The sequence below is a fragment of the Elephas maximus genome, chromosome 11 (assembly GCF_024166365.1).
Source record: "Elephas maximus indicus isolate mEleMax1 chromosome 11, mEleMax1 primary haplotype, whole genome shotgun sequence".
In the NCBI taxonomy this organism is placed as follows: domain Eukaryota; kingdom Metazoa; phylum Chordata; class Mammalia; order Proboscidea; family Elephantidae; genus Elephas; species Elephas maximus.
In genome coordinates, this window is record NC_064829.1 from 115069487 (window position 1) to 115130434 (window position 60948).

General features: G+C 54.7%; 4 protein-coding genes across 12 annotated transcripts; 1 reads left to right on the forward strand and 3 right to left on the reverse strand.

The window, feature by feature from the left end:
* Positions 1–33917: 33917 nt before the first annotated feature.
* SDHAF1 (succinate dehydrogenase complex assembly factor 1) lies at positions 33918–37365 on the forward strand. Its single transcript, XM_049901621.1, has one exon. The coding sequence runs from the start codon at positions 34075–34077 to the stop codon at positions 34417–34419; it is 345 nt and encodes a 114-aa protein (XP_049757578.1). The 5' UTR covers positions 33918–34074; the 3' UTR covers positions 34420–37365.
* On the reverse strand, positions 36370–40733 carry SYNE4 (spectrin repeat containing nuclear envelope family member 4). Of its 4 annotated transcripts, XM_049901617.1 has the most exons (10): positions 40708–40733; positions 40483–40620; positions 40152–40302; positions 39545–39673; positions 39185–39370; positions 38864–39112; positions 38258–38332; positions 37981–38058; positions 36723–36781; positions 36370–36632 (listed from the first exon to the last, which is right to left on the reverse strand). In XM_049901617.1, the coding sequence occupies exons 2-10, from the start codon at positions 40608–40610 to the stop codon at positions 36452–36454; spliced, it is 1236 nt and encodes a 411-aa protein (XP_049757574.1). In that variant the 5' UTR covers positions 40611–40620; positions 40708–40733; the 3' UTR covers positions 36370–36451. The 4 variants fall into 4 exon arrangements, with proteins under 4 accessions (XP_049757574.1, XP_049757575.1, XP_049757577.1 ...); XM_049901618.1 differs by lacking the exon at positions 40708–40733 and having other exon boundaries at positions 39200–39370; positions 40483–40681; XM_049901620.1 differs by lacking the exons at positions 39545–39673; positions 40708–40733 and having other exon boundaries at positions 40483–40681.
* Positions 40734–41853: 1120 nt separating this feature from the next.
* Positions 41854–46788, reverse strand: ALKBH6 (alkB homolog 6). 6 transcript variants are annotated; one of them, XM_049901698.1, is made up of 8 exons: positions 46734–46788; positions 46097–46303; positions 45926–46025; positions 45555–45623; positions 44087–44147; positions 43606–43757; positions 43265–43381; positions 41854–42278 (listed from the first exon to the last, which is right to left on the reverse strand). In XM_049901698.1, the coding sequence occupies exons 2-8, from the start codon at positions 46117–46119 to the stop codon at positions 42015–42017; spliced, it is 786 nt and encodes a 261-aa protein (XP_049757655.1). In that variant the 5' UTR covers positions 46120–46303; positions 46734–46788; the 3' UTR covers positions 41854–42014. The 6 variants fall into 6 exon arrangements, with proteins under 6 accessions (XP_049757655.1, XP_049757656.1, XP_049757660.1 ...); XM_049901699.1 differs by having other exon boundaries at positions 46097–46201; positions 46734–46779; XM_049901703.1 differs by lacking the exon at positions 46097–46303 and having other exon boundaries at positions 45926–46004; positions 46734–46780.
* A 1862-nt stretch (positions 46789–48650) lies between these two features.
* Positions 48651–60479, reverse strand: CLIP3 (CAP-Gly domain containing linker protein 3). Its single transcript, XM_049901447.1, has 14 exons — positions 60270–60479; positions 59767–59991; positions 55859–55998; positions 55685–55778; positions 55326–55487; positions 54862–54980; positions 53722–53958; positions 51659–51794; positions 51370–51498; positions 50607–50750; positions 50415–50538; positions 50189–50253; positions 49089–49161; positions 48651–48738 (listed from the first exon to the last, which is right to left on the reverse strand). Exons 2-14 carry the CDS (start codon positions 59930–59932, stop codon positions 48684–48686), a joined length of 1644 nt encoding a protein of 547 aa, XP_049757404.1. The 5' UTR covers positions 59933–59991; positions 60270–60479; the 3' UTR covers positions 48651–48683.
* Between the last annotated feature and the right edge of the window lie 469 nt (positions 60480–60948).

Consider the following 60948-nt stretch of genomic DNA (forward strand, 5'->3'; position numbering starts at 1 on the left):
GACCAGGCGCGCCCGCTGGTGCTGCGCTCCTCGACCCGCGTGCAGGTGCTTTTCCTGGCGGCTTCCGCAGCCCGCAGGGGCGTCACCTACGAGCCCTTCTTCGCGCTCATGACCCCCGTGGGCGCCTTCAGCCACAGCTTCGAGCTCATGGCGCAGCCAGGCTTTGCCAACGTGGCGGTGCTGGTGGCGCGCGTTCCCTCCCCGGTGCTCCTGGACCAGCGGCCGCTGCCCGACCTGCACTGGCGCTCCATCCCCGCCGGCCCCGAGCCGCGTCACGGCTTCGCCTGGACCCAGGTGGCTTACGGGCGCGGGCGCGGAGCCGTGCACCGGCTGGAAACGCGCTGGGCGCCCATAGGCGTGCTCAGCTTCGGCACCGCCATTGGCGGCGCGGGCTTCGGGACCCAGGCCATGGGGCAGCAGGCGGCCGGTGAGCAGCCCTTGGGCCCAAGGGAGTCGAGCAGTGGGCAGGCGATGGGATTCCCCGGGATCAGGTTCAGGATCAGGACAAATTATAAAGCTACGTTTCCATTGCTCACACTGCAGCCACAGTGACCCTTTTTAAATGCAAGTCACCTCCCTCCTCGAACCAAAATCCTCCTGTGGCAGCTGCCAAACTCCTAGCCAAAGCAGTTTTTCCAGGGGCTTATTAGACCGTGCACAGTCTGCCCATTACCTCTCCAAGCTCACCTCCTCCACTCTGTCCCTTCCTCACTTCACTCTTGCCACATTGGCCACCTTAGTCCTTCTTCCTGCCCCAGTGCCTTTGCACTGGCTGTTCCGGTGATATCCCGTGGGTCACTCCCTCCTGTCCTTCAAGTCCCTGCTCAAATTCCACCTTCTCACTGAGGCCTACCTGACCATCCAGTTTAAAACTGCGATCCCTCACCCCGCGTTCCCTAACCCTTCCCTGAGTTTTTTCATGTATCACTTTCTAACATACTATATTTACTTATTCTATTATCTCTAACTGAAACCAAACCCCCTGCAGTCGAGTTTGCTCATAGTGACCCTACAGGACTGAGTAGAACTGCCCTACAGGGTTTCCAAGGCTGTAATCTTTCAGGAAGCAGACCGCCACATCTTCCATGGCTGGTGGGTTCAGCTGCCACCTTTTGGTTAGTGGAGTGCTTAACCACTGTGCCACCAGGGCTCCTATTATCTCTTTCTGCTACACATAAATTCCTTGAGGGCAATGATTTTTTAGTGTTTAAAGTAAGTTTTAAGATACACGCAGTTGGTTGCACGATTTTTAAGTAGTCAGCCTGACGAACTTTCAGATACCTGTCCACCTGTGTAACCATCGCCTTGATCATGCTGTAGGACCTTTCCACCGCCCCAGACAGCCCCACGGAGTCGGATTTCTAAAGCATGTCCTGTTCATTGCGGAATCCCTAGCACCTACGACAGGGTCCAGCACTCAGTAAATATTTGTGGGATGAAAAATAATAATAGCTTTAATTTTTTTAATTTATTAAACTACACCACATCAGACACCAGGCACTGGGCCCGGAGAGAAGTAAGGCCACGTACCCGTTTTCTTTATGACACGTGTAAAATGTGAACTGTGGGTAGAGGGAGAAAGTAGTAATGCTAGCACCGAATCTGTGCATAGTCTCCTTCAGCCCTCCTAGGAGCCTTTGAGGTAGATTCTGTAACAGTAATAATATAATGTTAGGTGCCGTCGAGTTGGTTCCGACTCACAGCGACCCGAGAGGACAGAGTAGAACTGCCCCAGGGGGTTTCCAAGGAGCACCTGGTGGACTTGAACTGCTGATCTTTTGGTTAGCAGCCAAGCTCTTAACCACTGCGCCACCAGGGCTCCAATAACGTACTAGTTGCTTTTATCACACAGCTAAAAAAGTGGCAGAGGTAGGATTTGAATCCAGGCCCACTTGCTTGCAGCTTGTAAGATCTTAAACACTTTTGTTTGTTCGTTTGTTTGCTTAACTGCACCACAAAGACTTTAAATAATCTGGATTTATGGGCTAAATGGGAGCCCTGGTGGCACAGTGGTTAAGAGTTCAGCTACTAACCAAAAGGTCAGCAGTTCAAATCCACCAGCCACTCCTTAGAAACTCTATAAAGCAGTTCTACTCTGTCCTATAGGGTCACTATGGGTGGGAATTGACTCCACTGCAGTGGGTTCCCCCCCGCACCGGACTAAATGGTGTTTCATATATAATGTGTGTACATTGTATATTGTATGCCTCACGACCACCCTGGAGGCAGGTCTTTTGATTATCCCCAATTTATAGAGGAAGGAGTTGAAGGTTGGAGGCGTGAAATCACCACCCAAAGCCACACACTGAGCAGGTGACAACTTCGAACCCAAAACTCTCTCAGGCTGCTGGGAAGGGGGCGACTGTCGCCTCTGAGGACAGAGTACTCCATACACACTCAGTGGCCGTGATCCCGAATACACTGCGATCCAGGACTTGGAATTCTCTTTAGCCCTCAGATTTAGGGGGGTCCCACCCAACCTCTCCCAGGCCTGAAGAACAGTGGGAGTCTAGGGAGATGAGAGAAAAGTGAGAGGGTGCCCAGAGAGAGCCTGGAGTTTCTTAGAAATGAAGAATTTATTCATAATGTCTCTGAGCTGGGCTCTAGAGCCAGGAAGCCTGGGTTCAAAGCCTGCTCTGGCCACCTCTAAGCTATGTGACCTTAGACAAGTCACTTCCCCTTTCTGACCATTCCTTTCCTCCTCTGTGGAGTGTAGTTAATAATACCAACAGCATCATAAAGTTGTGACGACATTTTGAAAACTACATTAATAGAATACTGCCCGGCATGCGGTAAATATTTGCTACTACTCTGATTCTTCAAGAATTGCTTTCAGCACTTCCCTTAGGCCAGGCCTTGTTCTAGGCACCGAGATACAACAATGAACAACAGGACGGCATCCCTCCCCTCAGGGAAGTGACTCTAGCTCACATCCTCGTCCACACCAGCACTCTGTATTCCATCTGGATGGAAAACACGCAGAGCCCTACTGAACAAACAGGTCCCTGGGTGGCTCAGCGGTCTGTGCCTGGCTATCTGCCTCCATCAGAGGACAGCCATTGAAAGCCACAAAGAGCAGTTCTGCTTTGAAACACATGGGGTCGCCATGAGTCGGAGGCTTTGGTTTTCAAGATCATCTCTTGAAAGTTCACTTTGTAGGTGGCTTTGTAGGTTCACTTTGTTGGTAACTTTATGCACCAACCAAAAACAAAAAAACCAAGCCTGTTGCCATCGAGTCGATTCCGACTCATAGCGACCTATAGGATAGGGTAGAACTGCCCCATAGGGTTTCCAGCGACGGATTACATTCATACACACACGTTCTCCTCTGCTTGATGTGCCAAGCTGGAAGCCCTCACTGACCAAAATCAGCCCACAGATGTGTTTGGACTTACTGGTGCGACAATTTTTAAGTAATTGAATATGCCTGTCTTTAGATGGTGTCTGGGATCTCTAGCTCACCACAGTCCTACCCTATACCCAAACCTGAAATCAAACCCATTGCCACTGAGTCAATCCCGACTCATAGCAACCCTATACGACACAGAAGAACTACCCCTACGGGGGTTCCAAGGAGCAGCTGGTGGATTCGAACTGCCGACCTTTCGGTTACAGCAGCCGGGCTTTAACCACTGCGCCACCAGGGCTCACTCTACACCCAGGCTCTGCTTATCATTCCTGTATTGTCCCTCCGGCCCGCCTGTCTCTTTATGCTGACACAGGCCCACTTCCTTTTCGGTTGGGAGCCCTGCTAGCTTCTGAAGGCTGAGTCTGCAATGCCTGGGGGGTGGAAGCAGGTCAGTGATGTTGCATCCTCTCCCCGTCTCACCTCCAGATATTCTGACTGAGGAGGCACTGATTCGCGTGGAGTCCCATCCCCTCCCAGACCCCTACCTGATGGTGCCGCTCCAGTTCCCGGGCCCCTGTAAGGACTACGCATGCTCAGACTGGACCACGTGTCACCTCGTAAAGGACAAGCCCACGTGTGTGCCCACCACCCAGGCCACATCCAGTTCCAAGACAGTGTCTGTGCAGGGCTCCGAAGCAGTGTCTGTCTCTGGCTCTGAGACCACGGTAGTGGCGAAACCGGGACCAGAGAGCGTACCTGAAGCTGAGCCAGTACGTGCACCTGTGGTCCTGACTGCACCTCAGGCTGGACCTGTGGCTGGGGCTGAGCCACGGCCTGCACCTGTGCCCCTGCCCAAGCCCTCAGCTATGCCAACGTCTACACCCATGTCCAAACCCAAGGCAGTACCTGAACCAGACCCAGAGGCTGTGACCGTGGTGACACCAGAGCTGGAAACTGTGTCTGGGTCTAAAAGTGTGTCTGTGGCCAAGTCAGAGACAGCAGCTATCTCTAGGAAGGGGCTGGGGGCCGTCACAATGGGGACCTGCTGGGCCTCCGGACTTCCCTACATCTACACATTTGATGGCCACTTGTTCCCCACGCCTGGGGCCTGCACCTACACACTGAGCTGTTGCCTTCAGGCCCCACCTGGTGGCCTCCCTGCCTTCCAGCTGTGGGTCGCCTGCTCTGGAGGGAGGCAGTCTATGCGCTTTGTCACACTGCATGTGTTTGGTGTCACCCTCACCGCTGTCAAGAACGAGTTCGGCTTTGTCCGGGTAAGAATCACAATGTCTGGAACCTAGAGAGCCCCATTCTTCTCTGCACCTCATTTTTGTCATCTCTAAAGTGGAGGCACCCATGCAGATTCACAGCCCCTTGTCTAAAATGCTTGGGGCTGTCAGATTTTGGCATTTAGAAGGATCGTACCTTGCAAACACCACATATCATATAATGCTCTTGGTGGGCATTGAATATTCACAAATATTAATTTCTCTTCAGCGAAATACGGAAACCCTGGTTGTGCAGTGGTTACGTCCTATGGCTGCTAACCAAAAGGTCGGCAGTTCAAATCCACCAGGAGCTCCTTGGAAATTCTACAGGGCAGTTCTAATCTGTCCCATAGGGTCTCTATGAGTTGGAATCGACTCGACGGCAATGGGTTATGGGTGACATGAAATGCATTCATATTAAGTGGGATAAATTAAGACTTGAAGCAGCCACACACGATGAGTTCAGGTCAGCTTTTCTGTGGGTTGAGTTTTACCCTCGAATCACAAAACATCTTCCAGTCTTGAGACCACTTTTGCATCTGGGGATTGCAGACAAGAGATTCTCTATCTCTAACACCTGCCTCAGAGCCCTGGTGGCGCAGTGGTTAAGAGCTCAGCTGCTAACGAAAAGCTCAGCAGTTGGAATCCACTAGCTGCTCCTTGGAAATTGTGTGGGGGCAGTTCTGTTCTGTCCCATAGGGTTGACTCGACAGCAATCAGTAGTATCACCTACCTCATCCGGTCCCTGAGGAGTGGGACTGGGGTAAGAAGTCGGAACAAAGCCCAACCCAAGGAGGTGTCACATGGGGAGTGTTTGCTATGTTCATTGTCCTCCAAAACCAGCACCTGGAACCTCCAAGTTCTCTGAGCTTTAGACACATCCTAGGACCCCTGCAGCCACTGTGATGCACCAGGTTTCTCCCTCAGGGAAGGTGTGGGGGCCTGGCTCTGGTTGGAAAGTTGTGGCAGCTAGAGTGTATTTAATCAGGGCAGCTGGAGGGACGACAAACTGACGGACAGGTGGCAGAAGCAATAAATATAATAAGTTAATTATATCATATGTGAACAAAACTAAAAACCAAACCCATTGCCATCAAGTCGATTCCAACTCATAGCGAATCCACAGGAGAGAGTATAACTGCCCCATAGGGTGTCCAAAAATCAGCTGGTGGATTCAAACAGCCAACCTTTTGGTTAGCAGTGGAGCACTTAACCACTGCACCACTAGGGCTTCATATCATATGTTAAACCTGTTGCCATCGAGTTGATTCTGACTCGCACCGACCCTACAGGACAGAGTAGAACTGTCCCATAGATTTCTAAGGAGAGGCTGGTAGATTCGAACAGCTGACCTTTTGGTTAGCAGCCAAATGTTTAACCGCTGCACCACCAGAGTTTCCTATAGAACGTGATAAATGCTATGAAGAAAAAAACAGGGCAGAGAAAATGAGGTCAGGATTTCTGAGAGTGCACTTTCAAACAGGAAGTCCTCAACAAGAAGTTGAAATTTGAGCCAAGTCTTAAAGGAAGTAAGGGAGAGAGTCATGTGGATATTTGGGAAAAGGACTGCAGGCAGAGGGAACAGCAAGTGCAAAGGCCCTGACGTCGGGCTCTGCCCAGGATGTGAGAGGAACAGAAGTGCAAAGGCCCTGAGGTGGGGCCCTGCCCAGGATGTGAGAGGAACAGAAGTGCAAAGGCCCTGAGGTGGGGCCCTGCCCGGGATGTGAGAGGAACAGAAGTGCAAAGGCCCTGAGGTGGGGCCCTGCCTGACATGTGAGAAGAACAGAAGTGCAAAGGCCCTGAGGTGGGGCCCTGCCTGACATGTGAGAAGAACAGCAAGAAGCTCAGTGTGGCTCCAGCGGAGGGACAGTAGCACAGAGTAGAGGAAGCCATGATGGACCCGGGTTGCATAGGACCATGTGTATTACTGCAACAACGTTGGCTTTTATTCTGTGCGAGGTGGGAGCCAAGGGGAAATTGTGAGCAGAGGAGGGGTGAGACACCACTTAGGTGTTAACAAGGCCCCTGTGGCTGCCATGTGGGGAAGAGACAAAGGGGTGTGGAAGAAGCAGGCTGCTGCAATAGTCCAGGCAGGAGATGATCAGTGTTAGACCAGGGTGGAGGCAGAAAAGGAGAGTAAAAGGTAGGTGGAGCCTCCTAGGTGGGTGGGGGCAAAAAAAATCATGGATTCGGGGAGAGGGCAGTACCCCTGATCTGGAAAGAGAGGTGGAGGTTCTTGGTAATTGTGGGAGAGATCGCTGGGTCCTGGCTGAAGGCTCTCCTATTTACTGGAGGAGGTGGACACTCCTGGCTCCTTTGTTCTTGTTGTTGTTAGGTGGCCTCGAGTCAGTTCCGGCCCATAGTGACCCTGTGCACAACAGAACAAAACACTGCCCAGTCCTGCACCGACCTCACAATCACTGTTACGCTTGAGCGCGTTGTTGCAGCCACTGTGTCAATCCACCTCGTTGAGGGCCTTCCTCTTTTCCGCTGACCCTGTACTCTGCCAAGCATGATGTCCTTCTCCAGGGGCTGGTCCCTCCTGACAACATGACCAAAGTGTGTAAGACGCAGTCTCACCATCCTTGCCTCTAAGGAGCATTCTGGCCGTACTTCTTCCAAGACAGATTAGTGGAGTTAGTGGAATTATTTACCCGGCTTCCTGGGAGGAGAATGCATCCAGCTGGTTGGAGGAGGAGGATGGGATCTCCAGGAGCCCCTACTCCCCCTCAGTATCCCAACATCCAGTCCCCTCAGCTTCCATCCCCTGCCCTTCCTCAAACGCCCAGGAAGGCAGCCTCCCAGGTGACACCGGCTCTCCGTCGCCCCCTAAGGTGGACCAGCAGCGTCTACGGCTGCCGGCGACTGTGAGCGGCGGGAGGCTGAGATTGCACTTCCGCAGCTCGGAACTGTGGGCCGAGGCAGGCCTGGGCCAAGAGCCACTCACGCTGCGTCTCATCCACGACTGGCAGCACGCGCTGACCCTGCAAGTGGCCGACAGCTACCGCGAGCACGTGGCGGGCCTGTGTGGCAACTTCAATGGGGACCCGGCCGACGACAGGGGCGGCCCCGACCCGCGTGCCTTCGTGTGCACTTGGGCCCTGCAGCCGCCTGACGCCCCGTGCCACGCCCTCCGGGCTGCGCCCTGCGCCAAGCCCGCATCACCACGGGAGACCCCGGGGCCCTGCGCTGTCCGGACAGCTCCAGACGGGCCCTTTAGCCGCTGCCACGACGTGCTGCTGCCCACGCCCTTTGAGACCAGCTGCAAAGCCTGGATCTGCAACTTCCCCAGCTACCGGCCCGCGCCTTGCATGGCCCTCCAGGTCTACGCGCACGCCTGCCAGCGCCTGGGCATCAGCATCCATTCCTGGAGGTTCCAGGCTGGCTGCCGTGAGTGGGCTTCGAGGGGCGGGCTGTGGGCTGCTGGGGAGGGCACTTCTGGGACTGAAAGGGCGACGCTCCTTAGATCGAGAGACCAGATTCATGGGGCAAGGCTCCTGGGCCCCTGGGATGGGGCAGCCTCTGGGTCCTGTGAACAGGACTGATGAGTCCTGGGAGCAGAGACTTCTCGGTCCGAGGGACAAGGTTCCTTGGGTCTGGAGCTAAGACTCCAGGATCCCTGAGTGGGAAATTCTTTAAGGACGAGGACACCCACGTGGTGGTGGTGGAGGGGGTGGTACGACTTCTGGGCCCTAGAGATGAACTACTCAATTCTAGACAGCGAGAACACCTGGGAAGTGGTGACCAGAACCCTGCTTCCTGGGGATGAAGACTTCTGAGGCAGGAGCACCAAGGTCCTGGGGGGAAGTGGGGTGGTGAAGACTCCTAGGGTCTGGCGTCAAGAACTACTCCAGTCTAGGTGGCTAGGACTCCCAGCGGTGTCACTAAGGTTGGTGTCACCTAGCGCAGTAACTTATGGTGTCACCCCTCCTTGGACCTCCTCCTGTACCAGACTATACGGAATCCTTAGTAATGTTTATTATCAGTTTTAGTTATAGAATAATATGGGATAGAGCTGTAAATTGCTTAAATGTAATATTTCTTAGATTACTTTATATGAATGCTAACAACAATGTTGTTTTGTAAAAATCTTTCTACATTGAATTACAACATTTATTAGTATTTGAGCGGAAGCCTTTTCTGATTTTTCTTCTTTAATTACTATTTCATTCTCAAAACAGTTAATGATATAGGTTCACAAAAACTACCACAATATTGTAGCTAAAACACCAGAAAATTTTTTAAATTTTTATTGTGCTTTAAGTGAAAGTTTACAAATCAAGTCAGTCTCTCACATATAAGCTTATATACACCTTCCTGTATACTCCTAGTCGTTCTTCCCCAATGAGACAGCGCACTCCTTCCCTCCACTGTCTTTTTTCATGTCCATACCACCAGCTTCTGTCCGCCTCTGCCTTCTCATCTCCCCTCCAGACGGGAGCTGCCCACATAGCCTCATGTGTCGACTTGATCCAAGAAGCTCACTCCTCACCAGTATCATTTTCTATCCCATTGTTCAGTCCAATCCCTGTCTGAAGAGGTGGCTTTGGGAATGGTTCCTGTCTTGGGCTAACAGAAGGTTTGGGGACCAAGACCTCTGTGGTCCTTCTAGTCTCAATCAGACCACTAAGTCTGGTCTTTTTACGAGAATTTGGGGTCTCCAGCCCACTGCTCTCCTGCTCCTTCAGGGGTTCTCTGTTGTGTTCTCTGTCAGGGCAGTCAGTGATTGTAGCCGGGCACCATCTAGGTCTTCTGGTCTGAGGACCTATGTAGTCTCTGGTTTATATGGCCCTTTCTGTCTCTTGGGCTCCTAATTACCTTGTGTCTTTGGTGTTCATTCTCCTTTGCTGCAGGTGGGTTGAGACCCACTGATGTATCTTAGATGGCCGCTTGCTACTGTTTAAGACCCCAGATGTCACTCTCCAAAGTGGGATGCAGAATGTTTTCTTCATAGATTTTATTATGCCAGTTGACCTAGATGTCCCCTGAAACCATGGTCCCCAAAACCCCACCCCGGCTATGCTGGCCTTTGAAGTGTTCAGTTTATTCAGGAAACTATTTTGCTTTTGGTTTAGTCCAGTTGTGCTGACCTCTCCTGTTTTGTGAAACACCAGAAAATTTGACAAAATCAGCCACTATAAAAACACTGAAGCAAGGAAAAAGCGGGCTTGTGGTGGTGCAGAGGAAACCACATGATTCAAAGCGTCATTGTAATTGGGTAACAATGACAGCTCCGACCAGGGGGAATTAAAAGGTTCAAAAAGTAAATTAGCATAGAGTTTTAACCTTGTAGGTAGATTGATATAGGTAAGCTAGGCTTATGAAAAATGTTTTCGTTGTCATAACTACAGGGATATTTTTATTAAAAATAACAAATTTCTGTTGAAACACTGCACACAATTTTCATAAACAGTCATTTTGGCGTCACCCCCTCTGACACTGTCACTTGGTGTGATTCACACCCTCACACACACCCCCCCACACAGACTCCTAGTGATGCCACTGAGGACTCCAGGGTCTGGGATGAGAGTTCTGAGTCTCAGGGCCAGACTTTTAGGTTCTGGAGAGAGAATTTCTGGTTTCTTTGTTGTGTAAGAAAGAGACTGCTAGGTCCGGGATCTGTAAGGCCTCCATTCTAGGAGGTGAGACATGAGGATCCTGGGTGGGACTCCTGGGACCTGAGGGTGGTAATATTTCTGCTCTAGGGGTGGCCAAAACGCTTGGGTCTCGGGAACCAGATTCTGGGATCCTGACATAAACACTCTCTTCCCTCATCACCTTTCTCCACCCCTCTCTGCAGCCATGGAGTGCCCAGAAAACAGCCACCATGAACTATGTGGCTCTTCTTGCCCGGAGACATGCGCCGGCCCCTCGGGGGCATCGTGTCCACTGCCCTGCGGAGAGACGTGCGCCTGTGACCCGGGCTTCCTACGCAGTGGTCCGGCCTGCGTACTGCGGCGCCCGGGCCCCGGTGGCTGCGGCTGCACGCACCGAGGCCTCCTGCTGGCACCTGCCGAGGCGCTGTGGGAGGGCGCGGGCTGCTCGCTCCGCTGCCTCTGCCCTGCCGTTGCGGGGAGCGTGCTCTGCACCTCAGCCAGCTGTGGGCCTGGGGAGCGCTGCGTTCTGGCGCGCGGCCTCCGTGCATGCGGGCCGGCAGGCATGGCCACGTGCACGGCAGCGGGCGGAGGCCACTACGTCACCTTCGACGGGCGCCGCTTCCATTTGCCTGGCCCCTGTGCATACCTGCTGAGCAGCCTCAGCACAGCTGCCACAGAAGCACTCACCAGCTTCCGTGTGCTCTTGGGCACCGGCCCCAATGGCGTCCCAAGCAGTCTCGAGGTGCAAGTGCCAGGATACCACCTGCAGCCAGACCGCAAGGAGCCGGGCCGAGTCCTGGTGAGAAAGACCTCCCAACCCTGCACAAACATACACTCAGGGCTCCCATCTTATGACCTCTGACCTAGAGTTCTCACCTCATGACTCCCAAACCTGATCCTAAGATCCCCCAGACTTTACCCCAGGGCCATAACTTGAGTTTTACCCTATTGTAGAGAGCAGAGACCAGTCAAGTTGATTCTGACTCATAGTGATCCCGTGTGTGTTGAACCCTAAATCAAGGACTCCCACCCTCCTTCATCCTGTCCTGTGATCTCAGACCCATGGGCCTAACCTCAAAGACTTCCAAACCTAACCCTAAAATTAGATCTCAAGACTTAACCCTTCAGGACTGAACCCAAAATCCAGAACTCCCTGCCCCAATCCTCCAGCACTTCTTGGGGAGAAGGAAAAGAAATGCAAGGCTGTTGGAAAGGCCACATATAAGGAACTTGCTAGGCTAGTAACACATTTATGAACAGGAGCCCTTTTCAGGTAGGTACAACTAGCATTCTCATTTCCCAAATGAGGAAACTGTGGCCCAGAAAGGTGGAGCCAAGGTCACACAACCAACAAATGGCAGGGCTAAGATGTGAGCCTTGATAAGGACTATGCATTTAACGACTGTTATGCTTGTCTCAGGAGCCCTGGTGGCACAGTGGTTAAGAGCTTGGCTGCTAACCAAAAGGTCAGCAGTTCAAATCCACCAGCTGCTCCTTGGAAAGTCTGTGGGGCAGTTCTACTCTGTCCTGTAAGGTCGCTATGAGTCTGAGTGGACTCGATGGCAATGGATTTGGTTTTTTGTTTGTTTGTTTTTTGATTATGTTGTCCCTGCAAATGGCAAAAAAAAAATACATGACCTCAATTACCTGAAGCATAATTCAGAGTCTGTGATGGCTTGGAAACTACTTTGGCTTGGTAATTTGTCCCATCAAGGTAGAAAAGACAAAGAAAAGATTGGAGCACTGGGAAAGGAGCCCCTGAAGCTGTGGGGATGAGTGAGCCACTGACGCAGAGTTTCAAAACCATGGACAGCACCCAGACAGTATTGCTTATGCCGTGTCCAAACCCAGTGCCGTCCAGTCGTCTGCAGGTCAACAATTGGTCATGTGATGAGTGGTATTCTGAAGCAGTTGCGGCGTCAGTTAACAACATTTTAAAATGAGGACTTTTAACATAAAACTCGACTTCTGGCATCTTTGAGAAACCAGAAGCTGTGGCATGGTTCCCTCTTTTCAAGGTCACTCATGGGCAGTGGTTCCCCCTTTAGCTGGTGGCACATGCTTTCTCTGCAGTTTTCTCCAGCCTCCATCATGCCCCGCTGTGTTGCACCCTCTCCATTTCACCCATTTAGTTATTTGCCTGGTCCTTGGAGGCACGTGAGTTAGGTCTGGCCTTTGTGCCTTTCCTGGGACCAGGGGTCTAGCCCTGACTATAGCTTAATGGGGGGGTCTTAGACCCTCCTGGGCCCTAATCCCAAAGACTAAGATCCCTTTCCTTCCCTAAGATGTGTTATGCAGAGTTCCAAGTTCTCACTTAACCCCTATAATACTTCTTTCCCTCATTTTACAGAGGATTTCAACAATTTGCTAATACAACCAGGAGCCAAGATTTGAGCCCAGATGATTGTTCAAAAGTCTGCATGCCTAACCAACACACTCCACTCCACTGGCATGTTTAGTTAGTAAGACTGGACCATTGAAATTGCCAATATATGATGTTTTTGTCCCACAAATGTGGCAGCTCCCTGTTTCAACCTCAGTGCTTGATACAAATCCTGAGGCAAAAGCCTCTAGCCCTGACTCAGGAATCCTAGAACCTTCATCATGAGCCCCGGCACCTCAGCGCTTTCAGTCTTGATGCTGGAATCTTAGAACCCCAGTCCTGACCCACAGATCCCATTTCTTTATTCAAAAACATTAAGTATCTATTTTGTACCAGCTCCTTTTTATGTATGTTTTCTGAATTTCAAGGGCCTTGGTCTCAATACAATTACTGGGAATCCTCAGACCCAACCAAGGAATTCCAAAGCCCCAATCACCAAGGCTTACACACTCTTACCCCTCAACTCCTAGACACCCAGCCCAAACTGCCTGTGGGCAAATGTGGTCAGAACCATGGACAGCAGTTCCAGCGTATGCATATATATATATATTTTTTTTAGTGTGGCCAGGGAAACCCTGGTGGCATAGTAGTTAAGTGCTATGGTTGCTAACCAAAGAGTTGGCAGTTCAAATCCTCCAGACGCTCCTTGGAAACTCTATGGGGCAGTCCTACTCTGTTCTATAAGGTCACTATGAGTCAGACTCGACTTGATGGCACTGGGTTTGGGTTTAGTGTGCCCAGTACATGGGGTCGCTATGCACTGGAACTGACTCGACAGCAACTAACAATAAGTATGGCTACAGAAGCCCTGGTGGCACAGTGGTTAAGAGCTATGGCTACTAATCAAAAGGTTGGCAGTTCACATCTACCCCCTGCTCCTTGGGAACCCTATGGGGCAGTTCTACTCTGTCTTATAGGGTAGCTATGAGTTGGAATTGACTCAATGGCAACGGGTTTTTTGGCTTCAGTGTGACCAGAACTCACCCCATGCTACTCACCACAGCACCCTGAAGCCCCTACCATTACTCAGAAATATCAGCATCCTTGACCCTAACCCTGGGACCCTAAAACCCGACCTGGCCTATGAGTCTCATTCATATATTCATTCATTCATGCATTAATTCAACAAGTATTTATTGAGCATTGACTGTGTCAGGCACTATTGTATACGTTTTGTACATATATCAATTTCGAAGGCCTCAGTTTTCAACTGCTCGGACCCAATCCAGGAATACGATAGCCCCAACCCCTAGAATGTACAATTCTCACCTTTTAAGTAGGTGGCGTAGTGATTAAATCGACCAACTGCTAACGGAAAGGTCAGCAGTTCAAAACCACCAGTGGCTCCATAGTAGAAAGATGTGACAGTCTGCTTCCACAGAGGTGTACAACCTCAGAAACACTATAGGGCCACTCTGAGTCAGAATCAACCCAATGGCAGTGGGTTTGGTTTTGGGTATTAAGTAGACAGAAGCACCTCTGAAGGAAAGCCTGGCAATCTACTTCCAAAGAAATCAGCCATTGAAAACCCTACGAAGCACAGTTCTACCCCGACACACATTAGGGCCGCCACGATTAGGAATCAACTCAACAGGAACCGATTTGAGTGCTTAGAACAAGCGGTCAGGACCACGGACAGAAGCCCCGGCATTTATAGGCCTTGTGGACAGACCCTTAGCTCCTCTGCAGGGCTCCCTGGAGCCCCCACCCTTACCTGGAGATCCAAGCATCCTTGGTACTGACAATGGATCCCCAGAGCACCAACCAGCCTGACCCGCCCCCTCCTCACAGGTGAATAGTAGCTGGCAGAACCTGCCATTCCAGGCTCCAGGCGGCAGTGTGCTCATCTTCCGCCAAGGCTGGGACACTGTGGTCAGCTGCCCCTTTGGCCTGCATGTGACCTATGCCCCTGGGATCCGTGTCTTGCTGGCTCTGTCAGCGGCATACAGGGGCCGTGTGGTGGGGCTGTGTGCTGACTACAACAGCGATCCCACGGATGACCTCCGAGTGCCCGGGACTGCAGCAAGCACCAAGTTGCCTGAGGATGCGCTGACCTGGGCCTTCGGCCATAGCTACTTGGTGGTGCCCCTGGCTGGGTGTCCAAGTGTTGCTGGCAAGATGCTGCCACTGCCACCATCCTGTGCCACCCTGCTGACCACCAGTACCCCAGCCCACCTTGTCCAAGTTTGTGACATCCTCCTGGACCCCCTGGGGCCCTTCCGGCTCTGTCACAGGCTGCTTGTGCCAGACCCCTATTTCCAAGATTGTGTGGTGGATGTGTGCCTGGGCACAGGACCTTGCCCCGTGCTTGGCCTCTACTGTGAGGCCTGCCAGCTGCTGAGCAGCCATGTCTTCCCCTGGTGGAGGCCAACTCTGTGCAGTGAGTGCTTGGCCTTGTCCAGCCCCTCCTCACATCCACTGTCCCTGTCACTGTACTTTCCATGGTGCCATCATCTTCCCCACCCTCAACTTTTGCCCATCCTGGAGTGTGAGTCCTACTCTGACTGAGGGCCAGCCCCCACCTGGTATCCTTTCTGACTCCCAGCCCTAATTAGGGTCCAGCTCAGCCCTTATCTCTTCAGGGTCCAGCCCACAAGCCCTTGAGCATCCCGGAGACCCAGCAGGGCTCAGATCCATGGTTAGGCCCCTGGTCTTTATCTAATGGCTCCAGCTTCACCCTAGTCAAAGTCTGGCCCCTCAGCCCTTACAGCGCCCCGGGGACAGATCCTAGCCCCAGCGTTGGGGATGAACTCTAGCAGCTGCTCCCCACCAAGTGACTCTCCATTTTCACTCCTTCCCGCAGGCCCGCTGTGTCCGCAGCACTCACACTACACACTGTGCGCCCCGGGCTGCCCGATCACGTGTGCGGGGCTGGAGGAGCCACCTGGCTGCGTGTGCAACGCGGGCTTCGTGCTTAGCGGCGCCACCTGCGTGCCCATGGCCCAGTGCGGCTGCCTGCGCGCCGGCCGCTACCACAAGCCCGGCGCGCTACTGCCGCCCCTTCATCCTGCCTCCAGGTGCTGCTGCCGCTGCCGCCCAGGCGGCTGGGTGGCTTGCAAATTCTGCCGCCCCCCTCAGCGCCCCCAAGGCCTCCGCTTTGCCTCGGGTGAGTCCCATTACCACACCTTTGATGGCACCATCTTCGCGTATCCGGGCGCCTGCACCAATTTGCTGGTGGGCACCAGTCCAGGCCGCCTGCGAGGTATGTGGCCCTTAGAGGTGGTGCTGGAAAAAGACCCAGGGACACCCGGCCTCGGCCCCTTGCTGCTCCACACCGGTGGCCACCGCTTCAGCCTGGACCGCGATGACTGGGGACACATCACAGTGAGCCGTCCCCCTCCCTGCCCTTTCTCCCGCCTCATTCAGCTGCCTTTGAGTCTCCTGGGGCGGGGGGGAAGAGGGATCTGTGTATCACTCTCTGGTGCCCTCCTTCTCCTCTTTCCAAAACCTTCATTTCCACTCTTTTTCACCTCCTCATCTGTCTCTCCCCTTCACCTTTCAATTCCTCTCCCAACAGCCTAGGCTCTGCCAGCTCTCTCCTCACCACCCCTGCACGCCCACCTCGCCACCCTATACCCTCCCCTGCTCCTGCCTCCCTCCTCCATGCCCACCCCACCACTCTCTCACACCCACCAACTTCATCTCCAAGGTCTTTTTCTCCACCCCTGGGTCTCCAAGTGGCCCTCCCCACACTACCGCTCTTTCTTTGGCACTCCCTTGTCCCTGCGGATCCTTCCCTGCCTCCCCTGACTGTGTCCACACCGCTTCCCTGAATGCCCCGCCCTCATGCTGGCCCTCTTCTCCAGTCTCCCAGTCTCTTTCTCCCCATAGTGGCCCCTCCTCCTCTACCCTCATCCCATCCCCAACATCTCCTGCCTCCTTCCTGGCCCTTCACCCCTGCACTGTCTCCCCATCCCCCAGGTCCACGGCCGCACGCCTCTTCTCTTCCTAGCCCCCATTTTCCATCCCACCACTCCCTCTCCCCGTCCCTTTCCTTCTCCTGGTCTCCTCACACTTTCCCCTACTTTCTACCCTAGCCCTCTTCCTACTCTACCAAAGCGCACAGAGACCCTGTAGGACAGAGTAGAACTGCCCCATAGGGTTTCCCAGGAGCGGCTGGTGGATTTGAGCTGCTCGGCCAGGCCAGGGCTCCTCCTACTCCAGAGCACCCTCCCCCCCATCACTGCCCTGAATGCCCCAGTGCCCTTTTCCTTTGATTCTCCTCCTCCCCTCAGTCCCATGCCTCCTCTGGCCGGCACTTCACCCCCACGGCACTCCTCTCACTCGGCTGCTCCCTCTCCTCTCTCCCCCTGTCCCCACATGCTGCCTCCCTTACCCTTTGCGCATATTCCCCACACCTGGCACCTTACTCTTCTCGCTGATTCTCCCCTGATGGCTCCTCCTTACTCAGCTGCCCCACCACCACCATCCGCAGGTAGACGGCGTCAGCCGCAGCCTGCCTTTCGCGCTGTCCATGGGCGGAGCGCGCGCCTTTGCTCAGGGCGCATCCGTGGCACTGGTTATGCGCGGAGGGCTGCGGCTGCTGTTCGCGCCTTGCTGCCACCTAATCGTGACGCTGCCTGCGGCCTTCCGCGGCCTCACGCGAGGCCTCTGCGGCAACTTCAACGGCAACGCGTCCGACGACCTGAAGCCACCGAGGCACGCGCCCTGCGCTGCGCTGACTCCCCACCCCGGATCCCAGTGTCCAGCGGCTTCCAAGGGCACGGGCGGGGATGCAGCGTGGCTTGACGCCTGCGGCCTCCTGAGCAAGCCCGAGGGCCCGCTGGCACCCTGCCACGCACTCCTGCCTCCCGAGCCTTTCTTCCAGGCCTGCGTGGCCGGCGTGGGTCGCGCCCGCGGGAAGCAGCAAGTGCTCTGCGCCTGCCTGCAGACCTACGTGGCTGCCTGCCAGGCGGCCGGTGCCAGTGTGTTGCCCTGGAGGGCGCCCGGCTTCTGCCGTGAGTCTCTCATTCACCCGAAGAGGCCCAGAGGCGGTGAGGGGTGGGAGCCTGGGGCAGGGGGGACCTGGGTCTGGGCTTCCGTCATCCCACAGGTGTTGGCTGAGGACCGGTTCTGTGCCAAGCCTACAGTGGAGACAAGCGCCAGGCAGGACAGAGTCCCTGCACACATTCTGGTGGGAGAGGCAGGTTTGGTTTTTTCCCTTAGCTAACACTGACATTGTGAACTCTGCCTCAGGCACTGTCTTAAGCCGTGGTCCTCAAAGTGCTGTCCTTCCAACAGTTTCTTAATGAATGAGAAGCTCTAGAGTGGGACCCAGCCACCTGCTTTAACAAGCCTTCCAAGAGATTCTGATGCAAGGCCAAGTCTGAGAGCCTCTGCTTTACTTTAAGTTAGCTCACTCCATCTTCAAACTCCCAGTGAAATAGGGACAGTTGTCTGCGTTCTACAGTTGTGGAAACTGAGGCACAGAGAAGCTAAGTAATTCCCCAGGTCCCACAGCCAGGAAGTGGCAGAGCTGGCCTTTCCACCTAGCTCCAGAATCCTTGCTGACCCCCTACACTGCAGCGCCTGTCCAATGATGATGTACAAATGGTTCCAACGGTGATATGGAAATGATAGCTGACCTTTATTGAGTGCTTGCTCTGTGCTGCAATTAATCCTCCCAGCAGCCCCATCATTTCAGGTACATTTTATGGATGAGGGAAACCAAGGCATAGGTGGTTAAGGAGGTTGCCCATCATCACGCACCTGGAAAATGGCTTAGCTGGCATCTAATCCTAGGGTTCTGCTCCAGAGCTAATGTCCAGAACGAACATACCAGCTTCTCAACAACTTCAACCGTACTTATCCGAGCAGAGGGCCTGGCGCGGGCAAAAGCAGTCCCATCCATTTGTTCTTTTATGTAACAAAGTCTCATCACCTTTGGCTTTATGCCCACATGTCTCCTCCATGGTCCTCAAGCACTGTTGGCTCCACCTAGACTTAGCTTTTTTGACCCAGCACCCTCCACTCCCTCCTTAGGATTCAGATGCTTCCGGAGGGAATCTATTTAGTTTGCCCTTTCCTGGTGGCGAAGTGGTTAAGTGCTACGGCTGCCAACCAAACGGCGAATCCGCCAGGTGCTCCTTGGAAACTCTACAGGCAGTTCTACCCTGTCCTATAAGGTCGCTATGAGTTGGAATCAACTTGACAGCAGTGGGTTTGGGTTTTTTTTTGTTTGTTTGTTTTTACTATATATGGAAACCTTGGTGGCAAAGTGGTTAAGTACTATGGTTGCTAACCAAGAGGTCAGCAGTTCGAATCCGCCAGGCACTCCTTGGAAACTCTACGGGGCAGTTCCACTCTGTCCTATAGGGTCATTATGGGTCGGAATCGATTCAAGAGCAGTGGGTTTGGTTTTGGTTACTATATATATGAGCCCTGGTAGTACAATGGTTAAGAGCTTGCCTGTTAACCAAAAGGTCAGCAGTTCAAATCTACCACTTGCTCCTTGGAAACCCTATGTGGCAGTTCTGCTCTGTCCTCTAGGGTCGCTATGAGTCAGAATCGACCTGACTGCAACAGGTTTGTTTTTTTGGGTTTACTGTAGATTGATGACCCTCCTCACTGCTGTCCACCATGGTCATTTTTCCAGCCCTGGCTCCACCAGCTGTGATGGAGGTGGAGTTGTGGGGACACAGTATGGCCACTGTGCCAGGCAGGACTCTTGATGGCCATGTCAGAACCCCAACCCACACTGGAGGCAAGGGGAGGATAAAAGACAAAAGCATTTGGAGTGCACATAACCCCAAAGGCCCAGGGCAGACTCATCTCCAGGCTCAGCTGGAGCAAGAGTTACAGCTGCAGCCAGGAGAAATCTGTTTCTCTCTTCTCTGTCTTTGTCTTGCCCTTCCCTGACTTCCTTCTCCCCCACATTAGCTTTATTCTCAGACAGATTCTCCCCTACTGGTAGCAGCAAGGCTAATGGCAGCTTCAGACTGACAGTCCTACCAGCCTCAAAGCTCCAACAAAAACATAACCCCTTTTTCCGCACTGGCTCCAGCAGAAGTTCCAGGGTTGCGTCCCATTGGCTTTGTCTGGCCAATCGTTGTGGCCCAGAGGAGAGAGGAATATTCTGATTAGCCAGCCCTGGGTCTTGTACACAGGAGCCTGGGTGTGGAATCCCCTCCTTCCACTGTGGTGACTGGAAGGAAGTTGGTTGCCAAAAAGGAGGTTCAGATATTATCATGAGAAGGACAGGGAGGGGGAAAACAATGGCACTCACACTGGAGCCCACGGTCGGGCTCCCTGCAGGCCCAAACGGGCACGAGGGTGGGTGGAATCACTTGGCTTAGGTGATGGATAACCCCTTCAGCAGAGGATGGGGACAGGAGGGCAAGACCCCAAAAAAAGACAAGGAGCAGGGAAGCCATAGTAATCCGATGTAGGGATTGGAGCCCTGATGGTGTGGTGCTTAAGAGCTTGGCTGCTAACCAAAAGGTCAGCAGTTCAAATCCACCAGCCTCTCCTTGGAAACCCTATGGGGGCAGTTCTACTCTGTCCTTACAGTGTTGCTATGAGTCAGAACCAACTCGACTGCAATGGGTTTGGTTTTGTTTTAGGGTACATTAAAGTAGTTGGCACACTGCTCAATGACTGCTGGCTGTTATCGCTGCTATAACTGACCTATGGGGGAATTGGGGGGTCCCCTGGGAAGGACGCAGTCTAGGGGTGCTGGTTGGTCAGAGGGTAGGCCCCTGGCTTGTCTGAGCCTGACCTGCCGCCTCTCCGCAGCCATGCGGTGCCCCCCACACAGCCACTACAGCTCGTGTGTGAACCCACGCCCTGCGTCCTGTCTGGGTCTCCAGAAGGTGGTGCACATCACCACTACCTGTGCCGAAGGCTGTGAGTGTGATGATGGATTCTTCCCGGCCGGGGCTGACTGCGTCCCCGTAGACCGCTGTTCTTGCTTCCGCCAGGGCCAGTACTTCCCTGTGAGCATCCTTTTCAGGTCCTTGTGAGTCTCTCTCTGACCCCTCCACTTTGCTGTGATCCCCGTACACTTCCTTGTGCGGGTGTCACCTGAGAGCCTCTGACTGACCCTCCCCTCCAGCACTACCTTCCCGTTCACCGCCTTCCCCCGCAGCCCGGCCAGACCATCCTCACTGACGACTGCTCCTCCTCCTGCACCTGCCAGCCTAGGGAGGGCGTGACCTGTGTCCCCTTCAGCTGCCGTACAGGGGAGGCCTGTGGCATCACTGACAGTGTCCTGGGCTGTCGACTGCAAGGTGACCAGGGCGGCAGTCTGAGGGGTCAGAGATTGGGGCATGACTCCTCGGTCCTGGAAAGGAGAGGACTGGGGATCCAGATTTCTGGGTCTGAGGGAGGAAGGTATTTGGGACACAGACTCCCGGGTCCCTTACTCTCTCTTTCCCCCACAGCCACCTCGGCCCCTGCCTTGAGCCCTGTGGTCACATCACGGATTTCCCCGCCATTGTTCACTGGCCCCAGCCCCCAGTGCCCTGCATACTCCCGCTTTGTCCCCTGCGGTTCTGCGTGCCCAGCCACATGTGCTGACCCCTCAGCCCCAGTGCACTGTGGCCACCCCTGTGCCCCTACCTGCCAGTGCCTGCCAGGCCACCTGCTGCTGGAGGGCCGCTGCGTGTCCCATGCCCACTGCCTCTGCTTCTTGCACCAAGGCAGCACTTTCTGGACAGACAACTGCACTCAGCGCTGCCAATGCCCAGCTCTCGGGGCCCTGGTGACTGGGCTTCCCTGGTGCTGGCCTGACACGTGCAATGGTCACTGCGAGGCCTCTGCAGGTGGCTTGCAGTGCCGCCTGCTGACCCAGTCCTCGTCCAGTCCCATTACCCTGGAGGAGCCACTGGTCTGCACTGCCTCTGGAGACTTCCATTTCCACACATTTGGAGGTGCCCACTTTGCATTCTCCGGCTCTTCTGTCTACCGCCTGGTTGGTCTCTGTGGCACAGACCACCATAACCTCGAGCCCTTCAGCCTGGATCTGACCCCACTTCTGCAGTCATGTGGCTGTACCAAGGCTCTGACCCTCTCAGCCTGTGGCCTGAGGCTGGATATGAGCCCAAATGACCTCAACTACATCCGGGTGAGGTTCCAATGGACCCACACAGACCCACCATCACTCAGTGACCTCACTACCCCCTCTACTGACTCTCCCATCTGCTTCCAAAGGTGGCCACTCCAATTTCCTTTTGGTTCCATTCATTCCCACCAATGGCTACTGACCCCACATTGACTTGCTGACTCCTCCCCACCGACTCTGTTATATGACCATCATTGAGACTTGCATTTCCCTCCCATTAATTCTCCACTGAGTCCTCAATGACCATCCTACTAACCACCTAACTGAATTCCTTTGACCCACAGGCTTGACCCTGACCTCCTGATAACCCTCCCTTTCACTCCACATTAAACCTCCCAATAACCCATTGAGTCATCTATTTGCCCTCCTCCAACTGATCCTTCTACTGTTCTATTGACTTGCTCACTAACCCCATTTCTGTCCTCTTGGTCCCCCCATTCCCACTGATGCCTTTTGATCAATCTAGTGGCCTTCCCAGTGAGCCAAGTGCCCCGCCCATTAATACCCCCATTAACACCCCGTGGAACTTCCCACTGAGATTCCCCCACCATCCACTAATTCTTCCACTGGACTTCCTGTTGATGTTGACTCCTCCATTGAATTCTCAGACTTTTCTACTCTCCCCCCAGTTGAGCCTCCCTTAGACCCATTTTCTCACCTACTGAGTCTTTCATTGAGCAGCCCATTAATTTATTGATTAGTTAGTTAGAGGAATTATTGATTAATGAATTACCTTCTAGATGAGCCCCCTACTGCCAACCAAAGCCACCTATTAAGTCTTCTTTTAATCCTCAGCGACCCATGAACTTGTCCATCTAGCTCCTCCATTTGGCCTTCTTGTTGACCCTCCCATTGATATCACTGACCTCCCCCCCCCCACTGACGTCCTCATTATTCTCTTAACTCATTGAACCCTGGTTACTTCTCTGGCCAAACAATCACTCTACCACTGATGACTGCCTCCCCACATTGAATCCTCTGAGTGACCCTCCATTGAACCTCTGAGTGACCTGCCATTGAAGGCTCTCATGATCCCTATCCAATAGGGATCTACCCCTCTTAACCAAATGCCAACATTCGCCCTGATCTCTCACTGACCCTTCAGTAACATTTCCAGGAATTCTTGCTGATCCCCACTATACGGTAACCCCGCTGCTCTTTCCCCCACCTGCATTCCCTCCCTGCAGGTGGACAGCGTTCTGGAGTGGCTGCCCTTCTCCACCGGCCGCTGCCTCCGCGCCTACCGCCAGGGCCGCCAGCTCTGCGTGGACATGGGCTTTGGCCTCTCATTGACCTACGACTGGGACAGTCTGGTACGTGTGACTCTGCCAGGGTCCTATGGACCCTACCTGTGCGGCCTCTGTGGCCCTAGCGGCGCGGGCGGCCCCGGTGCACCACTGCCCGACGCCTGGAAGGTGGCCGAGGTACCAGGTTGCGGTCCCACCTGCGGGTCCCTGTGCCCCGACCCGTGCCCGGTGGCTGCGCGCACCAGCTTCGCTGGGGACGCACACTGTGGGCTGGTGGCAGCAGCAGCAGGTCCCCTGGGGCTGTGCTTCGAAGCGCTGGACCCGCAGCCGTTCCTCCACGACTGCCTGGACGACGTGTGCCGCCACCGTGGCTCCCGCCGCGCCGTCTGCCGTGCCCTGGCCGCCTACGCCGTCCCCTGCCAGGCCCTGAACGTGAGCCTGCGGCCCTGGAGGACACCTGACTTCTGTCGTGAGTGTGCGCGGCTTGGCGAGGGTAGAGGGTGAAGCTCGGAAGACCTCCAACTTGGGCCATGAGTGGATGGGCCGGACGGGACCAAGTGGAGAAGGTCTGGCCTCAGTAGAAGGATTGAGGTGGGGAAGGGCTGGCCCTGGAGAAGGGTTAGGGCCAGGTTTGAAGCGGCCAGACACCAACCAGCGGGGAGAGCGAGGGGCAGCAGTTTGATTAACAAGGTCTTTCTGTTTTTTGTGCCTCTTTTCTCTCTCCCGTTCCTCTCTGTGCCTCACTTTCTCTACCCTGCGTTCCCCTTTCCCCTTCTCTCTTCCTCGCTCTATTCCCCCACTTGCCCCGCATGTTACTGTTCCTCGCTGTCTCTCCCCGCATCCTCCGCCTCTGCCGCCCCGTCAATCCTCCACCCCCACTCTCTGTCCGTCGCTCCCTCTCCCCTGTGTCTCCCCATCTCTTCCCGATCTCTGCGCCCCCGCGGCCCACCAGCGCTGCGCTGCCCGCGGCACTCTCACTACGAGCTGTGCGGCCAGTGCTGCCCAGCGACATGCGCAGGCGGCGAGAGATGCGCAGGTGGCGGCCGCTGCTGCGAGGGCTGCGCGTGCGACGCCGGCTTCGTGCTCAGCGGCGCCGCCTGCGTCCCCGCGGCCCAGTGCGGCTGCCCGCGCGCCGGCCGCTACCGACCGCTGGGCGCGGTCTGGTACCCCGGGCCCCGCTGCGCGCGCCGCTGTCGCTGCGATTCCGACGGCACCGTGACGTGCGCGCCTCGGCCGTGCGGGCGCGGGCGCGTGTGCGGCCTGCGTTGGGGCGTGCGCCTCTGCCTGCCCGACGGCCGCGCCAGCTGCGCACTCGCCGGGCCCGCGCACCTGCTGGCCTTCGGTGGTCGCGCGTTCCTGCTGCCCGCGCCCTCGGCCTCCTGGAGCTGCCTGGACGAGCTGGCCCACACCGTGCGCCCAGGTGCCTGGCCCTTTAGCTTGGACGTGGCCCGCGATGGAGCCGGACCGCCCAGTGTGCGGCTTAGTCTCGCGGGACTTCAGCTGCAGCTAGACCGTGCTGATGTCAGCATCATCACAGTCAGCATCCGCGGGACCCTCCCTCCCCGCCCATCCTCCCCGAAGCGCCTCAGTTTCCGCATATGTAAAATGGGCCTGCCCCCAGAGTTTCAAAGATGGTGCCTGTACGTGACAAGGTAGAAGCCTTGCCTGGAACACGGTAGTGGTTCAATAAAGAGTATCTGTTAGTATTTGAGGAGCCCTGGTGGCACAGTGGAGCCCTGTGGCGCAGTGGTTAAGCGTTCAGCTGCTAACCAAAAGGTCGGCAGTTCGAATCCACCAGCCGCTCTGTGAAAACCCTATGAGGCAGTTCTGCCCTGTCCTACAGGGTCACTATGAGTCGGAATCCACTCGATGGCAATGGGTTTGGTTTTTTGGTGGCGCAGTGCGAACCAAAAGGGCTCCTTCTAGCAAGATGTGGCAGTCAGCTTCCTTAAAGACTTACAGCCTTGGAAACTCTGTGGGGGCAGTTCTACTTTGTCCCATAGGGTCGCTACGAGTCAAAATCAACTCTAGGCCTGTGGGTTTATTAGTATTTGTAAGGGGCTGGAGGTGCAGTAGTTAAACACTAGGCTGCTAATGGAAAGGTTGGCAGTTGGAGCCCACCAGCAGCTCCAGGGGAGGATGTGGCAGTCTGTTCCTGTGAAGGTTTACAGCCTTGGAAACCCTATGGGGCAGTTCTAGTCTGTCCTTAGGATTGCTATGAGTCGGAATCGACTGGATAGTTGATAGATGTCTCTCTGTGGCCAGCAGCAGGGTGATCCCTGGAAGATTCCACAGTGAGCTCACATTTTTTCCCGGGGAAACATAATAAGTAAATAAATAAGTAAAAGGTGGTACCTGAGATGGTGGGTATAAGAACTCTGGGGAAAAATAAAACAGGGAAGAGACACAGGGTCTACAGGGGAGGAGGTTTATGATTTTAAATAAGGTAGGTGGGGAAGACCCTGCTCAGAAGTGACATTTGAGTCACGGCCTGAAGAAGGTAGGGGAGGGGCCCGTTCGGACCTCTGGGGAGGAGCAGACCAGACAGAGGGAACAGTAAATGCAGAGGCCCAGGCCCTGGGGCCCTGCCTCATGTGTTGGAGGAACAGCCCAGAAGCCAGTGTGGCTGGAGCTGAGTGAGCAGATGAGTGAGGGGTTGAGACGGAGGAGATGCCGAGGTCAGAGAGGTTATAGGGCCAGGTCACTGGTACTCCCGGGGATGGGAGCTGGTGAAGACTCAGGCTCCTAGAGCAATATTAGGGAAGGCAGGAGTGTGGTGAGTTTCAGCAGGCCAGAGTAGAGAGAGTTTCAAGAAGGGACGAGGTCAGCACTCACAGGAAAAGAAGGCCAGGGAAGGGGCCCTGGAAGTAATCTATGTGGGAATCATCAGAGCTAATAATTGTTGTTGTTAGGTGCTATCCAGCCAATTCTGGCTTATAGCGACCCTATGGGACAGAGTAGAACTACCCCATAGGGCTTCCAAGGAGCAGCTGGTGGATTTGAACTGCTGACCTTTTGGTTAGCAGCTGTAGCTCTTAACCACTGTACCACCAGGGCTCTGAGCTAATAATAGCAAATGATTAGCAAAAGATTATTTCATGCTTAGGCTATGCTAGACACTGGTCTGAGCCCTTCACATGCATCGTCCCATTTAATCCTCACAGCAACTGTATCAGTCAGCTAATGCTGCATAACAACCTCAAAACCTTAACGGCTTACCCCCACCGGCTTTCTCACTCGTGCATCTGTGATTTGACTGGAGTTCGGCTGGTCTTGGCCGAGGCCGTGAAGTACTTACCATATGCCCAGCACTGTGCTCAGCACTTTTTAATTTTCTTATTCGTCTAATAGCCCAACAACCCTACGAAGTAGGTACTCGTATCCTCCCATTTTACAAGCAGAGAAACCGAAGCTCAGAGAGGCCAAGGCTCTCACCCAGGTCTACACATCGCATTTGTGGCACAGCTGGGAGGGTTGCCCAGGCGGATGGGAGGTGTGGGAGCAGACACGAGCTCCTCAGCCCCATTACCTGTCCCTTTGCTCCCCTGCGGGTGGATGGTGAGCGCTGTTGGCTGCCCTGGGTGCCACCTGGGGGCTCAGCGTGGGCCACACTGGAGGGCCGCCACACGGTGGTGCACACGACCTATGGGCTGCGTGTCATGTACGACTGGGGCAGCCAGGTGCACTTAACGGTGCCATCCGCCTTCCGCGGCTGGCTGGCCGGCCTCTGTGGGCCCTTTGGTGGCGACACTGGCCCTCTCGACCTGCCCCTGGATACCAGACCCTGGTCTCAGGGTCCATTCGTTCCCCGCTGCCCACTGCCCCCACCTGACCATGGCTTTCACGTCAGCTGTCCTCCACGACAGGCCCAGGTTTTCAGGGCCCCTGAGCTGTGTGGGCTCCTGCAGGCACCGGATGGCCCCTTTGGCCGCTGCCTGGGCCGCATCAGCCACAAGCCCTTCCTGAGGATATGCCTGCAGGACGCTTGCCATGCCCATGGCCGGCGCCTTGGCCTCTGTGGTGCCCTCACAGCCTATACTGCGGCCTGCCAGGAGGCTGGGATTCCTGTGACACCCTGGAGGAGCCCCAGGCTTTGCCGTGAGTGCCGGGACTGGGACTGGGACGCATCCAGGGTGGGTGGTGGGCCGGCAGGAGGAACTCCCTCCCCTGATGGAGATCAGGGAGGAATTCCTGGCACAGGTGGAATTTGCCTGAGTGTGTGGAAATGCCACCCAAGGGAACAGGAACTACCGTGGCAGAGGTGGAGATGGGAAATTATCCTTGGGAAGCTAGCCTACCTGCGGGTGGAAGGCAATGAGGCTGGAAAGGGAAGTCTGAGTCCTAAGCGCTCACCTCTGCCACCTGCCTGCAGCCCTGACCTGCCCACCCCGACACCACTACAGCATCTGTGCACGGACCTGTGATGGCGGCTGTGCCCTGCCCCCCAGCCCTGCCCACTGTTCCTCACGATGCCACGAGGGCTGTGAGTGTGACCCCGGCTTCACTTTTGACGGCACAGACTGTGTGTCCCAGGACCATTGCGGCTGCTTCCACAACAGACGCTACGTCCCTGTGAGATGGGCCCCCAGGCCTAGGGTGGGATGGCGTCTCCCATACCTTGTCTGAAGATGTTCCCTGAGCCACACTGTGGTCGTTAGGTGCTGTAAAGGCAGTTCCGACTCATAGCGACCCTGAGTACAACAGGACAAAACACTGCCTGGTCCTGCGCTATCCTCACAATCGTTGTTATGCTTGAGCTCATTGTTGCTGCCACTGTGTGAGTCTATCTCATCAAAGGACTTCCTCTTTTTTGATGACCCTCTGCTTTACCAAGCATGATGGCCTTCTCTGGGGACTGGTCCCTTCTAATAACATGTCCAGAATATGTGAGATGAAGTCTTGCCATCCTTGCTTCCAAAGAGCATTCCGGCTATACTTCTTCCAAGATAGACTTGTTCGTTCTTCTGGCAGTCCATGGTATATTCAGTATTCTTCACCAATGCAGTAATTCAAAAATATCAATTCTTCTTCAGTCTTCCTTATTCATCGTCCAGCTTTTGCATGCATATCAGGCGATTGAAAATACCATGGCTTGGGTCAAGCACACCTTAGTTCTCAAGGTGACCTCTTTGCTTTTTCACCCTTTAAAGAGGTCTTTTACAGCAGATTTGCCCAATCAGCATTTTTGGTTATAGCTGACAGAAAATGATACCAACTATCTTAAATACAAAAGGGGATCTATCCACTTCTATTTCCTAAAAGTTGAGGCCTTCAGGCATGGCTGGATTCAGGGACTCAAATGGTGTCACCAGGTCTTAGTTTCTTGCCACCTTTCACCCCCACCTTTTTCTTTGTTAGCTTCTGCATTAGGTAGGCTGTAGATCCAAATGCTAATGAGTCTCAAAATTACAGTGGCTTAAATTCGACAGAAGTTTATTTCTCTCCCATGAACAGTCCAGGTATAACTAGTTTGGTTCCTCCAGGTCAAGGACACAGACTTCTGGCCAGTGGCTCTGCTTTCCCTGTGATGTTGCCCTGACAGACCCCCTACCACATCTATATTCAAGCAAAATGAAAGGAAAAGAGAGAGTACAAGCGGTCAGACTCCCTCCCTTTCAGGGGACAACCCAAAAGCAGCACACTTGTGCTCACTTCCCATTAGCTAGAACTTTATGGAAGGACCTGACCTAGCTGTAAGGGAGGCTGGGACATGTATCCTTAGCAGGGGGGGCCGTGTGTGCAGCTAAAAAATTCTGATTCTAGGAAATAAATGGAGAATGGCTATTTAGAGACAACCATAGCCTCTCTCTCAAGCCACTTCTCTCGGGGGCAGAGATGGCTCCCTCCTGCTTCAAGTTTACGACCTAAAGCTAAGCAGTCCCCAAGCAAACACCTCCTTCTCGTTAGCTCCAGTGGAAGCCCCAGGATAAGTCGCTGGTTCAGCCTAGGTGATTTGCCTATCCCTAAACCGATCAGCCACCACCCACCTGTCGGTGTGTCGTACTGCGGTGACTTGCATGTTACCGTGATGCTGGAAGCTGTGCCACCAGTATTTCAAATATCAGCAAGGTCACCCATGGTGGACAGGTTTCAGCCGCGCTTCCAGACTAAGACAGACAGGAAGAAGGGCCCAGTGATCTACTTCGGAAAATTAGCCAAAGGAAGCCTATGGCTCGCAGCAGAACGTTGTCTGACTGCTGGCTTTGGACGCATCGTCAGGTGGCAGGAGTGATCAATCACTAGAGGAGGACGTCACGTTTGCCCAGGTAGACAGCCAACGCGGGCACGGGAGACACACTGTGAGACGGCCTGGCACATTAGCCGCAACAACGGACGCAAACGTGCTGGCGATTGTGAGGACGATGCAGGACAGAGCAATGTTGTGTTCTGTTGTACATAAGGTCACCATGAGTTGGAATTAACTTGATGACAAACCAATCACACAGGCTGGGGAATGGAGTACTCTGGCTTGTCTCTGATTGGCCAGGCCTGGGGCATATGCCCAGAGCTTGAGCTACAGGATACGCCTGTCACCTGGGAAACTCCACAGACTGGGAGTGGGGCTAACTCCCCAAAGACAAACTGGGGGGCCCTTACCAGAAACACATGATGAGCCATGGGCAGGCAGAAATAGTGATCTCTCTCAGGTTCTGTAGTGTCTTGGGTCCACGGGGAGATAGAGACCCCAAGCTGATTGCTGTAGTTGTCTTGGAGCTAGGGGCTGCTTGATAAGAAAAACATAGATATTTAAAGCCCAGAGTGAGCCTGGGGATGGAGAAATGCACACCAGGAGAGACAAGGCAGGTTAGCAGATACATCTGCCATTACGTGTCCGCTCCAGGTCAGGGCTGGCAATGCTGGGCACATCGGAATCCTCAGAGAGCTTTCCGAGGGTTTCAAACATACCGATGAAAACCAGAGGGGTTGTTCTAGATTAAAAGAGACTAAAGAAACACAGCAGTCAAAAACAGTGCACAAAGCTTGATTGGATCCTGGTTTGAAATGATAGAAAGCATTTGGGGGACAGTTAGAGAAACTTATCAAACTTTATTTTTGCCCATTCTTAGCTGAAAAAATGATATACCTCAGTGGATTTCTGATTATTACATGTGAGGTTGAACATCTTTTCAAATGCCTAAGAAACGTTTGTATTTCCTCTTCTAGTGCCTGTTGGAATAGCCTTTCCCCATGGTTTTTGTACTGAGTTGTTAGGCTTTTTTATTTCTATGAACCCTTTACATGAGGGAAATCAGTCCTTTGTGATGTGTTACACATACGCTTTGTCATTTGTCTGTGGACGTTGTTCCTAACAGTGTTTTCCACCTGACTTTGAATCCGTCTCTCTGCAGGTTGGTGAGACACTGGTCCTGCCAGGTTGCCAGGAGTACTGTATGTGCCTGCGTGGCCAGGACCTCCAGTGCCAGCCGCTCTCCTGCCCACAGGGCACAGGCTGCATCCTGGATGTGGGTCTATGGCGCTGTGAGGCCAGGGAGGGTGCCATGTGTCGCCTAGTGCCCGGGGGCCTCTTCACCACCTTCGATGGCTTAAGTGGCCTTGTACCCACGCCTTTTATACCCTTTGCCTATGAGCTAGCCACCCTGGTGGGTGCCGGGTCCCACGATCCTAACTGGTTCCATGTCATTGCTGACTTCCTGCCCTGTCTTGGCTGCCCTGCCCCCTGGCCGCGGATGATCATCAGCTTCAAGGATGGCTGTGTGGCCATGGGACCCAACCAGGAAATATGGGTGAAGGGCTTCCCCAATCTCAGCTGAGGCCCATGTGTAACCTGGCACTGATCTCTGCGGCCTATTGGCCCCTCACTGTCCTTCCAGGGCCTTCTAACACTGCACTCTTCCCCCATGCTCCTCTGATCTCACATTGACCTCCATTTGCTAAGTCTCCTTGCCCTGATCCCCCATGCTCCTCTGATCTCACATTGACCTCCATTGGCTAAGTCTCCTTGCCCTGATCCCCCATGCTTCTCTGATCTCACAGTGACCTCCACTGGCTAAGTCCAGCCCAGAGGAGGAGTCTCCAGGTCAGGAAATTAGGGTGGGCTTCCTGAAGGAGGTGACAAAAGAGCTGAGACCTGAAGTTAGAAAGAGGAAGGGACCAGGGAGAAACATTGCCAGAAGAGAGGAGACTGTTGGGAGACTGTGGTGATAAATAATCAAATAATGAGTGCAAAATAGCCCACTAAATGTCTGTGGACTTAGGGCCAAGGACTCTGTTAGTGACTTAAGAAATCACAGGGCCCAGGAAGCAGGGGGCAGGGCACAGCACCAGCATTGCAGGGGCGAGGAGTGAGACTTGAGCAAGTAGAGACAACAGGTGTAGACAGCTCTTTTGACAAGTCATCCATGCAGAAAGGGGAGAATAAAAATCATCCAGGAAGAAGCAGGAAACCCTGGTGGGGGAGATGGTTAAGTGCTTGCTACAGCTGCTAATGAAAAGGTGGCAGTTTGAATCTACCAGGCACTCCTTGGAAACTCTATGGGGCAATTCTACTCTGTCCTATAGGTTTGCTATGAGTTGGAATCGACTCGACGGCAATGGGCTTGGTTTTTTGGTTTAGGAAGGAGAGGGCAAGGCATAGCTTAGAATTAATTTATTATTATTATGTTTGAGATGGGAGAGACTCAGGGATTTTTAGTGATGACAGAAGAGGTTGGAAATCCAGGAGAGAGGCAGGATAGAGGACATACGGTCCCCGAGGAACATGGAGGCAGACTAGCAGCATGGGCAGGCAAAATGGATAGTGCTTAAAAGAGGGAAAAAAAGTCTGAAATCCTATGTTGAGAAACAGAATCTAGTTGTGCGGTGCAGGGCTTACTGCAGAAGTGGGAGGATGGGCCAGGAGAGAGGAGCTGGGGGATCTAGAACACCCCAGAAGAGAAGCCAAGCCAGAGCCTTTGGCTCAAACCTGGTGCCTCAGGCTTCTTGTGTAGGCAAGTGACTTAACCTCTCTCCGGGCCTAGGTTTGCTTATCCACAAAAAGTGGCGATAAGATTATCCGCCACAAAGGGGGGCTGTGAAGATTATACATGTAAAGTGCTATACACTAAGCGCTCAATACCTACAAGCTGTGATTGCTCTAGGAGCTACGTTCATATTTACCGGAAGAGGTAGTATACAAAGCAGGGTAGTTAAAAACACAGGTTCTGGGGCCAGACCCTCTGGGCTCAAAACCTGGCTCTGACATTTACCAGGTGTGTGAACCTGGGCAAGGTACATTACTTCTCTGGGCCTCAGTTTCCTAATCTGTAAAAGGCAAACAGTGCCATAGACTGACCTTGTCAGAGTGTTGTGAGAATTAAATAACAACTACTATTTAAAATATTAAAATAACTTCAAGAATAAAGCAAAATATAATATTCATGTAAATTATGTAAAAATTTTACCACAAAAATTCTACAAAAAAATTGTGTAAAATAAACATGCGTAACACGATTTTTAAACACAATTAGGTGACAATATATTAAAATATCAATTACAGTGCATTGCATTTTATTTTACAACATTAACATACTATATCATAAACCAAAAAACCTGTTGCTGTTGCGATTCCGACTCACAGCGACCCTATAGGACGGAGCAGAGCTGTCCCACACGGTTTCCAAGGAGCAGCTGTTGGATTCGAACTGCCAACCTTTTGGTTAGCAGCTGTAGCTCTTAACCACTGTGCCAGCAGGGCTCCATATACTGTACTACACACTATAAAATAGTAGTACAATATTAAAACAGAATAGTAAGTGCTCATTAGACAATTATTAGATTATGAAAATACAGGTAAGAGAGTTGTGATAGGTTCCAGGGGCCTTTTTCCCCTACAGCTCCCTTTTAGAAATGTGTTTATTAAGGAAGTTTGCAACCCTCACGAAAGAAAATAGTGTTATGAAGCCCCGTGAACCCATCACCCAGCTCCAGTTTTATCGTGCCATTCTTGATCTCATCTTTTCCTCGCACTCTTTTTGTTTTGCTCCTAGTAGAGGATGTCAAAGCAAACCCCACACTTCATTCCTCTGGAAAAGACCTGGGTTGTATTTCCGATAGGGACGCAGCCGGCAGGATTCCCGGGTTTCCCAGCCCCCGCGGCTCCCGGGCCGCCCCCACGCCCACCCCTGACCCGCCTCCCCTCTCCCCAGGTGAACGGGCGCCGAACGCGGCTCCCGGCCCAGGTGTCCAGGGGCGTGGTGGCGCGCTGGGCTGGGGGCTCGGGGGCGGTCATCGAGCAGTCCCCAGTGCTCCGAGTGCCGGTGGAGCTCAAGGGGGCCGCGGCCCTGTGGGTCTCGCCGGCGCCGCGAGGACGCCCCCGGACAGCCTGCGGCAACTACAGCGGAGCTGCGGCCGACGACCTGACGCTCCCCGGCGGGCGTCGGGCCACCAGCCTGGGCGACCTGCTCCGGGCCTGCGGGACTCGGAGCTTCGACGACCGGTGGGGCTCCCGGCTCCCGCCGCCCACCGGCAGGGGGCGCCACCACCCAGCTCCCGCGCCGCAAGCCGCCTTCGCCGGCCCGGCGCCCACGCCTCTGCGTGTCTCCCCGCAGCGCCGACAGGCAATCCCGCCGGCCACGACCCGGGATTCCGCCACGCGACCCTGCCCTCCCGACTCAGACCTGGCCTGGGGGAGGAACGCCGGGAGCTTCCGAGACGGTTGTAATAAACGACTAATGACAAACGCGCGCGGGCCTGCCTTCTCCCTGCCCTGGGGACCGAACCTCCAGCTCCCCGCTCCTCTGGCACCCAGGCGTTAGGCCAGGACGCGCTCGCCCCTCCGACCCAGGACCTGAACGTCCACGCGCCCAACCCTCCCCCTCCCCTCCGGGAAACCGCAGGCGGCTCAAGGGCACCGACTTCCTGTGGGGCGGAGATTCCAGCGAGCCAACCAGAGGCTCCGCCCCGCCAGCGTGACGTACAGCATCGCTAGCCAATGGGGCACGACATCACCGGAAAGAGCTCCGCGGGAGGCGGGACTGGGGGGGACGCACGGAGCGGAAACGTCTGCTCACGTGACCGCCCGCTTAGCCGGACCCCTGCGGCCGAGCCGACCTCGCGGCTGGGTGCCCCTGACGCCTGCGGCCGAGCGGGTCTCGGGGCTGGGTGCCCCTGACCCCTGCGGCCGGGCCGACCTCGGGGCTGGGTGCCGTGGGCCGCTGCCCGCCCGCCGCCATGAGCAGGCCCAGCCGCCTGCAGAGGCAGGTGCTGAGCCTGTACCGCGAGCTGCTGCGCGCCGGGCGCGGGAAGCCGGGCGCCGAGGCGAGGGTGCGGGCCGAGTTCCGCCGGCACGCCGGCCTGCCGCGCTCCGACGTGCTGCGCATCGAGTACTTGTACCGCCGCGGACGGCGCCAGCTCCAGCTGCTGCGCTCGGGCCACGCCACGGCTATGGGCGCCTTCGTACGCCTGCGGGAGCCTGGCGGTGTGGGAGGCCCGGGGGGCCTGCCCGACGACGGGGACGGCCCGCGGAGTCCACTCGAAGGCGCGAGGGTACCGAAGACACCGCCCGATGGACGGTGACCGGCGGAAGAGCCCACTCGATGGAGCCAGGGGGCGCGCCTGCCTGCGTGGGGAAGCTGGGGAGCCCTCCTGATGGAAGGTTAGAGGTCTCCAGAGCCTGGCTCACCGGTTAGTGGAATCAGAGAGCTCTTCCGGCGGCGTGGGGGGCTCAGAGAGTCCCGTGATGGACACCAAGAGATGCTTGCTGCGTGGTGACCTGTCGGACTCCCTGCAGGACGGTTTGGGGCGGGACGCCCGCTGGCTGGACCTCATCAAGCTGAGAGCTCCTTACCCAAAGGCATGGGGGGCAGGGATGCCTCCCTGATGGGCAAAGAGAGACCAAGATACCTCTCTTGATCCCTGAGAACATAACCACCCCTTAGTTTCTCAAAATGACTCACCTTTCCCATACTTTGAGAAGAGCAGACTTTTTGCTGAAAAGGAGTTTGGGTAAAGATACCCTGATGGACGATAAGAAGTCTGGAACCCCTCTTTAGAAAACCCCGCCCCCGTTAATTGTGACAAACCAGGACTGGTCAGGAAGGAGTTAGGGATCCCTCACCCCAGCTCACCAACTCAAGCCCCCTCAAGACCTCTATTGATGGTTCTGAGGGGTATCTCCAACCCGTGCACACACACACACCCAGGGCTGTTGAACAAAGGGAATAAAATTAAGGATGTGCTTACTGCCCTGTTGGTGGTCTCAAGGGTTTTGTGTGCTTGGGGATTTTTTCAGAGGCACCAGCATGTACCCATAAGTGGCCCTCTGGGAGAGGATGAGTATGGAGAGCTGTCTCTTCCCCCTCTAAAATCCTCTAGACTGGCCCACTGGTTGAAGCAGCAGAGTTCTCTGGCTTGGGCAGATCCAAGGAAGGGTTAAGTAGGGCCACACTGTGAGTGCTCATGAGAATTAAAGGAGCTGGGATCTGTGCTAAGTGCACCCCCGGAGCCCAGCCCAGGGCTCCTGCCTCTGTTCTTGAGTCTGCTTCTGCTCCACTTCTTGTCCCAATACCTTTAGCTCTTGGGAGGGAGATAAGCTTCGACACCTGAGGCTGGAGACAGGACTCTAGGACTAAACCCTGGCAGTTCAGCCTGGTGTTGTCAAGATCTGGGGAAGGGGATTTCACAGTCCTGACCAGTCATGGCCCAGCCCAGAAGCTCATCACGTAGAATGTCTGAACAGAGCACCTGTACAGATGCAGGTTGGCACCCCACGCACATCTCCTGAGCCCTTCCTGTACATGCCGCTCACTTCCTGTACATGCCGCTCACTTCCTGTAGCAAGCACCTGTGCCAAGCCTCAGGGTCTTCACAGGCAGGACAGGCCAGAGTGCTGGGGAGTTACGTCTCTGAGATCAGCCCCCAACCAATGAGGGATGGAAGCTGTGATATAAATGCTACAGCTTCCTCACCCTGTGGGTGGGACAGCATCCCTAGTGTTCCTCAAGTCTCCTAGAGGACCCCGGTGGGTGGTGGTCCCTGGGTGCCAGGAGCCACAACCAGCTCATTAACTCACCCAGCACTGGCGTCCTCCCTTCCCTCTTTACCTTCCCCATTCCCTACCAGTCTTCTTAGGATCACCTCACAGATAAAAAAAACTACGTGTGCTTGAATCTTTCTCTCAGGGTTTGGAGGAACCCAAACCAAGACAGGCTGATTCACAGGTTCTGTGCTCAAAGCCAAGGGGTTTGTGGAGACAGGCAGGGGTGTGTGCTCAGGGAGGGGGCCATCCAGACACATCAGGGCCTTATCCTAGGTTCTGGGTACTTAAGCACCCAATAAGGAGTTCTGGTGGCACAGTGGTTAAAGCACTCAGCTGCTGACTGAAAGGTCGGTGGTTCTAACCCACCAGTCGCTCCTCGGGAGAAAGATGTGGCAGTCTGCTTCCATAAAGATTACAGTCTTGGAGACCCTAAGGGGCAGTTCTACTCTGCCTATAGGGTCACTGAGTCAGAATCAGCTTGACAGCAATGGATTTTTTTTTTCGAAGCCCCTGATATCCTCACACATCATTTGACTGTCACCATCTATTCCACGTGTCTGGGCTGTGTACTCAGGTTGGGGGGGGACCATTGACATAGCTGAGCACCAGGTAGGGTGTCCTGGCCAGTTGGGCGTGAGAGCAGCAGAGGCCCCCTGATATGGGCAAGGGCAACATGGCACCCACCAGGAGGAAGAAGAGGAGGAGGAGGAGGAGGAAGGTCAAAGGCTGCCTGGGTGCAGGAGCAGCGGCTCTGCAAAGGGAAATGAGGTGTCAGATATATGGGTGTGCTACCCCCAGAACCCTGCCCCCACACCCCAAACCCACCTCCCAGGCATCTCACCCAGGATCCATCCCCAGCATCACATCCTGGGGACTGGGGGATGCTTGCCTCTTCTTGTCCTGAAGGTAGACAGCAGCCAGCAGCAGGATGAAAAGAAGTAACACTTACTGTGGATTTTCCCTGACTACTGCAGACCTGCAGGGCTGGGCTTATTTTTTTTCCTTTCCTAGGATTCCTTCTGTCACCAAATTGTGTTCCCCAAAAATATCTGTCAGCTGGGCTAGGCCATGATTCCCAGTATTGTGTGATTGTCCACCATTTTGTCATCTGATGGGATTTTCCTATGTGTTGTAAATCCTACCTTTATGATTTTAATGAGACAGGATTAGAAGCAGTTATGTTAATGAGGAAGGACTCAATCTACAAGATTAGGTTGTATCTTGAGTCAATCTCCTTTGAGATACAAAAGAGAGATGGAACAGAGAGATGGGGGACCTCATACCACCAAGAAAGGAGTGCTCGGAGCACAGCTCATCCTTTGGACCTGGGGTCCCTGCACTGAGAGGCTTCTAGACCAGGAGAAAATTGATGACAAGGACCTTCCCCCACAGCAAACAGAGAGAGAAAGCTTTTCCCCCTGCAGCTGGTGCCTTGAATTCGGACCTCTAGTCTCCTAAGCTGTGAAAGAATAAATTTCTTTTTGTTAGAGCCATCCACTTGTAGTATTTCTGTTATGGCAGCACTAGATGACTGAAGCACCCAGAATATCTTCAAATGGAGTCAGTGTTTTATTCATGCCTGCACTACATTCAATCCCCTTTTTCCTAGTAACAGTAGTTCAGTTGGAGAAGGGGGCAGTCAGGTTCAGCAGGGGCAGCTGACTCCATATCCCCGCTTCCATGATTGGACAGGTGGCCCAGATCTGGCCAATCAGAGCACTCCACCAACCTGGCCACTGTGGTTCAGAGTACAGCCCATGACCCAAGCTGGGCAAGTGGGAGTCAGCCCTGGGACTTTGGCTATTGTCAAAGTGAGAGGCACTCTTCTGCCCCCAAGGTGGGTAAACCAGTGGGAAGTGAGTGCATAGCTGCTGAGGCAGTCTTTTTTTCTGAGAAGGACGCCATCCTTGGGGAAGTGTTACCGAGGAGGGTGAGACTGAGCCCTAACAGTATTTGAGGTGCTGAACTTGTGGTACCTGGATTTCTCAGTTACATGAAAAAAATAACATCCCCTTTTTTGTGTAATTCAGTTTGGGTTGGTTTTCTGTCACTTGCCATTAAGATTTCTGAGTGATCTATCTGGCTAAGGACCAGCTCACCTGAGGCTTCCGGGTCAGGGAGCGTCTTCGGTGACTTGATAAGTGTTTCCGGTGGCTGAGGTCGAACGTGAGCATGTCCTGCCAGGAGAAGGAGGTTTAGGATTCCTTGGAGAGCCAGCAACAAAGAGGCAAGAGGTTGGAGAGGGCCTAGGATTGGGGGTGTCATAGGGATGAGATTTTGGGAAAGAGATCTTGGGAGAGGCAAAGGGGGCAGAGCCAAAGAAACAGAAGAGACATTATTTATTCAACAAATATTTAATGAGGGTCTGTTACACACCAGGCACTGTTCTAGAGCTGGGGACACAGAGCAGGTAGAAATAGACAAAGTCTTAGCCTCCATGGAGCTTATATTCTACAGGAGAGAGACCATAAATTAATGAGCAAATGTATAACGTCAAGATGTGGTCAGTGCTGTGAGGAAGAACAGTGAGACAAAGGAGTGGTGGTGTCTGGTGGCCAGGACAGGCCTCTAAAGAGGTAGCCTTGGAGCAGAGCCTGGAATGAAGTGAGGGGGTGAGCTGGGGATGCACCAGGGGGCTTTGAGGTGGGAGAGAATTTGGAATGTTTGAAGAAGGGTCAGGAGGGTAGTGTGGCTGCAGCAGGGTCAGTGATGGGTAGAGTGGGAGGGAATGAGGCTGAGGATGTAGATGGAGACAGACGAGAGAGAGGAAAACAGACAGAGTGAGCTAGAGGGAAACAGAGACAAAGACAGACACGTGGAAGGAGGGAGAAAAACATTGAGACACCAAAACAGAGACACCAAGAGACAGAGATAGAGGGAGACACACAGACATCAAGACCTCCTGGAAAGGGAAGGACCCTGCTAGGGGGCACACAGAGGTGTCCTGTGGGTGCCTCATCAGGGGTGCTCCCCTGTTCTTACCTCAAGGTCTTGTCCTCTGCCCTGGGAGCCCCTGTGGCCACACAGCTCACAAGGGACCCCTGGTGTCCAGACTGCCTTTTGGCCCAAGGGCCCAAGGCCCCCCACGTCCCCTGCTGGGTCCCACTCCAGCTCTGCAGGGGTAGGGAGGCCACCGGGTGCCCAGGGCCCCCAAACCCCACCAGGTCCTTGCCCATCTGAGTCCCCTTCAGCCTCCAAGTCCTGGTCCAGCCTGTCTGCCTCCTCAAACACCTGGATCAGAGGACAGAGGTTATGGGGGTTGGGATTGGGGCCCAGGCCAGGGACCACCAAGGTGGGGCATACCAGCCTGTAGCTGACCAGCTTGGCCTGCAACCTCCACAGCCACCGGAATATGCTGTCTCGCTGGGCTCTGAGGGCCCTCAGGACCTGCTCCTGCGATGCCTGGGCCGGAAGCTCACCCTGCCGTGCCAGCCCCTCACTGAACGCCAGCAGCGCATCCACACTCTCAGCTGCCCCTCGTAGGTCTGCCTGCAAGGCCCGGGACACACGGTTGGAAGTCACCCCATACATACATTAGGGGGCCCAGAAACTTGGGATCTGGAGTAACACCCCCCATTTCCTGTACAAAGGCTTGGAACATGGAATAAGCCTGTATATCCCCCCTGCCCAAGGAGCTCACTCCCATCCCTGGGGCCTGCCCACCTGCAGCTGGACCATCCCACTCTGGGCTGATGCCAGATCCAGGTGCTGCTGCTGGAGGCCCAGCCCAAGGAAGCAGAGGCCCAGGCTGTCCTGCTCAGCCTCCAATACCTCGTGGCCAGAGATGAGGTGCTAGGGAACACAGGGGCCCAATCAGGGCCGGTGGTGACCAGGACCACCACCCCACTTCACCTCTGCAGCCTTGTTCCTTCTGGGTGATTTCTCTGCATCAGAGTCCATCTCTGGGTCGGCACCAGGCCTGGGTGGTTCTTACTGGGAATCCTTTCCAGTGGAGCCAGACTGGGGGACCTCTAGTTCAAGGTCTCCAGGTTTTCAAGGCTCCTAGAAGCTCGGATATGCTGGGGTTGAGGGTTTAGACAGGAGGAGCATGATGGGGCTGTCTGTACCAGGGCCAGTGTTGAGATGCTTCTCTCCCATTTGGTAAAATACTGAAATACTTCTGTACTTCTCGGTAAAGAACAATTTCCCTGAGCCCTTCAGTGTTCCTTTCTCCTGCCTTTTACAGAATCGCCCCCTCCTCCCTGAAGTGGAGGCTAGACCCTGGGGGACAAAGAGGAAGCGGGGGCTGGCACAAGAGGCTTCAGCTTACCTCACAGTGTCTGCCCCCGGCTGGCTCCTCATGGGAAGAGGCCGTTGGCAATCTGGGGGTGCTGGTGGTAGGCTCAGTGCCTCCCAGCCCACCCTGGAAGTTCTCAAGAGGGTCCAAAGAGTCCTGCCCCAGTTTCTGGGCCTGCTGTAGCCTGGGAGGTAGGAGGCATTTGACGGGGCCTCAGTGCTCCCGCTGTCCAGCCCGCCCCACCCTGCCCCATCCCTACCTCTCACATCCCCAGGTGATTACAGCCACACTTTCTACCCTCATGGGGTGCTTGCCCCTGCCCCCATCGTCCTGGGACCCGAGTTTCAAGAGCCCCAGCCCCCACCTGATTCCCTCCTCTTCAGATGCAGAGCAGAGGGTGCATCCAGCAGTGTCCGGTTCCCTAGGGGCTCCAGGGGGGTGATCGAGGGGCTCTGATGGGGTCCCAGGGTCTGGAGGTAGGGGCAGGGCCATAGCTGGGGGCCTGGGGACAGACAGTCAAGTGAGGGCCCCCAGTAAGAGCCTTTCCCTAGCCACAGGTGTTCCCCCAGACCTCCTCGTCGGAGCTTACCTAGGCCTGCAGCAGTAAGAGAAGCCCAGGTGCTGGTCTGGCTCCGCCCCATCCAAGTGGAACCTGGACCCAGGTAATTTGATGCCCAGCTCAGGTGACAGCAGCACCACTTAACTCCTTCCTCCCTAGGGTCAGCAACTGAACCTCCCAACCCCATCCCACTCTGCCATGGATTGAATTGTGTACCCCGCAAATATCCGTCAGCTTGACTTGGCCATGATTCCCAGTACTGCGTGATTAGCCACCATTTTGTCATCAGGTGGGATTTTCCTATGTGTTGTAAATCCTACCTCTATGCTGTAGATGGAAGCCCTGGTGGTGTAGTGGCTAAGTGCTACAGCTGCTAACCAAGAGGTCAGCAGTTCGAACCTGCCAGGCGCTCCTTGGAAACTCTACGGGGCAGTTCTGAATCGACTCGACGGCAGTGGGTTTGGTTTTATGCTATGGATAAAATGAGGTTAGCGGCAGTTATGTTAATGAGGCAGGACTCAGTTTACAAGACTGGATTGTGTCTTGAACCAATCTCTTTTGAGATATAAAAAAGAGAAGCAAGCAGAGAGACGGGGGACCTAATACCAGAGCCAGAATAGCGTGTCCTTTGGACTTGGGGTGCCTGCACTGAGAAGCTCTTCCAAAAAAAAAAAAAAAAACTGTTCCAGTGGAGTCAGTTCTGACTCATAGTGACCCTATAGGACAGAGTAGAACTGCCCTATAGTTTCTAAGGAATGCCTAGTGGATTCGAACTGCCAACCTTTTGGTTAGCAGCTGTAGCACTCAACCACCATGCTGCCAGGGTTTCCTAGAGACGCTCCTAGTTCAGGAAATATTGATGATAGAGAGATGATGAGAGAGAATGCCTTCCCCTGGAGCTGACACCCTGCATTTGGACTACTAGCCTACTACACTGTGAGAAAATAAACTTTGTCTGTTAAAGCCATCCACTTGCGGAATTTCTGTTATAGCAGCACTAGACAGCCAAGAAAGCAGCACTAGATGACTGAGACACACACTGCATGCTACAAGTATTCTGGATATAATCCTCCAACACTCCCCCCCAGGACCCATCCCATCCATTTAAGATCCCAGATGCAGCACCCCTCAGGAACCCAAACATCTGGCTCCCACCCCAAAACTCTAAAACCGAAGGAAGATATTTTTGGTTTATTTAGAATAGGGTCTTTTTCTGTGGTTCCCACAACGTTACTGGAGAAATAACCCAGGGAACCCCCTCTGTCCTAAGGTTCCAAGGCCACAGGTCACAGCTCTCCCGAAGTGGGCAGGAGCCCGGGAATCCCATCAGGTCCAGGTCACTTGCTGAGGAGGAGACTGGCGCGCAGCACGCGGGGCACGCGGCGGATGGTCAGCGAGATGCGGGTGCCGCGGGCCAGGTGGGCTCCAGGCCGAGCCGACGGGCAGGCGGTCGCGTTGGGCGGCAAGGAGGCGGCGTCGAGGGCGTCTACGCGGGTGGCTGCGATGCCGTGGAGGAGGCGGGTGTAGGCGGTGCCACGGAGCACCAGCAGGCTGCGAGGTTCCAGCAGCAGCGAGGTGGTGGGCCTGGGCGGGGGCCGCGGCTGCAGAGCGAGTGAGGGTCAGCAGGCCCCCAGAGGTGGGGAGCGGGGAAAGTCAGCAGGCTTCTGAGCCAGGGGCAAGCTTGGTTCTCCGGACGGGGCTTTTGGGGCCGGGGAGTGAAAATCAGCGAGTACTGGGCAGGGGCTGGGGAAAGGGGGCCGAGGGGGTCAGCAGTTCCTCCAAGGGGGTGGGAGCCAGGCTGCACATAGGTCCAAGGGTCACCCCTCCCAGGGGCTGCAGCTGTGATCTCCAAAGGGCTGGGTCTGGGGTAGGACCCAGGGATCAGTGGCCCCCAGGAAATTAGGTATAGCTGGGGCTGGGAGGGTGTGGCCAAAGTCAGGACCTTGGGGAACAAAGTGAGCCCCAGGGAACAGAGAGGTTCCGTGTGTTGGGGTGAGTTTCTGTGAACGCTAGGGAGTCAGAAATGCGTGGCCCAGAGAAAGAGGACCAGAAGCTGCTGTCATGGGCAACCCTAACAGAGGGCTGTCAGGATATCTGGGGGTGTCCTGCACCACAGATTGCATTATTGGAATGGCAGGGGGGATGTCAGTGTTTGGGTGCCCTGTGCAGTGGGCAGTGAGTCAAGGTATCTGGGAAGCTGCTGGAATACTCCATGAGTGAATGGCATTGGGGTACCTGAGAAGACTGAAGTGTCTGTCAGGGAACGGGGGAATTCCATGTGGGGAATATGTTGGCCTTGGCCTGTTGGAGCACTCTGTGGGCCTGTGGGGTCAGAGGATGTGTGGGGTGTTAGGGATAGCCAGTCAGCAGGTGGGGGCATTGGGGTGTCTGTGAATATTATGGTATCCAGGATGCCCTGCCAGTAGATAGGCCGGGGTATCCGGGAGAATGTGGGTGTACTCCATGAGGGGGTGGGAGGTATCTGAGGGGGCGTCAGAGGTACCCCTCGAGTAGGCAAATGGGGGCATCTTGGAGGATGTGGGATGTTGGGTGCCCACCAGTGGCTGTGGCAGTGCTCAGGACCCACCTGCTCGGGAGCACCATCGTCGTTTGGCTGCCGCGGCTCATAGAGATCCAGCATGGTGTGGGAGCCCAGGCTGATGGTGGTGATGGTCGGGTAGTACAGCGGCCCATCCTCATGAGGCTGGGGAGTGGGCACCAGGGCTAGCAGGGCAGGAGCCCATACCCCCCACCCTCTAGGATTATGGGGGGCTCCCAAGCTGAGGACAGGGAGATGAATGCCTGGTTGGCATGTGTGGCTACTTGATGAATGCAGAGGGTGGCTAAACAGGATGCCTGCCCCATGGTACGTCAGAGGTCTGGGGGGATGCCATGACTATGGGGGTTGGGGTGAGGGTGTGTAGTTACCATGATGCCCTCCCCAGGCAGATACTGGTTCACGAGGACATGGTTGGCTGGGAGGCCCCCAAAAAGGCTGAGGTCAGACACCTTGTCCACATAGCGCTGGAGCCATAGGGGCAGTCGCTCAGGGACCATCCCCCGGGGATGGGGGAGCCCACCTGGAAGGGAACAATGCAGTCCTGAGGGCACCAACCAAGGAGTGGTTGGCAGCACCCTGACCCCCTCAGGGAACCCTTGCCCTTTGGAGATCACCACCCAACCCTTAAAGATTTCTTGACTTCTCCAGACCCCTGGACCCTCTGAGGTACGCCCAACTCATTAGGAAGTCCTTGACCCTCAGAACTTCCACAGACCTCTTAGAATCTTCCTGACCCCTTAGGATCCCTTGAACTCTTAGGGATATACAACATCTTGAGACAACCTGACCTCAGCCCCATGCCCCAGCTCACATCCTCAAATCGCCCATGCCCCAGCCAGGGCCACTTACCCCAGTTCTGTAACTTCCTCCCAGAGAGCTGGGTCCACTTTGGTTTTGGGGCATTGGAGACCTGGGAGGTGGGGAGAGTGGTTACTCCCTGATTGTTCCACCCAGGCCAACAGGGATGTCTTTACCTGGGGTTGGAAATGGGGTATCTCAGTGTCTGTAGGATCGTTCTCTGGGATAGCGTGTTCCAAGGATTTTGCCATTTGCTTTCTCCCCTGGAGAGGCCTCTGGCCCCAAAGTCTACCTGTGTCTACCAGGATTGAGGAAGGGCAGCAGGGCGGCACAATCACGGTCCGAATGTACTCAGGGGTGGGGGCTGGGCTGGGTTCTTTCAGCCCAGCAAATAGTCTGCACTCTGTAATTTCCTGATTCCTGGGCTACGTTAGCACAGTCTGAATTCTGGAACCTCCTTGTTCCCATTGTCTGAGGGAGAGAGTGTGCTAACCTGGGCTATCTCAGCACAGTGACGAGAGTACTTTGAAAGTCCTTCACTGTCAAGATCCCAAGAGTCTAGAATAGGCTATCTCAGTACAAGAAATCTATAATCTCATTCATTTCATGGATATGGGGCTGGACTGGGCTGCTTCAGCCCAGGGATTCTGAGATATGTAACTTCTTCAGTCCCAAGAACCCAAAGGTCTGGAATGGGCTATCTCAGTACAACAATCTGTGTTGTGTAGTCAACTTGTTCCTGGGGCTCAAGCTAGAATGGGATATCCCAGCATAGAGAAAATGTGTGTTCTGTAACCTCATTCCTAAGGATTTGAGGCTGCAAAAGGCCATCCCAATGCAGGGACTCTGAGCTTTGTAATTACTTTTTTCCCAGATCTTAAGAATATGGGCTGGGCTATCTGAGCATAGGTGGTTTGTGCTTGGGAACCTTACTCCTAAGACTCTGGGTCTATGATATCTCAGCACAGCAGAGAGTTTACTCTGTAACATTCTGATCCCTGGGCTAGCTCAGCACAGAAATCTGAACACCGTTAACTCCACATTCCCCAAATCTCAAGGGCCTGAACTGGGCTATCTTAGCTTATGTTTATAACCTTCTTTTCTTTAAAATAGCAGGAATGGGCTATCTCAGCACAGGGAGCATGAGCTCTGTAACTTCCTTGTTCCTGAGACTCTGGGGTTGCACTGGGCTATTCCAGTATGAGGAATATAATCTCGGTAACACCTTCATTGGGGGTCTAGACTGGGCTATCTCAGCACCAGAGCCTGGGCTCCATAATAACCACCTCCTTCTAAAGATCAGTTTGGTGTCCCTGGGCCTCCTGGTGAAGGCTCATTCTGACAGGTCCCAACAGGTCCTGAGGGAGGAACAGGGAAGGTGGGGGATGGATGCTGTGTGGCACCCTCCTTCCGGCCAGGTCTTCACTGCAGCTTTGGGGACTCTTACACAGGGGCTGGGATGGGGGTTGAGAAGGGATCTGGGAAGAGGGAAAAACAGACCAGGAGGGCATGGGGTCACCTGTCGAAGCAAATACTCCTCCTCTTCCTTGGAGATGAAGTCAGGGACGTAGTAGATTACAGGTGGTGCCTGGGATAGAGAGACCACCCCTGAAGGTGTGGCCCTTCAACCCACACCAGAGTCCTATCACTGCTGAGCAGCAGCCCCCTTGGGGGCAGAGCTTAGGATATCCCCATACAGGCTGGGGCCTGGAGTCTAGGGACCCATGCCCATTGAGGAGGAGGGGGCTGGACCATGAGGGTAAGAATTAATTTGGAGAGAGGGGCAGTCCCAGCCCACAAACCCAGGAGTCAGTCAGCCTGTCTATCCCCACCTCCCACCCCTGTCCCCTAGTCCCCACCTTCACCCTCTCCATCCCCCAATCTGACAACCTGCTCCACCCTGAATGGTTCCAGGGCCGGGACCCTGGCGTCCTGCTCCTCCATTGACACCAACTCCATGCACCCTGTCCTGTGGGAAAGAGAGGACACGCTGAAGTCCCCAGGCCTCCCACCCTCCAGCCATGAGCCAGCCTTTTGCCCCATCCAGGGCCAGGATCTCACCTCAGCCCTCTTGAGAACCGCATTTGGTCTCTAACACCTGAGTCCTCAGCATCTCAAAAGCCATACAACAAGCCCCAAGGCTGCATGCCCAGACATAATGAGCACCTGGAACAGTCCCCACACTCTCAGGCCTCTTGGAGAACGTCCTCCGACCCGCACGTAGAGAGAGTCTTTCTCAAGTGTTCTGCACATACATAGCCCCCAGGGCTGCACCCCAGAACGCCTTTAAGCACCTCAATTTGAGCCCTCATCCTAACTTCAGACCTGCAACCTTGAGCCCAGCTCTCTAGCAACGCTTAGGGCCCCCATGGAGCCCTCTCCAGCCTCAAGCCTCTTCGGATTCCCCATTCGGAGTCTCCCCGTGTTCTCAATCTGAGCCTCCTCGTATCCTTCCACTCTGAACCTCCGAGACTTCCTTCCCCTAGCGCCCCCCTCACCCCAGCACCGCTGGACCTCTAGCCCTGAGTCTGACCGCTCTCAAACCCCCTTCCCTCCCTGAACCCTTCAGACCCCCCACTGAGTCCTCTAGGACCTCACACTCTGAGCCTCCACGAACTCCCACACTGAGCTATCCCGGATCCCCCCTCTCAGCCCTCTCGGACCCCCATCTCCTCCCCGGACCACCTCCCACACTGACCGTCCACCACTGCCCCCTCCAATTTCCAAATTCAACACGCTCCCCATCCCTTCCCAGCCACTTCCGCCCCACATTGCTGACGCGAGAATCCCCAGACCAATGGGAACTCCCAAAGCCCCTAAAGGGCCCGCCTCCCACCCAATCGGCACTCTCAGCCAGTGTTCACCCGCCCCTCGCCTTCGTCTCGGGATAGGCTGCGCTCCCTGGCTCCTGAGCCATTGGGTGCCCTTTGGTCCGCGACAGCCAATCAGAGCTCCAGAAGCGAACCTGTCCGCGCTCCCGAGGGGATAGATGGGCGGAGCGGAGTGGCGGCCGCAGCGCTCGGGGGGCTGTCAGGCCCTCCCGCAGGCTAGACCGTCCGATGCCCTTGACCCTGGGAGGCAGGGTTGAAGGAAGGACCTGCTCTCTCAGCCTCCCTCAGCGAGAGCACGGACGCAGGCCGTCACTTTCCACTGACCCGACACACAGATGCCATAGAAACGTCTTTATTGAAGGGGGCAGGGCTCATGCTGAGTTTGGGGGCATGCAGTGAAGGGGCTGTCGTGAGATCTCTTCGGTGGTCAAGGCCCCAGGCCCGCCCAGGACCCCCTGGGCCTTCAGGTTCTCCCTCATGCTGTTGGCCTGGCACAGGCGCTGTGGGGTCCTTTGGGGACTCAGATTTGGTGTCTTGCACCTGTGACCAGAAGGTAGACTGAAACGGGAGGCTCCAGAACTGGGATCCTCTCAGGGCCTTGGAGCCCTCCATGTATAGGAGATGGAGGTCTTAGGATTTGGGGTTCCCTTGGGGCTGGGGCTTTTGGAATTTGAGTGTCTTGAGATCCATGGATTCCACATTGGAATCCTCATTTCCAGGGATGGGAATTCTGTTCGGGGTCTCCTGGGGCCTATGAAGAGGGATTGAGATGCCCTGGGAGGCTGGAATGCATATCCCCAGACTGCAGTCTCCTCCACTCTAGGCACAAGGACCTCCATGATTGGGGTTTCCTGGGGGCTTAGGATTGGGTTTTTAAATTTGGGATTCCCTGGGGATTTGGAGATTTGATGATTCAGGGTACCTGGGAGTTAGGGTCGTGGGGTCTTATTGGGGCTGTAGGACTTGGGAGCACAGGGGAGTCTGGGACGTGTATTCTGGGGTTTGGGATACCCAGAGGCCCAGAATGGGGCCTCTAAATTTTGGAGTCCCCCAAAGGGGGAAGGTCATTACTTTAAAAATAGAGACTTTTCTGGGAGCCTGGCCAGCACAGAGGCTGTGGGCCATGTGGGGCGGGCTTCATACAAGGCACTGGGGGCTTCTTGAGAGGGCAGAGGATAGGAAGACTTGAGGGTCCTGTAATGAACACTTCCAGGACTGTTTTGGTTCTGTAAGTTGGGGGTGACAGTGGGCTGTTTAATATGGGTCTCTTCTTGAGGGGCAAGGACAGGGGTCTATTAATGGGTCTCTGATTAGGGATTGGACTGTGAAGGCTTCACGGTGACCATGGGGTTACAACATCTCAAGGGTGCTTATGGGAAATGGGGGATAGTGACATGAAGGTCATTACTCTGGAGGTGTGACCTGTGTTTATGTCAAGGGGACCTGTGGAGTCTTTGTCCATGGGAGGATTTCTGATCCAGTGATGAGTGGCTAAGGAAAGCCCTGCTGTATGATATGGACAGGGTCACTGTCATTTGGGGTAGTATCTGTTAATCGGGGGGTCTGCCGTGAGGGGTTAGGATGGGGACTAACCTGGAGGTGCTATACTCAGGGAATCTCTGGGTGACATGGGGGTCTGTATCTGGGGCATTATCAGAGGGAATCTGTTAGTAATGGGGCCTCAGTGATTGAGGGTTGGCTAATGGGGGTCTCTATTCTGGATGTTACTGGGGATCTCTATCTCAGGGTAGAGGGGACTCCTTGTCTCAGGAGATGCTAGAGGGGGCTCTGTGTCTCTTTGTCAAGTATGAGGGCCTCTAAGACTGCATCTCCGCCCTCAGCATCCAGGGAAACCAGCAACAGAAGAGCAACCTAGAAAGGAGAACCAGATCATGACCTGATGCGGAGTGCAGGACCCTCTGGATCCACCACCCTCCAGCAAGGACTTGGAGTTTAGCTTTTTGGGATTCTGTCTTTACCTCCCTGGCTGGGCCTTCTCAGGCTTCCTCTACCTGCCCGTTACAAGTTGAAGTCACTGGAATTCAATGCGGGGCCCCACTCCATAAAGACTGCTCCTGGGTAAGCTTACCTAGCTACAAGTTTTTCTAACTTCTGTTTCCAGCCCCAACCTCTCTTCTGAGCTCCAGGCCACAGAGCCCAGCGACCTTGTGGATGCCACTTCCTAAACATCCCATGAAAGAGGACAGGGGTTGGCTACACACCTGGAGATGGAGTTCTCTGACGTGATGTCCTTTGGGGTACGGACTGTCGTGAAGGTACGTTTGGGCTGTGTCACTGGAGAGGAGGGTAGGGCAGATCCTTAGGTGAGGGGATGACAGAGGGAGCCCCATATCACCCCTTGGACCTGAAGTACCCTGCTGGCTCAGATGCATGGATCTTCCAGACCCACCCAGACCTGCTCAGATCCTGTGGTTCCAAGCCCCTCATAGATCCTGGGTTTGCAACACTCACCTGGATTGTTGTCATTCACACTCACTGAGACCCCACATCCCCAGTACAGATCCTACACCATGGACACCCCCCCATCGTTATTACCACTAAGTCATGTCCCCAGTACTTACCCAGACTCCTTGTCATTTATACCTACCATGTTCCCAGTGCTGACCTGCACCCCACTTCAGTAATACCAGCCCCTTATCCCAAATCCCTGCTCGGACCCCTTGTTATTAACAGCCACCTGTGTCCTCAGTGGAAACCCTGGTGGTGCAGTGGTTAAGAGCTACGGCTGTTAACCAAAATGTCGGCAGTTCGAATCCACCAGGCACTCCTTGGATACTCTGTGGCACAGTTCTACTCCGTCCTGTAGGGTCGCTATGAGTCGGAATCGACTCAATGGCAACAGGTTTGGTTTCTGGTTTTGGTGTCCTTAATACCCACCCAGACTGCTTGCCATTAATACCCATCCATGTGTCCAATACCCACCTGAACCCTTTGTCACCTAATGCTTACCCACGTCCCCAGTCCCTACCTGGACCTCACATTCCCAATATCCATCTGGGTATTGTCAATACACACCCATGTCCCCAATACTCATTGACCTCACATCCCCAGTGCCTGCCCCATCAATACACACCCATGTCCCCAATACTCATTGACCTCACATCCCCAGTGCCTGCCCAAACCTTGTTAACACCCCCAAACCTGCAGCACATACTCCCTTTGGGACCATCTCATCATGTGCCTGGACTCTATGTCCACAATTACGTACTGGGGACTCTCACCAGCATACACCTGAGAACCCAGGACCCTGCCTCCCACCCTCAGACTTACACTCATCCCCATACCCCAGGTCCCAACTCACTTGTCACTTGATGCACTTTTTTGGCTCCAGCGCTGTCCCCAGGAGGGTCAGTGGATCCACCGATCCTGGGGAAACACAGGAGTGGGGGGGTCAGATCCACAAGAGGTGGGGTCTATGAGGTGTGTGGTGGGATCCACACTGCCCTCAGGTCCAAGAGGAGGAGACCATCTGAGGGGGTCAGGGCTCTGAGAGGTGCCCTGGGTTGAGGACTGGAGTCTGGACTCACCTCTGAATGCGGGATGCTGGAGCAAAGACGCCATGCTTTGGGGGGCAGGTGAAGTACCGCACGCCGAAGACTGAGCCGTCATGCTTGCCTGTGGGCTGGTCTAGCTCGATGCCATACCAGTAACCTAGAGCAAGCCAGTGTCAGAATGCTTTGTGGCCCTGTCTGGCCCCCAGCCTAGAGTCCCACCCTCACCTGGGGCAAAGTCTGTCTTCCCGTAGAAGCGCACAATCCCCTGCTTCTGTCCCGCAACCAGGACTTGGTCCCCGACTTCAGCCTTGGCGCCCTCTCGCTGCTGCAGGCTGCCCAGAGACGGGGATGACGGCGACTTCTTCTTGCCTGGAGGGGGAGGGGGCAAGGGGTAGAAGTGGGGCCTCCAGACACCAGCCCTGGAGACCCAGGCCGCCCGGAAAACTCCGAGGTAGAATCCTGTCCTGGCACCAATCAGGGGAATGCCAGAGCCTTCTCCAGAACTGGGGCATTTTGGGATCAAAGGGAAACTGAATCCCTGATGCCAGAAAACTCCATTCCCAGAACTGGGGGGAAGATTTAGGCATGGGAAACTGAGTCATGGAACCTAAAGAACCCCCCAAATCCTTTCTCAGAGCTGAGATTAGGGCCAAAAAAGAAACTGAGTCACAGAATTCAAGAACCCAGAAATTCTCCTTTTAAAATAAAGGAGGGTTTGGGTCTGAGGGTAAATCAAGTGACAAAGGCCAGGAAACCCACAGGCCTTTAGACCTGAGGGGAAATTAAGTCACAGAAGGCAGGAAACCCCTGGGTCCTTCTAAGAACTGAAGGAGCCAAAGGAGAAACTGAATCACGGAAGTCAGGAACTCAGAAATCCTCCTCTAAAGCTGTAGTTTGGGTCTGAGGAGAAATCAAGTCACAGAAGCTGGGGTGCCCACAAAATATCCTCAAGACTGGCTCTCCCCTGTCTAGGGCTCCACCCTCTGACCTTTGTGCTCCCTACGGCCTTTGCCAGTGACACGGGAGAAGCCCATCCGGGGAGTCCTGGGCGTGGAGGTGACGGATGAGGGGGGTGCATCCACCGCCTTGGAGATCTTGGACACGGAGGCAAAGAGACCTGGGGGAGACAGAGCCTGGGCTGGGAGTTGTCCAAGCCTCTGCCCTCTGCCCCACCACCATCTCCCAGCCAACCCCCATTACCTGGTCAGCAGCATTGGAACTGCTGAGGGGACCCCGCCATCCTCACCCACACCCCTCGGGCCCCAGCTGGGACTGACCCTGCTTGGGGGGGCAAATGAAGTACCGGACACCCCCAACGCTGCCGTCATTCTTGCCCTCAGGTTCATCCAGCTCCACGCCCACCCACTGGCCACTGGCGAACTCCGTGGTCCCACAGAACCGCAGCGTACCCGTCTGGGGAGACAAGGGAGGATATGGCTGGGGAGGGCGTCGGGGAGGTCAGAGTGGACCACTGGCACAGAGGCAGCATGGTACGTAGATGAGGGAGCCCTGGGTTCAAATCTCAGCTTGAACATCACCATTTATTGGCTATATAACTTAACCTTTCTCCTCAATTTCCTCACTGTGAAATGGGAAGAGAAATAGCACCTGCCTTACGAAACTGTTACAGAGCTGCCCTGCCTGTAGGGTCACTATGAGTCAGAATCAACTCGACGGCAACGGGTTTGGTTTTGGCTTGTCTCATACAGTGAGTAGCTACTAGCTACATGTGACCATTTAAGTTTAATTAAAATTAAATTGAAAATCCATTTTCCCAGTCACACCTGCCACATTTAAAGTGCTCCAACATTTTAACTTATTTAAATCTCACACAACCCCATGAGTTGGGGACTATTATTAAGCCCACTTTACAGATGAGAAGACTGACATCCAGAGAAATGGAATCACCCACCCCAGGCCCAGTAGCAAAGCTGGGGTTTGCCTGAGCAAATCCCTGAGCCCGAGCCCGAGCCCAGAACCACTGTGCTGTGCTGTTCCTCTAGAGGGCAGTGATTGTGATTACGTCTCTTCAGCAAACAGTGTCCACTCTCAGGGCCTGTTACAGTCTTCTGGGCTGTAAAATGGGGAGTGTTGCCTGGTTCCTCCTTTCAGAATTATCACAGGGATTTGATTTTATCATGTGTGGGAAGCTTTCGAGATGGGGCTGACACATACAAAGCTCTTCACTGGGAAGCAAAATCCTAATTCCTTTCGGTGGCCTGCAGGCCTGGTGTGATCCAGCTCCTGCTGCCCTCTCCAGCCCTCCACACTGGATAACCTCCGTCCAGTCACACTGCCCCTTTCCACCTTTGAGCCTTAGTATCTGCTGTTTACGCTGTCCCCATATCTTTGCAGGGTGAGCTGCTTCCTGTCTCAGCCTTGAAATCACCTCCTCAGAGAGGCCCTCCTAGACCATCACAGCTGAAACCACCTCTGCCCTCAGCCAGAGACAGTTTACTTAATCCAGTCATTTAACAAACTGCACAATCCTGATTGCCACCAGAAATTATCTTAAACATGGGTTTACTTTATTGACTGGTCAGAATCGACTTGATGGCATGGGGGTTGAGCCCTGGTGGTGCAGAGGTTAAGAGCTCAGCTCCTAACCAAAAGGTCAGCAGTTTCAATCCATCAGCTGCTCCTTGGAAACCCTATGAGGCAGTTCTACTCTGTTCTATGGGGTCACTATGAGTCGGGATCAAATCGACGGCAACAGGTTTGGTTTTTATCTTTCATTACAAATGGTGCTGTATGAGAGCAGGGCTGGGATGGATATAGCACTTTATTGCCAGAGGTGGGCTGGGCCCAGCAGAGCCTGAGAATGCCTGGTAAATGAATGAAAGCTGGAATGCCTAAATGAAGAAGATTGCTCTGACCTCTAGGCCTTTCCACCTGAGACCTTTTTCTTCGTTTCTTCCCCTGGTTCACACCTCCTCAACTTCAAGTTGGGTGGGGTGCTCTATTCCAGCCTGCCCCATCACTCTGACCTATACTTCCCAAAGTCCTGACTACTCTGGGAGTGCAGAGGTAGCCACCACAATGCCTCCCCCATCACAGCCCTGACCCTCTGCCCTGTGCTTCTCCATCACAGCCCTGTGCCTCCTTCATCACAGCCCTGACCATCTGCCCTGTGCCTCCCCCACTGTGTAGACGGACCACTCAGCCCAGGGTGGGGCACAGAGGAGGTGCTCACGGAAGAATGCTGGATGAAATGGTGGACTGTGTTAATGATTGGGAGGGAGGGCAGACAAAGGGGAGCCTACACTCTGCCCAGGGGCCCGCTCTGAGGGATGAGGGGGCCGAGTCCTGCCCCTCCCCCACCCTATCCCCAGCCCCTGACCTTCTGGCCATCGAGCAGCACACGGTCTCCCAGGCGCAGGCCCAGTGCACTGAGCATGAGATTGCCTGGGACATTGTCATAGTTGGGCAGCGTAACCTTGGGGAGGGCACAAGACAGTGGCACAGCCTCCTCCAGCAGTGTCCGCAGCTCCTTGGCCACCAGCGCCGCTTCTGCCTTGTCCAGAGACATGTCCATAGGGTCCGGGACCACCTCCGCTGGCACCTGTCCCTTTCGGTTCTGAGGGCCAATGGGGAGAGGGGGCAGAGACTGAGCAACACAGGCTGTGCCTCCAGGGAGGCCACGCCCCCAGAGACCTGGGCTCTGGGGTGAAGCGGGGGTGAGACTAGTCTGACTTGGGCCAACATGGGAAGAAGAAGGGACAGGGCATCAAGGTGCAGACCACATCCTCAGGGAAGCCCACCCGAGGGCCCAGGCTGTGGATGTGTGTCAAGGAACTGGGGTGGGACGGGAATGAAGCCAGTGGGGAATGGGGGATACATCTAGGTGCTGTAGGTCATGCCCTCAAGGGACCATGCCTCCAGGCCCCAAGCCCAGAATGGTGCCTTGTGGGGGATGAGCATTGAGAATGGCCTAGTGTTGTAGAGGGTCAGGGGTCAAACTGGGCCAATGGATAATGAAGTCAGGCAGGGCCTCTGGGACGAGGCCATGTGCCCCCAAGATATCCATGCCTGGATGCAAGGTGATTAGTATTGGGGATACCAAACTTGGTAATAGAGGGATTGGGGGTCAAAGACCATATTGAGGGCTTATGGGGGACCAAACCCTCTCGTTCACGGAAGGCAACTCTACTTACCTCATGATCTCTAAATGCTATCTACAAGGCTACAGGTCTGCCAGGATTGAAAGAAAAGATACTCCTTGCTGGGTGAACCTGGGCAACTCCCTTAATCGCTCTGCCTCAGTTTGCCCATTGTGAAACAGGGCTCATAACGGGCTTCATCGGATTCATAATGAGCACCATGTGAACTCCAGGTAATATTTGTTGAATGTACACACGATTTCTATGTTTTGGGAACCTTGAGAAAAGCACATGGTTCTGACCTCCCCATCCTCTGTAGAGATCTGCTGGCGGGGAGGCGGGGAGGCGGGGGTAGCGGGGCTGGGCCAGGGGGGCAGTACCCGAAGCGCTGGGTTGGCACCATGCTCCAGCAGACACTTGGCGGCACCCAGGCACAGGTTGGAGGCAGCGATGTGCAGAGCTGAGCCATGGTTGAAGTCACTGCATGTGGAGTTCACCACTAGGAGTGGGCGACAGGAGGGTTCCGCTGAGCGCCCCTGGGACCCCGGCCCCTCGCAGTCATCTCTTAACCCACAGCCCCAGTGCCTCCCGCATCCCCTGAGGCACAGCCCTGCCCCCACCTCAGAGCCCCGCCTCTCACTTCTCGGCCCCGCCGCTCACCGGGTCTTGCCAGTCCCTCCAGCCTCCCAGTCAGTTTCCTCGGGTCCTGGTGCCCTTTCCCCTTCCAGCCAGACTTCAGTTCTGCCCACCACTAGGAGCCACGCCTCCCCACAGCCGGGTTGCTCTTCCCGCCCTTCCCCCTCCCATGGGCCCCGCCCCCTCCCAGCCAGGCTCTCCGCCTTACCGCGGGGCTTGGCACCCTTGAGCAGCACGCGCACAAGGTCCGGTACATCGAAATAGGCCGCGTAGTGAAGCGCGTTCATGTTGGTCCAGCGGCTGCGCAGGGTCACGTCGGCCCCCAGCGCCAGCAGCTGCTGCGATAGGCGCACAGCCGCCGCGGGGTCCCCTGCACGACAGCCCAGGTCAACTTGGGACCCCTCCTCCAGAGCGAGGGCCCAGGGCACGGGGACAATCCTTAGCCTCAGGGGCAGCACTTTGGGGTCTTAGGCTCAGGGTTCTGAACGGGAGTCTTAGGACCTGGGTTCTGGTGGTTTTAAGGGTGTCAGGTCTGAGGACCTGGGGTGTGGGAGCTTGGGCCCTCACCGACTCCGTGCGCCCCAGCCTTGCAGGCATAATGGAGCAGGGTCATGTCGGTCAGCCCATCACGGTCATTCACGTGGCATCCTCGACGCAGAATCTGGAAGTACCAGGGCGCATAAGGTTACCCAAACGTGGGGGGCCCCTCCCCACTCCCCCTGGCTTTCCCAGTGCTCTTACCTCATTGCCGATTAAGTCAATCTTGTGCTGGACTTGGGGCACCCACTGGCGCACAATGCCGAACAGCTCAGGGATGGTGGTCTGGGGGTCAAACAGAATCTCCTGGCATGCCGGGTCATTGGGGTCGAAGAAGGTGAAGGCTGGGGTGATGAGAATCCAAAGTCACCCCAGGCAAACTGACCATCCCGAGGCAAGGGAGCTCCAGTCTTTGCTTCTAAGACCTTCTAATGCAGTGATTAAGAGCTATGGCTGCTAACCAAAGGGTTGGCAGTTCAACTTCACCAGCTGTTCCTTGGAAATCCCGTGGGGCTGTTCTACTCTGTCTTATAGTGTTGCTATGAGCTGGAGTCACTGACAGCAATGGTGGCATATGGGCCATCGTCAACCCACAGACATTTTCTGTGTGGCCAGCATAACGTTTAAAAATCAAGAGATGTCACATAAAAATCTGGATCCCCAGTGTGTCCTGGAAAATTGGAAGATGACGCAATTCCCATACAGCAGCAAGCCCCACCTGCTGAAACAGTGTGCTAAGCAGCACAGTACTCCCGAGCCTGGATGCCCAAGGGGGCCACTACTGCCCTAGCCCACTGCTGCTGTCAAGAGTGTGGGCACATTTTTTCCCAATATCCAGAGTAAAAACGAAAACGCCAGAATCCCTGGCTTGCGAGAAAGATCTCCCAATTCTCAAACACTGTGCAGTCTACATGTCTCCATGGGCAAGATGCAAGCTGTGGCCAGCCGGAGGGACACCCATCTCCCTGCACTAGACTGGGGGCTTAGGAGCAGTGGTGAGTGCTGCCCTCTGTGGCAACATGAGCATCCAGCAGAGCCTGGCACGGAGCAGGAACTCAGTGCCTGCTGAATGAATGAGTACATTGATAACTGGATCACACATAGCCCAGGGAAGTGCCATACAGAAGGTGTGTCCGGGAATCAGTCCAACGTTCTCCTTTTAAAACCCAAGTCACGTCATGGCCTTCCTTGGCTCAGAGCCCTCCTCTGGCTTCTGCTGCACTGAGTAGAAAGCAAAGTCCTTACTGTGGCTCACAAGGCCCTGCACAGTCTGCCCCCATCACTGCCCTGCCCTCTGCCCCCACTCACTCCTCTCCAGCCACAACGGCCACCTCTGTCCCTCCAATGCGCCAGGCAAATTCCTGCCTCAGGGCCTTTGCACTTGCTGACCCCCACCACCCCTGCACCCTTCTCCTCCCCACCCCATTAGGAAGGCTTCCTCCACAGGCTTTGCAGGCCTGTGCTCAAATGCCATGTCCTCAGAGGCCTCCCCGACCTCCCTGTATAAATCAGCACCCCTGTCCTTCTCCGTCTCCTGCCCTATTGCTGAATCACAGCACACAGCTCTAGTTAACACAGCTTGTTTACTTCTCGCCCGCCTGGTCCCTTTCTCTCTTTCTCCCTTTTTTTCCCCTTCTCACTGTCCCCTCACTAGAATGTGAACACCATGTGTCTCTTCTGCCTTGTTTACTGCCTTAGCCCCAACGCCCAGCATGGTACCTGGCACACAGGAGGTGCTCAGTCATTCTCTACCGAGTTAACGTACAAACACACGGTTCCCTCAAGGAACCCACCTTAGCCCTCTCTGTGTCTTTACCCACATTTCCAGACTCCTTTACACTGTGACTCAACCCTCCTTGTTCTGCAAACAGGGTTCCTTGGGGGCTGCAGCCTAGACCCTCTTCCCACTGGGCCACAGTTTCCAAAGGAGATTTTCTAGTTTCCTGGGGTGGATCCCCCACCCTGAGCCCCCCAAATAGCTTTCTTATTCTTTCATCAGACTGAAGGCAACCTGTAGTCTCCCTAAGCCGCCTCTAGTGGGTGACATGCCCTCAGTGGCCATTCTCTCTGCCCCATCCTGGCAGGTGCCTTCTCTCTGAACCTGGTGCCTAGTTTCTGAACCTCACAGTTGCTGGGGACTCTCAGCCAAGGTCTTCTAAAACTTCCTCCTATATCCAACTCTGGCGGAGTTCCAGCCCTCTTTACTCAGTGGCCCTGGCAGTGCAGTGGTTAGAGAGCTTGGCTGCTAACCAAAAGGTCAGCAATTTGAGCCCACCAGCCGCTCCACAGGAGAAAGATGTGGCGGTCTGCTTCCATAAAAATTACAGCCTTGGAAACCCTATGGAGCAGTTGTACTCTGTCCTACAAGGTCGCTATGAGTCAGAACGGACTCGACGGCAGGGGGTTTGAGTTTTTTTCCATTTGCTCAGTAGCCAGAGGGAGTTTTTAAAACTATAAATCAGACACACCACGCCTCTGTTTTTAAACCTCCGCCCCCCACTGTTGTCCCCTCTTCACAGAAGACATCCAAAGTCCTCACCATGGCGTTTAAGGTCCTTCCAGGTTTGACCCTTACCAACCTCTCACCTTAACTCTCATCACTCCCTGGCTGCAGCCTCGTGGCCTTCTTTCTGTTCCAAGCTCAAGCCAATCCCAGGGCATTTGCGCTTGCTGCTCTGTGCCTGGAATCCTTTCTCTGGCTCTGCCACGCTGATTGTCCTTCATGCTTTGTCTCAGCTTAAATGCCACCTCTTCTGAAAGCCCTGCTGTCTTAGTTACCTAGTGCTGCTATAACAGAAATACCACAAGTGGATGCCTTCAACCATCAGAAGTTTATTCTCTCACAGTCTAGTAGGCTAGAAGTCCAAATTCAGGGTGCCAGCTCCAGGGGAAAGCTTTGGGGGAAGGTCCTTGTTATCAATCGTCTCATGGTCTAGGAGCTTCTAGGCACAGGGACCCCAGGCAGGTCCAAAGGACATCCTATACTTCCAGTGCTGCTTTCTTGGTGGTATGAGGTGCCCCTGTCTCTCTGCTTCTCTCTTTTCCGTCTCAAAAGAGACTGACTTAAGACACAACCTAACCTTGTAGATTGAGTCCTGCCACATTAACATAACTGTCCCTAATCCTGCCTCATTAACATCATAGAGGTAGGATTTACAACACACAGGAAAATCCCATCGGATGACAAAATGGTGGACCATCACACAATCCTGGGAATCATGGCCTAGCCAAGTTGACACACACGTTTTGGGGGACACAGTTCAATCCATGACACCTGCCCTGACCATTCCCTCTCAAGTAGCTGCCCACCAGCCATCATCTATTACCTCTCCATCTTTTCTTTCACAGTTCTCATTCCTGTCCAAATGTATCTGGTTTACCTGTTCACCTGTTCATCGTTGGTCTCTCCTCCTCTCCTGAGAGCAGGGAACATGCCTGGATTGCTCACGAATAAATTCCCATCGCCCGGCATAAGGCTTGCCACAAAGTGGCACTTGATAAATACTGCTTGGTGCGTGATTAGACAGTTTTGGTTTCCCCAAGGGGCAACCCTCTTAGCTCCACACCCTCCTACTTCAGGGCCTTTGCTCCTGTGGTCCCCCTCCAAGGCCCCCTTTGCCCCACCTTTTCCCTGGTTAACCCCCAATTCGCCTTTGGGTCTCCCTCGAATGCTACCTCCTTAGAGAAACGTCTCAAAGAGCTCTTGCAGCATCCTGTTCTTGGTAAACACGATCTTCGTCATGTCTTACAATGACATATTTATATTTTTATACTTATTCGTTTGTTACTGAGGCCTGTGAGTTCTCTTAGGGTAAAAACCGGGTCTGTCTTGCTTGGTGCTGTGCTCCCAGCTCCTCCCAGCTCCTAGCATAGAGCTGGGATCATGGCAGGCTTTTAACAAACGTTTGTTGAATAACTAAATGATCGAATGATGTGTCATGAATCAAAAATTAGTATTATTCCAATTCCATGCTCCAATGGGTGAATTAATGAAGGGGGCTCACCCTCAAATCCCCCAGAGCCCCTCCACCATTACCACCAGCAGAGCTCAGCCCACCCTCCCTGGCCACCCAAGGCTCCAGGCCAGATTCCGGGGTGTGGAGAGTGGTTACCGTAGTCCTTGGGGAGCGGGGCAGGCGCAGAGGGGTGCACCACAGGCTTCTGCCGGCGCTCCTGGGTGGGGCTGGGGGCCTCCGGGACGGTCTCCTCCTCCTCCTCTTCTTCCTCCTCCTCCCCCCGGGGCGGCGGGGCCATAGGGGCAGGATCTGTCTTAGTCATGGTCTTGAGTGGCCCCTGGGGGGCGAGTGTAGAGCTGGGGGCGGCCTTTCAAGCAAATCCTAGAAGCAGACAGCGGCTAGAAAGGGCCCTCCCCAGGCTCCGGGATCTGAGCTCCCAGGGCCCCGGCTGGCCTCTGCCCCTCAGCTCTGGTTCTTGGTCCACCATAAGGGACTCCTGTTCTCCATCAGGGGGCCCTGGTATGTGGGCCCAGCCCCCCATTCTTCTCCAGCCATCAGGTCCCTCAGTCTCCGCCGCCCCCTCCCCTGGTTTGTTTATCTCGGGATGCAGGATGCTTCGCCCCTCCCCTTCTCCGCAGGTCCCCTTCTTCCCATCTTACCTCTGGGGGGCTGGGGCTGGAGACCAAAGCCGAGACTGGGGAGTCCGCGGAAGTAATGGGGTTCAGGGGACGTGACGGGGGAAGAGAGGGAGACAGAGAGAAGGGGACGAGGCCCAGACGCCGACGGGAGATAGGGGTGGAGAGGGAGGGGCGCCGAGGGCGCATGCGCCGCGTTACCCCCAACCGGGAGCGGGGGAGGAGATTCTGGGAGTCTGCTCGCAGGGATGAAGGGGCAGGAGGTGGTGACAGGAAGGAAAGAGACAGACACGGAGGGACAGGGAGAGGAAGGACAGATGGCCACGGAGAAGGATGGGAGACACGGAGACAGGAGATGAAGCAGAGACAAGGGTGAAGAGAGGGATTGAGAAGCGGGCCGGGTCTTTTTGCCCATCCCCCTTGTGACAGAGCTTTCCTCCAGGCCTGAAAACCAGACCAGCTGGGGCAGGGGTCTAGGTGTGTGGTGATGGTGACCCCACCCTCCGTGCTTGCCCTACATAAGGGGTGTCTCAGAAGGGTGATTTTGTAGATCATCCTATGCTCATACGGCATTTACTAGGCCCAGAGAACTTAAGGCACTTGCCCAAGGACACACAGCAAGTAAGTGGTAGAGCTAAGACTTGAAGCCCAGGCAGTCTGGCAGCAGTCTCTTACTAACCATGTTACATGGCTTTAGGGGTAT

What these genes read in the sequence shown, in the direction of transcription:
- SDHAF1 (XM_049901621.1), top strand. Translation starts at nt 34,075, where the DNA reads ATGAGCAGGCCCAGCCGCCTGCAGAGGCAGGTGCTGAGCCTGTACCGC.
- SYNE4 (XM_049901617.1), bottom strand. Translation starts at nt 40,610, where the DNA reads ATGGCCCTGCCCCTACCTCCAGACCCTGGGACCCCATCAGAGCCCCTC. An exon ending in CCGGGGGCAGACACTGTGAG is followed by an intron (nt 39,674 to 40,151) that starts GTAAGCTGAAGC and finishes TGTGTTCCCTAG; the next exon opens with CACCTCATCTCTGGCCACGA. An exon ending in ATGCTGGGGATGGATCCTGG is followed by an intron (nt 36,633 to 36,722) that starts GTGAGATGCCTG and finishes TTCCCTTTGCAG; the next exon opens with AGCCGCTGCTCCTGCACCCA.
- ALKBH6 (XM_049901703.1), bottom strand. Translation starts at nt 46,780, where the DNA reads ATGGGGAGCGTGTTGAATTTGGAAATTGGAGGGGGCAGTGGTGGACG. An exon ending in AACCATTCAGGGTGGAGCAG is followed by an intron (nt 45,624 to 45,925) that starts GTTGTCAGATTG and finishes TCTCTATCCCAG; the next exon opens with GCACCACCTGTAATCTACTA. An exon ending in AGGAGTATTTGCTTCGACAG is followed by an intron (nt 44,148 to 45,554) that starts GTGACCCCATGC and finishes CCCACCTCCCAG; the next exon opens with GTCTCCAATGCCCCAAAACC.
- CLIP3 (XM_049901447.1), bottom strand. Translation starts at nt 59,932, where the DNA reads ATGACTAAGACAGATCCTGCCCCTATGGCCCCGCCGCCCCGGGGGGAG. An exon ending in GGCTGGGGCGCACGGAGTCG is followed by an intron (nt 55,488 to 55,684) that starts GTGAGGGCCCAA and finishes GCTGTCGTGCAG; the next exon opens with GGGACCCCGCGGCGGCTGTG. An exon ending in TCAGAGAACTCCATCTCCAG is followed by an intron (nt 48,739 to 49,088) that starts GTGTGTAGCCAA and finishes TCTCCTTTCTAG; the next exon opens with GTTGCTCTTCTGTTGCTGGT.